Here is a 72,089-nt window from a genome sequence, read left to right on the forward strand (position 1 = left end):
AGTTAGGGGTCTTAGAAGATGTGCAGGTCAATACAAAAAGCACAATCACTGTGATGTAAGGGGAATGCCAGATTTCAGTGTCATCAGCTTACAGATGAGCATGGAGCTCATGGGCAATCCAGCAGCAGCTGTGTAGCTGAAAATAAATTGTTATATGGATTCCTTTATGAGGGAAAGAAACAAGGAAAAGCGCAGAACCCAGTCAGGACCTTTTTGATCTATCCTGTCACAACGGGGTTATAAAAGTCTATTTCACAGGGAGACATTTCAAAAGCATCTGAGCTTTCAGTGCCTATGAAAAAGAAGTATTTTATTCCATAAGTATCACAGAAGAGATCGTATAACTGTATATGACATGTACAAAACATCTATGCTGTGTTCACATCATCATGAACAACATTACTTGGTAGAGGATAACCAAGAAAGTCTGTTGAACGGATGAAATGAATAGGATTTAAATTCCTTAACAGCAGGTACCTATATATTAGGAGCTAGTCTAAGCTGATTTCTAGTTTGCCCCTATAGCTATTGAGGAAGAAAATATTTAAAGCTGGGAAAAGGACCTGATTGTTGTAGGTGCCTACCTCTTTCCATTGAAACCAGCTGATAAGCCAAATGGGTATTCTGCCATTCAAAGGGAGCTGGACAAATCAGAGAAATGGGCAGAGGGGAACCTCATGAAGTGCAAGAAAATAAATGGCTAGTTCTGCACCTGGGTAGAAACAACTCCATATACCAGTACATGCTGGGGACTGAAAAGCTGGAAAGCAGCTTTGAAAAAAAAGCCCTAGGTGTCCTGGTGGAAAGCAAGTTGAACATGAGCTAGAAAGGCACCCTCATGGCAAAAAGCCAACAGCCACTTGAGCTGCATTATGCAGAGTATTGCCAGCAGGTGAAGGGAGGTGATCTTCCCCTCTGCTAGGGGAAAGCATTCTTTTGATGTCGCACCTGGAGTGCTGTGTCCAGCACAAGAGCTACTGGAGAGAGTCCAGCAAAGGGCTCAAAGATGATGAAGGGGACAGAGCATTTCTCGTATGCAGAAAGGCTGAGAGAGTTTATAATTCTGTGTAAGGAACTCAGTAACGTAGCTCAGTAACAAACCATGGTACTAACCAGAAGATGGCTTTCACACAGGATTCCTTCAGATCTGGAAAACCAACAAATGTAGATAAGGCAACTGATGTATTCTGGGTTTGCATTGAAACTTTTTTGTACATGAAAACAAAAATTGAATATGGAGAATGAATAATTACTGTTTTTCATGAAGTTTCTCAAGCATCTCAGCACCTTTATAAAACTAAACATGCTTTTTAATCTTAAACACCTATAAAATTCTGAACTCAAATTGGAATGCATGAAACACTGCAAAGTGAGCATTAAAAAATGGGGCCATGCATGTTTGTTGTGTTTTCTATGCTTCCTACCAGTCATGCATATGCATGCACTTTGCATGGAAAAGAGTAAATAAATTATGACAGAAAGTATTTATCCAAAGACAAACCAGGATAGACCTAGCTGTGAAGGAAACTGAAGACAGGCATAAAAAGAGATGCAATGTAATACTTGATTTATGAAATCTTTATTTTAGCTGTAGTTTACATGGAATATAATTTAAGGTCTTATCAGAAGTTACTAAGTACCAGTGTACAAAGATACATCTGTTTTTGGTTTTCATATCAAACGAAGTTATCATACTACCAGAATGCTAGTGAAATACTGAACTACTGATATAAATAACAGATATTTAGGATGGGGCCACTAGTTGGACTAGTGCTGGGATTGGTGTACCTTAAAAGGCCTACCAAAAAACTTCCTGCCTTAAAAAAGAGGCTAGAGGCAGCCCACTCTTCTTCAACAAATAGTATCAGTGGAGATGTGGAAAACTCTCCTCTGAAGAGCTGTTGTGCTGCTCGATAGCTTTGCTCCCTGTGAAATACAGGTAATTTAAGAAGGTTGTCTAGTCCCCCTGAGTTAGTACCTGAGAGTACTAACTGAGAGTCAGTTAGTACCCTGAGAGTACAGGGAGGGTATAGCATGCCATCTATACATGGTGCAGCTCCAGCCACAGTCAGCTGAAGTTGGGATTACTTCTTCAAGGTGGAGTAAATTTTTACAAGTTAAAACTCTCTGTTTTGTTGCACATACCTACCACTGCTGGTTGTAAGAACAAATAGAGTAGAGGTAGAGCCACTCAAATGAGGTCTGATGCTGGAAGCAATGCATTTACCTAATCCCCTGAGATTGGGCAAGGAGGAAGGGTTGGTCTGTGGGAAGCTCCACACTAACACAACCTGCTGTTTCCAAAGCCAGTGTACCTCTGCACAGCACTGCAGTGTGTTGCAGAGAAATGCAAGCACAGCAGCCAGCTCGGGCATCCCTGCATGCCACTGACAGCACAGCATGGGTCTGTCTTCTGGAAGCCTGACAGACAAAAGCTGGTGTTGTACTCAGCCTTTCTCAGTGCTTAATTAAATACAGACTACTACCTACCTTCAGTTCTCTGCTTCCTTTTCCTCTGTTTCCCAACCTTTCAGTGGGGTAAGGTTAGCTTCTTGTAGCCAACAGTGGTGCTGCAGTTACATTTTTCAGCTTACAGGCAAGCATATTTTCTGATATATTTTTTATCCAGTGTCTCTCTCTCTCTTTTTTTTTTTTTTCTTTTCTTTTCACAACAGCTAAACTGCTTTAGCTATATCTTTCTTCAAGAATTCAGAGAAAGATATCTGGCCCCAAAAGCTGAGCTTGAATTGCTGAGTTTGATGACTGTACGATGAATGAGAACAGACTCTCACAGTGAAGCACTTTCAAATAATTTTCCCTGTAGCTGGATCTGCTTCCTCTGCCTACTGTATTTTTGTGGTTTATTGTGAAGCCACTAATTTCTTTAATCCTGATAGAAGTAACGTAAGAGTTAAGAATTGATATCAGGCTCTAGACAGGTGTAGATGAATAAGTTGGTTCTTTCTTAATGTTTTCTTTCCTTTTTATTTTGCAAGTAATTAATATGTAGTGGATGCCCTTTTTCATTATAGAACCACTTCTCCCCGCTTTCATAGTGCCTATTATATTTAACTCAGTTTTAAATACTTTTTTTCAGCCACAGTTAAGCTTTGCCACCACAACAGCTTAATTTCCTACCCTCCCCTGAACCACCCACATGCTACAGCAAAAAGAGTCTATGTGGTTTTATCTTCATTTGCAAAAGCAGCTGGTCTCAACCTGTTCCTACACTGAGCATTTCATTTCATGCTGAGAGTGTTGCTCTGCTTTTGTTTTATCATTCTAGGCTCTAAGAGGCTCCTGATAGACCACAAAAAATCTCAGCAATGAAATGGAAGGAACTAACTCCTTAGCAGTGATCTAACTGCCTCCAGACGTCACTTTTTGTCTGCAGCACAGCACGAGGCTTTAGAGACTTCTGGCAATTAAAACAGTGCTATTAAGGGGTATGTCAGATAAAGTCTGCCATGTCTTTGCTATCTGAGGCCTCATTACCTGGGTTGTTCGAAGTTGATCATCCTGTCTACTTTGAAGAGGGGGAAGCCCAAGCCTGCAATTACTTATCTACATGTTTGAAGCTTGATAAGTCTTAGTTTTCTTTAGCACCTCACCCACTAAGAAAGAACCATTTTTAAGATTTATACATTTCAGATTTGGATTTCTTTTTCAGACTTTGATGAGAGCAATATGACCTTGTTAATCTTTTTTCCTGAAATTATAGACAACTTGTCATATCTCAAGTGGTGTCCTGTCACATGTTGAAGGCATCTCCCACCTCAGGTTCTGCAATGAGGGGTTCAGTCCTCATAACTCTCATTTCTTGCTCTCCTGTGTTTGTGCTGGGCTAGCACAGCCCTAAGGTTTGACTTCAGCTTCCTTACATGTGGTTGAGGAACCAGCAACATATGTTTCCAGAACTGCAGCAGGGGAAGGAGGTTGCTGATGGAGCAGTAAATATGACAGTGTAGTAAATATGAAATCTGACTGTGAAATGCTACAGAGCTACGTGATAATATTTAATCAAAGCAGCAGACTAAATATAATTTTAAACACTAAGTATAGAGTAATGTACATTGGAAAAAAAATCACCTCTACTATACATAATCGGTGATTGGCTCCGAACTAGATATTACTGCTAAGAAAAGGGATCTTGGAGTATCTCTGGTCAGAAAGGCAAACCGCAGATCAGGCATCATCAGCACTCAGAAACAAATGGCATGATACAAACTATTGGGGAAAAAAAAAAAAGTCTTTGCAAGATCCTATGAGTCCCTCTCCTCTCCTCTCCTCTCCTCTCCTCTCCTCTCCTCTCCTCTCCTCTCCTCTCCTCTCCTCTCCTCTCCTCTCCTCTCCTCTCCTCTCCTCTCCTCTCCTCTCCTCTCCTCTCCTCTCCTCTCCTCTCCTCTCCTCTCCTCTCCTCTCCTCTCCTCTCCTCTCCTCTCCTCTCCTCTCCTCTCCTCTCCTCTCCTCTCCTCTCCTCTCCTCTCCTCTCCTCTCCTCTCCTCTCCTCTCCTCTCCTCTCCTCTCCTCTCCTCTCCTCTCCCCTCAATATAATCAAATGAGAAAAAAACAAATTATAAAAAGTAAGGATAAAGAAGAATCTTGCACAACTCTCATATGAGTCCTAAATGGATTGTGACTAGATAGACAGAAAATGGATGACTGAAGAGCAATGTGATAGTTGCCTATAAATGGCTTTGAGAAAAGTTATTTGTGTTTATTATAATGTAAAAAGTAGAAGGAAGTATATGAAGCTACCAGGTGACAATAAAAAAAAAACAATCTGGAAAAGGTTTTGTTCACAATACATTTATATAAATTGTGCAACACACTGCTCTGGTTGTCAAACTTTACCTGGCTTCAGAAACAAAAATATCTATTGAACACAGGGTAGCAACTTGGGCTCAGCGTGTCCCTGAATGGCTGGTCATAGCAGCCTCGTAGCTGCCAATGGGTAAGTACTGAGCTTCATTGTGCCCAGGTTCCTTGCATGCCTGACAGGGTTGCTAGTAGGCTAGAAGGATGTTTCTGGATAACCCAAAATAATATCTACTATAGTAATATATACCACTTCTAGCATGTATGCCATGAATTTAACATCTTAAGATTAATGATATTAAGACCTAATACGATTACACATAGACTATGAGAAGGTGGCATACTTTGTTGGTGGAAAACAATAAATATTGGTTCCTAATGTAGGTTTGAAGAAAAAATTGCCAACTACTAACCACTGTTGCAGTCCTTTTTTTTTTTTTTTTTTTTTTTTTAAAACAAACACTGCTGTTTGTTGTTTTCAGTTCAGAAGGTCTCTCATGAAATCTCAGTAGTGACAGGTGACTTATTTGCAGTGCATCAGCCACTCAGTTCCTGCAAAGCTATCATTTTATTTAAGAGCTCATCCATTTTTATCATTTACAATATCATTTAAAAATGCTTTTTTTTTTACTTCAGTAGACAAAATGGCAAAATGACCTTTAGGTGGGGAAAGTGCGGTATATTACTGAGAAAGATACTGATTTAATCTGTGTTAAAGATTAAAGGACTGCAATCTATAACTCTTATAACAATCTATAAATCTTGTTCTCAGGTATAGTGCCATTCACTTTGGCACTTGTTTTCAGAGGAAAGGGTGGTCAAAATTCTGTACAAGTTGCCAGACTGGATCTTCTGTTTTGCCATAAACTTCTTGTGTGTTCTTCCTAGATGAAAAATGAGGGTACTTTTTCTTTCATCTCATTTTCAACACTTTCTTTCTCCAATCAATCAAGCCTATTTCCTTTCATATAAGAACAGCATCTATCAAGACAGAATACTGATCTTATTTGAGATTCTTAGGTATTGCTACAATATCATTAATGTGAGTAATAAAATAATAAGTAATAATTCGACTCTGGTATCTTTGCATTTCCAATGTGTCATAGGACAGAGTAACTGAGAACTGAATTTTGCTACTGAATTTACAGTATTGCAAACAATACACAGGGCAGCTGAATAAAAGAATCTAAAATTTATCAGGAATCCATTCAGCCATGTTTTTGTTATGTTGGAAGAATGATGCAATTGAGCAGTTCTGTAATTTCATCAGCCTCTTGGATATAATCTAATTTAAAAGTTATTGTACCGAGAAATATTTATTCAAAGATTCAGGAAAACAATATAGAATGCAAACCATTAAAGCCGCCCTCAGGTTATATCTTTATATTCTATTAACTTTGTACAACAGCTCCAGGTTTTCTTTTTCAGTTTAATTCAAATAAAGGAATGAAACACAGCTGCTGTGTTGTATAAGTTTTGAGAGGATAGAAACAATAAAGTGTAGAATCAAGCAGAGTTGCATCTTTTGATTGTATGTGTTTATGTTTATGCAGTTTTGCGTTAACAGCTCTATGTATTTTTCACTAATAGTGATGTAGCTCCCAGTTCTCTGAAAGCCATGACTTGAGGTACCTGACAAGTCCCACTGAGGCCGGGTTCAGCCCTGTTTAAACTGTGCTTGTCTGTGAATCTGTGCACTCCATCCCTCTCATTAGTATCTTCCTCCCATATTCTTGAGTGTTGCAAACCATGACAATATGCCTCACCAAGCATGCAGTCCTTAATACTACAGTGCTCAAATGCTGCAGCTCAACGTTCATCAGGCAGACTCTGTTCTGTGCTTCCAGAGTTAACTTTCTACAGCAACTGTTCTACTCTGCTGAACTTTGTCTTTAGTCTGTTTCTTTTGATGCCTGTCTTAGTAGCTTCTTGCCTGCCTTTTTCCAGCCACTCCAGACTTCCCCATGGAAACTTCATTCTGATCTTGTGGCACTGGTTGCCAGCAGCTCCCTTCCAGCTTTCCTTAGAGCCTCCTCCAGATTCCCCACTCTTAATTTACAACCCAGAACAACATCTTCCTCAGCAATCACCCCCCTGTGACTCCTCCCTCCTCTCAGTCTTGCCTGGCTTCTTCCCCTTGCCTGGAGTAGATGGCCTTTGTCCTTCTCTTCCAGCCTTATACAGCTCCTGTGCTCCTCCCAGGAACTCATGATGGGGAGGAGGCAATCTGACAGGTCACTGAAAGAGGTTCTGTTCAAATACCAACATGTTTGGCACAAAATATACAGAGTTTGGACAAGAGTCTTGTGAGCCTAATCCAATTTCCGTTAAAGTCAATGGAAGTCTTTGCTCTGACTGTAGTGGGTGCTGGATCAGGCTCTGGTGGCTGGTGACTAATGTTCTTTTCATTGTAAATTTCATAATGCAAATATCCACAGAGGAACATGACCCAGAGAAATACAAGGTACTTATTTTTCAATATTCATTCCCAACTCTTGGCAACAGCGATCTAATACAAATATTGTTTTAAATGCTATCCAAGGAGACTGTTTATCTCTATTCTTCACCTAGCAGCCTAGAAAAACAAACTTCCAGTTTAGAAATCTGTTTGACTAAGGAGACATTTATATGAGAAAAGACTCATTGAATCTTTGTTAAAATAAAATAGATATTATCTTTTACTGCAAAGTTGAAACTCTTTGCTACCTGGGCTCCCTTCCTACTTCCAGTAAAGCTGTCACTTGAGGTATACAGGACCATCACTTTGCCACTGATAAAACATTTACTGTGGACTACAACTTAACCTTAGCTGTGCAAGCTTGCATATTTATTATGTTAATCCCTACACTTGGAATCTGAAATTACTATCTTGACCAAAATAAATAGCAGTTGGAAAGCCCTCAACTGTTTTTCTTTCTTCTGCAGGTGTATTCCTCATTTAATTTGGGGTGTGTACAGTGGAAATGATTCAAGTCAGTATCGACTACTCCCATAAATAATATAGATGTTTTCCATCCTTAGAATTCTACAGCATAGTGAGAAACAGTTGGCTGTGCTGCATTAGGACATAACATGTGAATATGAATGTAAAATCTACAGCCACTTCAGTAAAATGAATAATGAAGATATAAAAAATAATCTAGGCCCTCCATACACTTAGATTTAGCCTCAAGAAATTGGCAGCTAATATCTTCAAAGATTTCATCTCCACTGAAGATGCTTCTGGCCCTCACAGGTTATTAAAAAAGAAAAGAAATAATTGTCTCAATCTTTGTCTCCTCAGTTTTGTATGTGTAAAATGGGAATAAGGCTGTCAAGTAATCTTAAATTAATACTTTAAAAATAAGTGGATGAGTGTATCTGTGAAGCCCCCACATTTAATGGCAAGGTCATATCCAAGATATAATTAATAAATTTGTCTGTATTGCAGACTTCAGCTTTGGCATGCCAAAAAAAAAAAAGGAATAACTATATTTAATAAGAGTGTATAACTCACCATTCAATAGACAGGAGCAGGAGAAAAATAGGATTTTGGAGCATGATAGTATTATGATGTATTGTGTCATGAAAATTAACACTCACTGTCAAGCTAGTCTCACATTTTATATTTTGTGAGTGGTGATTTTGTATACTTAATTTCTTTTTATCTTTGAACAGGCTTGCCCGTTGAGTAGATCACAGAGAAGTCTCCAGGAGATGTCACCTTGCTTGTTCCTTGTCACTTTGCTTGGTCCTTGGAGGAGACTGGAAGCAGGCAGTGGCTGGGAAGTGCCATCCTGGAAGCAGATGCCTTCACTCCCCAGGGCTCTGCAGGTGACCATGGAGCATGTGCCCATGGTACATGTCCAGTGCTTTCTTGCACATGCATTCAATGGCTTTGTTATATTAGGATATAAAAACACACTTTGGGCATCCCAGCCTGAAAATAATGCCACTATTTACAGTGTTTTACTTGTTATGACTGGACTTTAGTCCATCCTCCTAAAAGAGAATAGAAACCTGAACATTATAAGAATTTAAATGAAATAAGGAAAATGCATTTTAAAAACAATATATGGATTGTGCACATATGTTTTTAAAGCATTATTGTAGCTTTAACTGTGAATTTCAGCAAGATCTGTGCAATGCCAAAGTATAAAACTTCAGTATATAAAATGCTAAAACTTTAAGAATGTAGGTCCGTTTTCTCCATGTAAGTTATCTTTATCATGATAAATTCATGTTAGCATGTTTCGTTACTCTTTTTCATGAGAATAAGATTTGTGTTGTCTAATCTATTATATTGATTACACAATGATGAACTGCTTTGGCCTTTTCAGTATGCTGTTATGGGATTGGTTATCCATTCCAGTTCATTTCTGCAAGCTCCTATGGTTTAAAGATGAAAGAAGTGGAAAAGCCAGCCAATAAAATGACATAGCTGTAGAAAGGTTAAAGAACTATGCAGCATTTGGCTAAAACTGACAAGCATTAAAGTTTGCATTTCTCATTCCTATGACAAAGATGGTAATGAGAAGAGAAAACAGCAGTATCTCATCCATTTTTACGACAGTGATTGTAATTAAATTGGAAAGGATATGAAAGCAACCTGTTCTTACTATAATTTATATGTCCTTATCTTACAGCCCTTCCTCAATTCTTCTAATTTAAAGTCAGCATACTAGGGTAACCTTTGGACAGTAATTCTCTGGGAAACATGCATGACTCTATGTACAGACTACTGCGTTAGAAAGTGGTGTATATATTTCTAAAGAGATTGATTGATATCTTCTGATATGAATATTCTAGACTAGAAAAGGAACGTTTTAAAGTATGGGTAACAATTTTACTGCTTGATGGTCCCCAAAGTGAGCACATATGTCATATGAATCTTTCGTGAGTCATTATTCACATTTAATTCACATTCGCATTTAATAGGATTGATCTTTACTTTGGAGTGACCAGTGATTCTAGACTCAGGAATTTCTGTTTTCCATTAACTCAAACATTAACTTTTCTCAGGAAAATGGAAGATAAAAATGAGATGAAATGATAGGAATCAATCACTTTTATCAGTGTGGTAATACATAAAGGAATCAATTTCCTACAGAACTGTATGAAAATGTAGGACTGACTAAATATTTCACCATGGAAGATTAAGTTTTGATTAAATGAAAGTTGTTTTTTTTTTTTTTTTAAAAAAAAAAAGGCTGGCCTACATAGAAAAATGTAAGCTTTAAATAATCATTGTGAATATTTCAATACCATATATTGTCAAAAAGTTTATTTTTCATAGACTAAATAAAGGTAATGTTTGATAGAGTTATTATTATTATTATTATTTATCCAGTACACAGACAGTTTTAAAAGTTTCCTGAGAAATAATGACTGATTGGCTATCATTTAAAATCTCAGTTAGGCAACACTTTTTAACTTAAGCTCACCTTTAAGCATATGTACAAAAAGATTAACTTTGATGAGTTAGCTCAGATCAGCATCTTTGAGTAACAAGAATTGGAACCTTATGGCAGAGCCCAAGGAAGGAGATGTCTATATAAGCTTAAGAAAAGTCTGTGGCAAGAAATGCCAAACACAAATAACATTTGAGAATGGCCTTACATACTGATACAGCTGAATTTATAGAGGTCCTGCTGTTCCTAGAGTTATAAAATGACGCTATAGTTTCTCCTCTCTCACAGGGTGTGGATCATGCTATGACGCCAGTCCTCAGCCTAATGTTGTTGTTGCACTTTGCTCCCAGGGTTTATAACAGCTCAGAACATTATTGTATAAAGACCTACCACATTATTATATGAGGACCTACCAAGTTAATTGGAAACATTCTAGGAAAAAAAAAAAAAGTTTTTATCTTTTTATCTAGTATGTTATGTACTTAGCTTGTATTTAGTCTTACATGTTGTAGTATTTGGGTTTGCAAGCAGCAATGTACTGTCATTTCTCTGTTTATTTATTTTTTGTAATTTAAATGGGGATAGTTTCCTTTAAAGGTTTTCTATTGGTAAATATTTGTAATGATAAGAAGTGTGCATGACTGTATATTATTAAAAAAGTAAACAGATTTGTGATTCATTTTCAACTTCTGGTCAAAGCATTTTTCATCCCAGCTGGGGTCATCTCTTTGTTTCTGCTACTTTGATCACAGAATCATAGAATATCCCGAGTTGGAACGGACCCATAAGGATCATCAGGTCCAACTCCTGGCACCACACGGGTGTACCCAAAATTTTAGACCGTGATGACACTGTATGTATTTGAAAGGTTAATACAAACTGTTTTAGTTTGCAGTGTATGATGGAAAATAATTGTTTTATCAGCAATTTATCTGTTTTGTTCATTTATAAAGGTGGGCCTCTGCAAAGATGACTGTTTGTCTGGGACAGAGTGAACTTCTTGAGCGAAGCTGTGCTCCCTGAAAACCATTGTATGCACAAAGGATGCAGGACAGAAAGAAGGAGTTATGTGAAAATGCAGTCAGGAGGGAGAAGGAGTATGCAAGAGTCTGGAAGACTTTGGAGATGGCCACAAAGCATCTATATATGACTAGGTTTCTGGCAAGATGGAAATAGGCCAACACAAAAAGCTGTTGAGTTGTTGATCTCAAGGCAAACCTGGTAGAAACGTCCTTCTGTAAGAAATCATTGAGGGGGGAAGGTCCATCTGAGAGTCATTTAGTCATTTCAGTTGTTTTGGGATAACAATAATTAAAAGAATTTGGGGCCCTTCTAAAAGAATTTAGAAGGGCCCCAAGTGCCCTTCTAAATTCTGTCCTGACCTAGGAGCCTCATCTGGTGCTTTTTTTTTTTTTTTTTTTTTTTTTTTTTTTTTTTTCTTTTCAGATGAAGTAGTGTAAACTCGTGCTTTGGGATCCTAAGATCTAAATGTCTGCAGATGGCTATCCATCCAGAGAACTAACAATGTAAGTGTGATGCCCTGGGGCATGTGCATCAAAGAACATTGTGAACTTGGCATGAGCTTTTGCAGGGGAAAAAGGAGAGGCCACAACTCATGTGCATACGTTTTGGTGCTGTGGAGTCTGAGGCAGTTTTGGATGCAAGATCTAACTTTCAGCCATAATAAGGGAAGGCAACAGTTTAACTTGAAATTCCAGGTTCAGTTCCTGCAGGTGATGACTTACTCATCTAATAATGAGGCAGGAGATATAGTGCTGTTGGGATATACTTGCTTAATGCACCATTACTATAATGACTTGTAATTAGACACTAATCACCATATAAAATGCTAATAGAATAAATGTACTTGATATTTTTTCATGCTTCTGGCAAAAGTCCTCTAGGCATACCATTTTCTCAAGGGCATGCTGAGCAAAAGCAGACTGAACAAAAGATTTGGGGCATGGCAGTCACTTAGCTGTTGTTTCTCTTTTGAAAGGGAATTATCGGTGGTTTGAGGATCATTTTAAACTGAGGAAAGTGTTAGGTGCCATTCAATTCACAGTCTCTGCCTCTGTGTCCTTCTGTCTTCCTTGCCTCTGCAGCAGCAATTAGCTATGGGGTTATGGCTCTGCTTGTCAAGAAAATGACCCAGGTGGAAATTAATATCTTCTTATTGTCAGATTACATTTTAGTCTGCTTGGTGGCAGGAGAAACATTTGGTTTGAAGATCTGGAGAAAGAGTCATGGAAAAGGACAAGATACTTCTTTTGGTAATGGTCTTTGCTTATGTCAGCTTAAATTAATTGTCGATCATAACCTGACTTAGAAGGCATAACCTGACATAGTAGTCTGCAATACCCATACACAGGCAGGTGCACCTGTGTTTATGCTGTTCCCCTGCTTCACATCTGGATACTCGTGGGCTCAATATACTCACAGCTAGGTTCCCACACAAACTATCTCTGGATAAACCCTATTTCTATTCAGCTTTTTATCCCCCATTTTGATTCATTCCTTTTGTAAATATGCCGGTTAGCAATCTCTGGGTGTAGAGAAGGCTTTGATAGCTTTGGCTGGTTTCCATGTCAGTTAGCAGCATTATGTCATGTGTCTGCCTAGTGAGAAGAAGAAGGACTCTGTACCTGATCTGGCCACCTTTTACCATCTGTGGTTGATGTGATGACTAACTGGCTTATTCAGTTCCTTGACACTGGAGAAGATAAAAGGAACAATATTTATAGGGAAAAGCAATATCTTTTATTTAATCATTTGTGCTATTTAGGCTGATTTCATGTTTCAAAGTCCTTATTTCAAATCAAAAATTCCTTCTGAATAGAATAAGAATGGTGTCATAACTGGCACATTTTTGATGGTTATGAGAAGAAAGGTAGGAAAAGATAGGCCACATCCTAGCATTTTCCCCTTCAAAACTATGGCTAAAGTATCACAGCTGCTATTACACCTGGGTATACGGAAGAGTAAACAATCAGTGTCATATCTTTTAATCTTTTAATAGCTGATATTCTTTAAAATGTCTGTTTTTTAATTTATTCTTTCATGGAAATATACAAGAAGGCAAGTCCTCTGTACAGGTTTGCTGAATCTCAGGACATGTAAGCCTCCATAAATGATTCAAAAGGGATAGATTGCATACTGGTCTGAATATTATCAAGGGTTTGGTTATATTCACTGTAAGAGTCTCTTGTAATACTCCCAGATTCTTAACAATTCAGCAAAAGACTTTCTTCAATGTACTAGCAATAACATGCCACCAGCATAACTTGTTACGTAGTGACATCACTTTTTCGCTTTTGTGAATTCTAAGGTTACCATAAATCTTCTAGACAAAAAATGTGAAGCTTAGATTAAGTAATATGGATAACAGAAAGCCAGCATTTGTTAACACTTTTGCTTCTCTCTGAATTACTAATAGCTGATGATTTGCATATTGCATGTATCACTAATATCTATTATTGGATTGTGGGAGTTCTGCTTATTGGTTTTAGTAGTAATAGCAGATGCTGTGGCATAGGACAGATCAAATGAGATTTTAAATAGATAACATTCATAGGCATATAGAAACTTCTCACCTGAAATTGTTTTCCATCAATGCATAACCTGGGATAGAGGAAGACTCAGATTTTAAAGTGTTTGGGACTGCAGGCCTTAACATCCAGGCAGCCATGCCTTGTTTGAAATCCAGACTTCTGCATTGTGCTCCTCTCCAAGAAATTGCAAAATCTGGACCCCTGAAAATGAATGACAAAACAGCAGAAAGCTGAGTAAGGCTTAAACTGAAGAGATGAAAAATTACAAAATTTGAAAATCTCTGAGCCCTGCATGCCTTAGGAAGACATCCTCACCCAGGATCCACAGCTTGGATTTGTTTTCTAACACTTGGTCAGGGCATTTCCTTGGGAGATGTGCCTATCAGCGGGAAGGGCTGAACCATGATCTTCTGCCTTCTACATGAGTGCTCAAGCTGTTCTTGAACTACTGTGTTAAAGGGGGACAGTAGCTGTTGCCAAGACTGACATAATTTCAACTAAAGTATTAGTTTATGTCGTGTTTTGTATGCAGCCTGAGTCAACTAGATCAAGGTGAGACATCTCAACTGCATCAATGCTTGGAGGCTCTGCACAAGTGCAGAAAACAAATTTTACTTTCCTTAGGTATATGTGTACTCACCTCAGGGTAAGGCAAAAGACCAACTGTTATGGATTGGATTGCCCCTGTTCTTTCTCAATCTTTTTTTTTTTTTTTTTTTAATTTTCTTTTTTTTTTTTTTTTAATGTGATCATAGATTTCAATTTTCAATTGGAATGATAGCAGTAATAACATTATCTATTTGAAAAATGTGTTGTTCTATAACCAAGTATACTTGAAAACAATGTCTGCTTTTTGTTTTTTTTGTTTGTTTGTTTGTTTGTTTGTTTTTTTAAATAATTTTGCTAGATCCACATAATAACAGTTTACCTCTGATTTATTTTGATGATTAATTGCTATATTTGAAATATCTGTAATTATTATGAGTTTTCCAGATACATGATGAGCAGCAGACACATGGCTGCAGTTTCAAACTACGGCAAGCTATGTAAGATCTAAATATTTGTTACAAGATTCAGTCAGCTCAAGAGACTGATAAACCAAACTACTATGGTAAAAGTAGATACAATTCAGTAGGAGTTACAATTGATACTGTCCTGTAATGTGGAGTTAAATAGTTCGATAAAAGGAATCTAAATGCTACATGTATATATATATTTGTTACCTTCATACTTTGCATGAATTTGCAGAGAGTTTTTGGAGTTTTATTTAACACCCACAGAAGACGATGTCAAACTTTCCATTCACTTTAAAGGTAGGTGGACTTGTTTATTAGTCATTTTAGCAAAACCCAGTGATTTTCCTGTCAGCTTTGAGGTGCTAGTGATCCTAGACTGCTCTGAAAGACATTTTGAAAGATGTGTATTGTTGGAAGATGTTTGAAAGATGCAAAGCATATGTTGCAAAATAGAAAATAACAACTTTTTATAAATAGGTAAGAACTTACAGGATTACTTAAAAAGAAAATTTTATAATTTCCAAATCACTGCTTTCATTGACAATGAAGTAGAACAGTAAATAATAGATTTAGAAGTAACATCTAGCAGTAAAACATTTTTGAGACTGGTAGCCTTCAGAAGATTTGTGTGTGTTGTAAACTGCGTGGAGGAGAGAATACTTTTCTGCTGTGCTTCTGGAATGCCTCAGCACAACAAGGCACTCACAGGTGCCTGAAGCTTTACGCAGTTTTACAGTATAAATAATACCTGTAATACCTACTAATTGTTAATCTAAAATAAAACCCATAAGCAGAACAAAAATTCAATCTGAAAAGGATTAACGCAGCATGAAGACATCCCTACCTGCATGGTTCTCCTACATCTGGTAGAAAAGAAAAAATGAGAAACTGCTACCAGAGTTTTACAGGGTGTTCCCTGCTATGTTTAGCTTTTACTTGTGACATTAGATGATCTGTCAGCATGTTTCTCCTTTATGTTTTCTCACTTATGTAAATATGAGATGTGTTCTGCCCCCTGATTATTTTGAAGCTTAGGAATGAATCAAATGTGGTTTGCAGTTATTTTACAGACTGATATAACATTCAGCCATCTATAGGGCTTCCCTTTGTTCAGCCAAGTCTTGAAACATACATTAACACAGTGTAAGCAAATAAGGAAGGAAGGAAGAAAGAGAAAGAAAGAAAGAAAGAAAGAAAAGAGAGAAAGATAGAGAGAGAGGAAGGGAGGAAGAGAGGAAGAGAAAAAGAGAGAAAGAAAGAGAGAGAGAGAAAGAAAATCGAGATGATTTAAATGTACTGATGTAATGTTTTTTTCCTAATGTGCTGTTAAAGGAGGGGTTATGTCATGATGTACTAGCCACTGACATTATCACATGGAAAATTAACTTCAGATCAAATGCTTCCAGATCAGATATTATAGGATTACATTAACTTGTGGATTGTCTTAGTGGCGTCTCTTTCAGATGTAGATCTTGAGATGTCTTAATTTTAGTCAATATTTTTAGTGGGCATAACAGTTCAACAGTTACACCCAGAATTAATTTGTTGGGTTAGTTTAAATGGCTTTCTTGCTCCATCAGAAAGCATCTGATCATTGTTACTGTGGGTATGCCTCAATGATTCATACGAACATGGCATGCCCTTGTTTACTAAAATTAACTCTAAAGAAGGGCTAATTAACTTACCTTGAGTGATGAGCTTGGTTTCACTGCTTCTGATACTCAATTGACCTTCAACATCAAGCATTAAAAAGTATTTTGACAACCTTATAAACCCAAGTTTTTATTTGTTACAGCAAAACGTTGTGTAATATACCACTGTCTTTACTTTTCATTTTATCATTGAGTGGTTCTGTTGCAGTAGTGAGGAAGATGTGACAATATGGGCTGAGCAAATCTGTAGTGAGGGACTGATACCATTTATTAGACAAAGGTAGAAAAAAATGGATAAATCATCAGTGTAATAAGAATAGTCAAGGTTTCACTGTGAAAAACATCAGTGTAAACAGGAACAGAATCTTTCTTAAATCTATATATATTGAGATTTTGTCACCTCAGTTTCACCTAAGTCTTATCTAGTGTCCAGACCACCTAATTTCTATATGGCCTGCCTTATTTTGTCCATGCAACACTGTTTGAACTGGATTCCTGAAGCTAGGTATCCACACGTAGTTCAGATTACTTTACTCAAGGTGAAATTGCACTTCCAGAGTGCCATAGTCATAATCACCAATACTAGATATTCTGCCCTACCTGCATGTGACATTTGGTCCAGACAGGAGTCACAGACCTGGAAAACACCTTGATTGTAACCAAGGCTGAGTTCAGATTCAAGCAATTATGGCCAATATTCAATGAACTGCGCCCTCATATTCAGATTCATATTCCCAAGACTGCACAAAAGTGGAAGCAGTTATGGTCTAATAGGCAATGTCTATGTGTATTTCAGAGTGGGATCTGAATCACTAGTTAGAGAAGATTTCATTGTGAATATATGGCATTCCCTTCTCAACAGTGAGGGTAGCCACAGCTTCTTGCAACTGTAAACCTTCTTAGGCTATGTGGAGGTGATTATAGAGCCCAAATCTTTTGTTTCAGGAGTCAAATGAGCAAAACTAAGGCCCCTATACAAGATAGTGACTATCAAGAGGGAAATGAGATCCCCTCTGACACCTTTCTCTTTTATAAAGGGCCAGCTGTGCTCCATAAGTTACCTGAGTGAAGACCCAGGTTCTGGTAGGATGGACGTGCTCATCATTGGCTATTCCTTCCTTAGGCATTCACCAAGGACAGAGTCTCATTTATGTGTCCTTACAGTGCCCTCCGGAGGTCTTCAGGGCCACCTACAAGTTGTCTTTGAATGGAGCTTGTGCCTACACAGCTGTTCTCAAGCTAGTGGAACTGAGCACAAACTCTGGTGCTCGGTACAAAGCATAGTAACTGGAACTTTAATTAAAGCCATACCGAGTCAGGAACATTCCAAGGATAAAGGAGAATAGCTGAAAACGAAAAGAGTGGGAACCAGAGAATGCTCTGCTCCCAAGTCTGAGCATAGAAACTGTATAGAGATGGGATGGGATGAGGGGTCGGAGTGATGGGGCATGTTGAAATAAGTGGAAGAGGGGAAGGATGGGGGATGGATGATATGGATGTGCACAATAGAAGATGAAAAATAAGAAATGAGAGTCCTTACCATTCACAAACAAGCCATTCATGTGCTACTGTCCTACAGATATAATAGGTGATTTGCGGATAAATGCTTTATATATGGTCAGTTGCTTGATATACTCCACAGATGTTTTATATTTTCCACTGTTCTCTCTTATAAGGTAAAACTAACTCTTAATGAGAGCAGCAGGTCTAATTGAATGGTCTGTCTTAGGATTTGCTATTGTTATGATTCATTTCTCCAAGGTGATCAATCTTGGTAGCCAACTCAAACAAACAAGAAAAAATTGTAAGCCTTAGGTTGAAATTACTTAAAATTTAATCAATGCATAATGGTTCCCAGATGAGACCTGTATACTTCCTTATACAAGTCTGCAGTATGTTTGTTAAACACAGCACAGTTTGCCTATCTTTCTCTAGGTGAAAGACAAAATTTTTCATGCAGGGAAAAACATATAACAAAAGCAACTGAGAAGCCATTCAGCTTATTCAAACCAGGACAGGATCTGATTGTATCCACCATCCAATAAAGTTTGTATCAGACTTATTTAAGTGTAACTGAATACCTAAGAAATAACTTAGTGTGAAAATGCAATCTAAGCTGCTGGCAATTCCCAGTAACGCAGGAAAACTAGGGACACCATGTGCACAGATGATTAAATTTAGGTGCCTACCTCACTTTTGTGTTTTAGAAAGCATTTGTCTAAGCTCTTGTTCTTTTGTGGGTTTTCCAAGGAAGATTTATCAGACAAACTGATGAACTGGCTGCCTTGTAAAGTGTAGTCAATTTGGTACAGCTCAGTCGATGACAAAAGAGCTATGATAATTCGTGCCTCCATAATGAATGCTGAGATTTTCTAGTTGTACGTTTGCTAGCAGTGGTGTGATGTATGTGTAGGTCTATTTATTTATTTATTTATTTGCACGAGGAAGCCTGCTGTATGCTTCATATATTTAACAGCTGCCTTAAAAACAAAGGACTGATTTTGTTCTTAGCTCCACTAGTTTAAATCTAGAATAATAACTAAAATGATTGATGGATTTAAATTGGAGATTCAGAACATTTGGTAATCTACTTAGCTGAGGCAAGTACTAACACTGTCATTTTTCCTGCTGAATATGAAGCTTCTACAAGTTCCTCCACCACAGCACACAGTTGCCTGTGATTTCTCTTCTCTTATTTTGGCATTGCTTCATACTTCTTCAGTGAAATGAGTTTCAGCTTACACCAGAAGGAAGCAAAAGGAAGGCCTCTTTAGTATCCTTGGGGAAGCCAAAGTGTATTTGCAGAGAAAATGCATTGAGAAAGAAGAGGAATAATGTGTTTATTTTTCTGTCTTCACGCAAATGCTGCCATAAATATAATTGAGGAAGAAGGCATTGCTCTTGGCAAACAAACTTCTATCAAGTTCAAGTGTCTGGAAAAGTTTATGCTTTTCTCTCGATCTATCTGTTTTGTAAGCTTTCACAGTACAGACCAGAGCAACATGGGTCTCAGTGTGCTAAGACAGAGCACAGAAAAGCATAGGCTTTGATACAGAAATCCACTGGAAACACCTGCCCCTAGCTACCTTTCAGAGAGAAGGGTTGCTTAGACACTGTGGTGCTTGGGGAAAGAAATCATTGCTGGACAGGAGAGTTCAACAACAGATTAGCTCTCCCAAAATGAAGGAAATTGCTGTCTTCTGTCTTTTTAGCTCTTCTTGCTAAGGGAGAACATACATTACTCACTGAGAGCTCTTGATATTTTTTTCTACGTCTTGAAAAGTAAGTTTTCCCATATTTTTCCTATTAGCAGCATCTTGGATCATTGATTTTCTCATTGTCAATCCATCCTGAGACTGAGAAAACTATCTCTGTGGCAAATGCTGGCATTGTTTGGATGGATAAGTAATATCCAGAATAACAATGTGGTTTTAGCTGTCTTTTAATATGATTTAACAGGTGGAACCAGCAAAGTTATCGCCATAAGAACCAACACATTCTGAACAGATCAAGGGCAGTGTTTGTATCACAGTGTGTGAACCTTCTACCAAAAGGCTTGCACTGGGATATCACAGGAACAGCACGAGAAGGGTGACAGGTCTGTTTTGGCATAGACTATAGGATGGCTTCAGACAGGTGTGTATCTGGAGAAGAAGCACAGAAGCAGTCTTTCTTTGTGAGCTGCTAGGAATGCAGTAGCTATGCCTTCAAAACACAATTATTGGAGGGTGTAGTCCAGCTTCTGGTGTCAAAGTAGAAGGTAGAGAAAGCTGAATCATGGCTGCCTCCCCTCCCTGCATTCACAGGGGGAACAGAGCTTTAATTTTTTCCTGATTCCTCTGCAGACCCCACTGAAAGAAGGAAAAAGCGTTTTCCACCTGTGTCATCATTTCTGTATAACAGCCTGCTGAAAAGGAACAAATATAAAGCAGAGAGAAAAGACCATAAGTTATTTCCTAGCATACTCTTTATCACAGAATCACAGAATTTCTAGGTTGGAAGAGACCTCAAGATCATCGAGTCCAACCTCTGACCTAAATATATTGTATTAAGTGATGGTCCTCTGGAAAAACAAAAACTAGCAACCAAAACAAAAAAACAACCCTCTCCCACATCAAATAATATACATCACAGAGCTAGAAAAAGAGGAGCGTTCATTGTTTTTTTGTTTGTTTTTCCACCATGATGTTGAAATTTATTTTAATTTCAGTTTCAAACACACTCCAAAATATTATTCCTAAAATAGATATCTATCTATCTATCAGGGCATTTTAATTCTGTAAGACTGAAATACTTCATTTCTATCCCTCCTTTTTGTTCATGAAATGGAAAAAATCAGATGCTTTGACTTGGTGAGCTTTCTTTCATTGGGAATGCAGTACCAAAGCAATTGAATTCTGAAGTATTTTGATTTTGATGGAGTTATATTTTCTGACAGAGAACTGCTTAGCTGAAGTCATTCTGACAGCCTGGAATTGTGTCACTTGAGTAAATAGATCTGAGTAAATAAATTGCTCACTTGAGTAAACAGACTAACTGTTGGCATTAGTAGGTTGTTCTTTCCTTCAGAGGAGAAAATCTTTCTTTTTGTTGTCAGTGTTCCAGTTATGTGATGGTAGCAGAAGGATAAGAACATTCAAAGGACCAGGATCCAGAGAAAAATGTATGTTGCAGTGATGGTAGTTTTACTCTTCATCCAATTTCCTTCTCTACTCCAGCCCACTCATACTAGCCATTCCTATTTGTGTCTATCTATCCCTGTTCTTTCTTTCAGCCCTGCTTCTCAGACATATGGTTACCTATACTCTCTCCTCACAGCTCTGTATTTCTAATTAAGCAATGATTTCTGGCAGACTGTGGTATCCATAGCCTCATTTCACTTACACAGGAGAAGAGCAAGCTGCCTATTTGGCCCCCAAAGTGGAATGTGTCCTTTGCAGACAAAAATATCAGGCCAACTGGCTGCTAAATGATCATACCTATCCATCTTTCAGCCTCTGCAAACTGCAACTTTCAAGGAATTGTGATCTCATGTTTGATCACTTTTACCAAAGGGTTTAAATACATATGTAGTTGCCTATCTACTTTTCCCTGTTGACCGGAAAGCATGGGGTATTGGAACATATTGATAGAATGGGACTTGCCTCTTTTTCAGAAAAGGACCAGGCAACTTTATTTTTCCTGTGCTCTTAGGGGGAGGAGAAATCTGTTATTATGAAATGTTATGGATCAAGTATGTATTTTGGAAAGGTCTGAATTTGAGGACAGAAACTAAAAACAAACAAACTGAAAATTTAGTTGGAGAGTAAAAAGTACAGATGCATATTTACTGCCTGCATCTTTACTCAGTAACTCAAAATTTTCCTAGCGTCAGTTTACAAATGCCGTATGAGCAATGCGTAGAAAATGTACAGCTTCCCCTATGTCCTGTACAGCTTAGGGACTATTTGCTCACTTAGATTACATCATTTGGGTCACAATTAGCCCCTATAAAATGAGGCTGAGCAAATCATCCTTTAGATTCAGCAAAATGCAGATGGGGGAAATAATTAGTCATGTATTTCCCCTTTGTGAACAGCTTCCTTGTACTCCAGGAAAGGATGTCACCCTGTAAATTAGTCACTTGCAATCTGTCATTTCTGATCCATAACAGTAAAATGACCGTCCAGCTAAACAATTTGCAAAATGCTTGAAAACCCTTGTGCTACTATTGACTGCACATGAGTCAGATTTGCAACTGATTGCTTAATCAATCTGCACCTGGATCCCACATGCTATTCTTGCTCTGCCTGAATGAAGCAGCTAGATAGTTAAGTCTGATGTGCATAGCCTTCTGCACTAAATGATTTCTTGAATTTCTGACCTCTAATCATCCCCTCTGTTACAGGAAAGCCTTATGACCTAGCTACCTGTTTTGTGATCTCCTGCATTTGTCCTGAAGTCCTCTTCCATTTAAATGCAGCTAGGTCCTTTCCTGGATAATAAGGCTCATCAAAAAAGGGATTTAGTTCACCAAATGAAGATATTTAGTAATATAATAATGGTGGAATTTCAAATTATGAAACCAGTTGAAAGCATAGTGCTAAATTATTCTGCCTCCATCGGTAACCATTTATCCTTTGTTTATACAACACCTAACCTTCATTCTTCTCTAGAAATAATTTAGCAAAAGTTAAATTCCATGTGTGTTACTCTATACGTAAAAAGAGTAACAGTTGGGTTTTGCATTAAAAGCATTGGATTGTGCATTTTGTTACGAGACACAATAGGTCAGATGAAAGAAATGGTCAGTGCTGTCATGGTAATTTTCTGCAGTAGGAACCCACAGCAGGGAATCCCTTTTGGATAATGCTGTAAATGAAGGAATTCTGTCATCTGGGGTGAGAACTAAGTCCTCCCACAGTGCTGAAAGCTGAGAGGTGACCACATTGGGCAATTTGGGCATTGGGCAAATTGGGCATTGGGCAATCAACCTGTTCCCCCATCACAGAGCCATTTCAACATTCCAATCGTATGTGGCAGCAATGTTATAAATGTGATTGAAGAATATTTATTGTCAAGGTTATCACATTGTAATAAAACATATGGGTACTTTAAAGCCCTGAGAAAACAGCTGTGTTTGCTTGGGTGGAGGAAGGCATGCAGGTGTAGTGTTAGCTGACTTTTAAAATAGATTCAGCTCAGTAGGAAAAAAGATGGACTCTGCTGAAAGAAAAAAAAAAAAAAAAAAAGACATGGGGGCAAGTACAGAAGGTAGGGTTGTTTTTCTGAAGACTAATAGCCTCTAACTTTCAGTCTCATCATTTTGTTGATGTAAAATGTGTTTAAGTGAACTTACGAAATGTCATATTGGTCTTGTAACTTTTTACTCCTTTCTCCTTCTCCCACGATTTTTCCTCCTGAGAAATTCTGTGCATCCCTGAGCTGAAGAGCAAGTAGGTGCTAAAGGGCTTTGACGCCTGTTTCTCCTCCTACCTGTAAAGAAGCTACCGGTGGAAGCTGCCAGGCCGAGCCGGGGACAGTGCCGGCTGCCTGAGCATCCCTGCTCTGCAGCCCCGACCGTGGTTTTGTCCTGCCACCTCGTGGTGCCACACGGTATCGGGCAATCTGATTAAATAAAATCTCTGTAAAGGGGTTTGACTCCGTGATGTCAATAGTTTTAAATAGTTTTACAGCTTTTTTGTTATTATTATTACTTTTTTTTTTTTTTTTTTTTTTTTTTTTTTTTTTTTTTTCTAAAAAGTCCTCAGGTTTAGTGCAGCCATTGGGTGCAAAGATGCTACTTGGGATAAATCTCTAGTTCAGTCTGTTAGGGTATGCCTGTTTCTCTGAAGGAAAGCAGAAACTGCAGTAGTTAACCAATACTGCTGCAAGAAAGGAAAGTGCAAAGTAAACTAAAGATAACTGAAACTCTGTAAATCAAATGGGATTCAGGGAGGGAGGGATGCTGAGGTGTTTCTTGAAGTGTTTAGCAATATCTGTACTGAACTGCTGGCTGAGGCCAGTGACAGATCTAGGAAACAGCAAGGAGGAAGGCAGGAGTGTTGATTCTCATCACTGTGTTGGCTTACTACAGACAAATTCTTTGGCTGATGTTTGCTCGCTACTTTGAAGCCTGTGGTTCAGAAACTGATGCTGTCTGGGTTCAAGAGGCTATACTAAGAAATGAGATAAATGAGGTAAACAAGATTCTATATATATATATATACTATCAAGGGAATAAATGACTTCTTTTGTAAGGTGGTAGTGGTTTTGCTCTGGTGTTTCTTGGATTGAACTTTACTGGAAAGGGGGCAGGACTGCATTTTGGAGATATCTTGGCAGGCTGTAAGCAGCCTCTTGGTCCATGCTGCGTTAATAAGACAGTGGCTACCACTGAAGTTAGAAATGTATTACTACGGGTAAGTAAAAGAATGCACATCATAAGTACTAAAACTATATAGATATGTGGTGCTTTTACTCAGGTGGTCAGCTGAGCTCCACCACAACTGCTCTCTCACTCCCCCTCCTCAAATGGAAAGGAGGAAATACCTAACATGGGGCAGCTTCTGGATTCTTCTTACAGAAATCATCCCTGTAGGTACCAAAACCTTGCCACTTAAACTCACTACAATATATAATTGCCTAGTTATTATTTTTAGGTCACACCAGTTCATCTCAAATTGTTCTACAGTGTTTTGAAGTTATGTTTGCTGTATATATAACCTGTAAATTCTGAGGGGCATCTCATGTAGGACAGAAATGGATGGACAAAATCAATTGAGTTAGGTGTCTAGAATGCTGAGTTCAGATTACTGATATTATATTGCTAGAGAAGATAATCCTCTTTGCTTCCACCTCCATTTTCTGAATGATAAATGGAAGTGATGTTGACTTAGCCAGTTGATGTTGTTGCCTGTTACTGACAATTTCCAGGCTGCTGTATAGTTTTGTGAGTTGTATCTACTAGGGCTAAACAAGAAGATGTTGTTTGGGACTTTCAAGAGCTGTAAGGAAATTAAAAGCAACATTTTAATGTTCCATTCATAGTGACAGCCAACATCAGTTGTTCTTCCACATGTTATTGTCAGAGGTTATAATTGATACAAAACTGAGGGAACCCCATTTCATCTTGTGTTATGAAAGCCTAGGACAACTTAGATGAAGCTTGGGGAGGTAGAAAGGCATGAAGTTCTGCAGCAAAAAATGGAGGGGGGGTGGGGAATGGGGTGGCAGGAAGCAAGAACTCAAGTCCTAACACTTTTGCAGGTTTATGGTTTGTCTTTATTAATGTTTTAAATAATTAAGTTAAATAATTGAGACACTGTCAATGGTATGACTGCAGAAGGAATAGACTTGCTTGCAAATGTATCTTTTCTGGTGCTCAGCTTGCACTCTTCAGTGGGTTACTGTCCTGTCTCTTCTCTCTCCTCATGGGTCACATATGTTTTGATCACAAGTGTCTTTGATATTGATCCTTCTAACTAGAAACCTGCTTTCTTTCCTTTATTTTTTTCCAGTTTTACCCAAAGACAAACAAGGCAGTTGTCAAAGGGTTTTTTTTGTTTTGTTTAAGTAAAACTAAAAAAATCCTGAAAAACGGTTGAGGAGCATGGAAAACAAAAAGACTTAGCTTGCTAAAACTCAGTATGAAGATCAAAGTATGTTGGAATGTTTAAGTGTATCGTGGGAGTTAATGTGTAAGAAAGGACAGGAGGCATAGGAAAGAATTTCAGGGAAGTAACTAAGACCAATTCTGGAAGACAAGCTGTAGGCAAGATGAGTATCCTATGGGAGTATTTCTATGATGAGTATTCCTATCAGTGGAAGCCTGATGATTAAAAAAATAAAAATAAAAACGTGAAAGTTATCTGTAGCTGATAAAAAAAATCAGCTACAGAAAAATATTTCGTTCCTTCTTGTTGCTAATACATATTCTGAACTTACATCACTAACTCAAAAATCAAGATTCGAGTTAATGAAAACTTACAATTCTTTCTTACAATGAAATTCTTACAATTATAACTCTGACATTTGTGATGTGATTTACTGTGATAGAATATATTTGTTTTCAAACTCCCTTCTAACATTCTTTCCCATGTAAGCAGAAGTTTTTCTGAGAAGAGTGGACTCCTAGCTTTACTTCCAGTGCAGTGTGGATGATTATGGTCCATCTCCTACAAATCAGGAGAGGAAAAAATGAGGATAACCATTGCTTAAACAACACATCCAAATGGTGGACTCCAAGATCTTTAATCCTCTCTTGCTTTTTTTTTATGTAAATAATAGTATTATTGTAAGACATTGTGACAAAAAGAAGACTTGTGGTACTATGATGTCTGTTTGTGTACTTTATCACAGTGTCTTGCACTTGAACGTGTAGTAAGAATTTATTACAGTAATATGCACTTTAATTCCATTAGAGTTCAAGTCACAAACAGCCTTTTGTCTACTCCTTGCTGCAGAGGGTTTTGAGAAGACATGTTAAATATTAATGTTGAAAGAGACCACATGTAACACAGTATATTTCTCTGATACTAAGCATTGTCCAAACACCTTTCACTTTTAGTTCAATAGCTTTACCATTGACTTCAGTGGGAACAATTAGATAAACATGAAAAAAAATAAAAATCATATATATATATATAATCTGCAATAATAGGCATTGTATATACATTAAATATCATATTTTGTTGTGATTATTATGCAGGTCCTACTCATGGTTGCACTGATATATTTCAGAATTACAGAGTATTAATTTATTGATCCAGGAATCTCCATCACACATGCACACAAAAAAGTTACCAATTTTCTAATTAGGAGCAAATTTGTATCTTTAAAGTAAAGGGACCATATATAACACAATAGCATCTAGAGATTTTTTTTCTTAAACTTGTGTTGAAACATGGATGAATTAGGCCTGATTTTAATCATGACTCCAAGGGTTTAACATTTATCTACATTTAAGGATCACATTTGACTTTTGGTGGCCTTCTGAGCTAGAAAAAGAAGTGACAGAGACAGTTGGAACTGCATCCCAATTCTTGATTGCCAGAGCAATCTAAGCTCAGGTAAACAGGGTCTTTACATCAGCTTGACTTTTCCAGGAAGAAAAAGTAATGTACATGTTGTCTAAATATGCAATGGGTACATGATTCTGTAGTTATGCTAAAACTAACAAGTGATGGAAGTAGAGTTCTATTTTTAAAATTAATGGGATTGTTTAGTACCCTTATTCAAAACACAAAATCATTAAGGTTGAATAAAACCTCCAAGATCATCTGGTCCAACCGCCTCTCAACCACCAATATCACCCACTAAACCATATCCATAAGCACCACATCCTGCCTTTCCTTACACACCCCAAGGGATGGTGACTCCACCACCTCCTTGGGCAACCTGTTCCAACCCCCGACTGCTCTTTCTGAGAAGAAATGTCTCCTAATTTCCAACCTAAACCTCCCTCAGCACAACTTGAGGACATTGCCTCTAGTCCTATCACTAGTTACCTGTCAGAAGAGGCTGACCCCCAGCTCCCCACACCTTCCTTTCAGGTAGTTGTAGAGACCAATAAGGCCTCCCCTGAGCCTTCTCTTCTCCCCACTAAATAGCACCAGTTCCCTCAGCCACTCCTCACAGGACTTGTGTTCCAGGCCCTTCACCAGCTTCATAGCTCTTCTCTGGACATGCTCCAGGGTGATCACACTTATTTTTGATACTGTTTTCTAATCAAACTTGCACATTATTTTAATTTTCTCCTATTTTAAACATATCCCTTACTTTTGTCATATAATTTTGAATCCTTTTTCCAGTTGTGTGATACGCTTTTTAAATACATTTTTCCATTTTTCTTACATTCTCCTTGTTAAAATTGACTCAATTGTATTGTATTTTATGCAGGTAGATTATAGATAAAATAATATGAGGAAGAAATATTGTGACAGAAGGAAGTGAGATTCTCTTTGTATTTTCTTTCAACAAGGAAGAAACACTTAAAATGAAAACTATACCTGGATTTCTTTTGTTACTCCCAGTTGCTTTATTCCTGGCACACACTGAATTTACTACAGCAAAATCTAAGATTGTTGAAGATGGTGTTCATCAGAAAATGTGCAAGCAAAGGCTCCTGACACTGTAAAGCAATTCTTTTTTGTATCCCTAGTCACCTTAGCAAACTTTAATTCAATTCCTCAGTCAACCATCCTGTGTAATGAGACCTGGGCCAGAACTTTCCATATTGATTTGTGTGAACTCTCTTTCTCTTGGGACTTATTTGTTCTCTTCCTCCCTACTGCATTCTCTATTTCTATTGTTTCCATGATCTTTATGTCTCCCTATTTTTTCATTGCTCTATTTTTCCCAGCTGCTCACTGTGATAAGAACAGAGGCATTCACTTATTTTTTTCCTGTCTGTGAAAAGATGTCTTTTCTATTCAAATGTTTTCTTCATGCATAAATATTTTGACACTGGGGTAAAATTAAAAAGAAGTAGTGGCTCGTGTTTATATATGATGAGGGAGCCAATGAACATTTCATTTTTTAAGCCCTATCAGAGAATTATAGAACAGAAGCTGAAATATATGTTTGCCCAGCCTGTCCCTAACAGGGTGAGGTTACTTGGTTCCTATATGACTCTTTCATGTGAAAATTGCTGAAGTGTGTAGGGTTTTTTTTTTTTTTTTTTTTTTTTTTTTAAATCCAATATGTCATTGTTAAATGTAGATTTTTATTATTATTTTTTTTTCAAAATTTATTTGTTGTTTTAGCATATCTCACATTTATGAGAGTCCATTTAAAACAAATTTTTCATAAAGTGATTTCTTATTTTGAAAATTAAAGCTCACAGTGAGATTACTTTTTGGATCTAAAACTTAATCAAAACTATGGAGTTATGTTCTGAGTCTTTATAGTCTGTCCATTACCCTGATTAGAAAATATTGGGCCAATTTCCAACTGCTAGCAGTACAGGAAGGATGTTCCTGCTTGCACGTTGGATATTTATTTGCTGGTGCATCTGTGGGCCAGCAAGGAAGGAAGGAAGGCAGAGTAATGCCTAAAGCTGTGAAGGTGTGTTGGGTCTGTCTGAGCTGGAGTCACCTTTTCCCTGCAGCAGCCCACACAGTGCTGTACTCTGCACTCGTAGCTGGAACAGCACTGATATCACTCCAGTGTTGTGTCTATTGCTGCATAGTGCTGGCACAGCATCAGGACTCCTTCCAAGCCCCCAAGAGCCAGCAGACTGGGGGTGGGCAAGTGATGGGGAGGGGACATTGCTGGGGCAGCTGACCTAAACCAACCAAAGGGATATTCCATAACACCTGATGTCACACTCAGCAATAAAAGGGGGGGCTCTCGTGGGGGAGGGGGCTGTTCCTCCTGAACAACCACTACGCGTTTGAGGCCCTGCTTCCCAGGACGTGGCCGAACACCGCTCGCTGATGGGAAGTAGAGAATAATTTTTCCTCTCTCTGTGCTTCCGCGCGGACTGATTGCTTCTTTTGTCTCTGTTTTTTTTTTTTTTTTTCCTCCCATTCCCTTTCCCTTTAATTAAACCTTTCTTATCTCAAACCTCGAGTTCTCTGTGTTGTATTTTCTCCCCCTTCCTCTTTGAGGAGAGGGGGAGTGAGAGAGCGGTTGTGGTGGAGCTCGGCTGCCCACCTGAGTAAAACCACCACAGAAGGAAGGGGGAGTAGGAGAACACAATATTAAGGAGCAGTCAAGATGAATTACATTTTCTGAGGTTTAAAGAACAGACCTGTGAGCAGATCTAGGAGTTAATCATGGATTAACACTGCTGGGATTGAGGGAGTCAGCTAAAGCTCAGGGAAGCTTGTGCTGGGTAGTGTTTAAAGGCATTATCTCACAAAAGATGAGCATTGCCATGGAAAATGTAAGCAAGGGCTGCAATTATTTGCATTAAGACAGCATGACTAATCTCCTGGTTTTGCTGATCTGAGCTAGGACTGAGGTTCTCAGCCTGATGCTAGAAAGGGTTTGTGTGATTTCCCACTCACATGGATCGTTTCCAATTGCCTTTAAGGCCTGTGCTGCATGACATCCTTGTTCCTACAGGGTTAAGCAAAGGGACTGGATGTACTCAGTGGTGAGGATTCTTATATATTTTGAAGGATTTTACTGGGAAGGAAGCTGGGCCTCCAGTAAGTTCACTTGTATACATGACTATATTTGACTCTTCCCAAAAGCAGTAGAACTGTTAACCTGACAATAATTGTAACAGTTATGCCATCCACTTTTATGTGGATTCTTTTGATATAGGATTTTTAATGATTAATTAAATGATTAATTATCCATTATCCATTTATGAATCTATTTAGTAAATATCTTTCCATTGGATATAATTTTTAATTACTATTTAAATTAATCAAACAGCAGTGCAGTGGATTAGCTGAATGTATTTGTGCATGAGTGCTTTATCACTGAATTTTAGATTAACCTCTGGACAGAGCTATAAACATAAGGGACACTGTAATTTCATATACTCTGCTTTGGAGGACCTCGGCCTCCACCTTCCAACTCTGTATCATCAGGTTCTGTCTAATGCTGCTGACATTGGTTCTCAATAAACATTAGAATTCTGTGAGAGACTTGAAAGTTGGTAATACAATAATTTATGGAAGGTATGCATTAACTTGGCTTATTCTACTGACATTTCAGAGGTAGAGTGCAGCACAAAGTTTTTTATTTTTTTTTTTGCTAGCAGTCCTTAATTGTTATACATGTGTGTGTTGAATATACCTCTAAATGAAGAGATATCAAAAAAGGGTGGAAATCATCCAGCCAAGGAAAATGGGATTCTTTCACCACAAACAAGCAAATACTTTATCTGAGCAGTGAGTTCTCTGATGGATTTGAGACTCTCCTGCCTTCTGCATTTTTTATATGTGTATAGCACAGTGGCTTCCAGAATGCCTGGCTAATGCAGGAATTTTTATCAACTCTGAGAGGTGATGCTCCATGTAAAGTAACTACAGGAGGCAACAGAGATAAAGGGTAGGACATTCTTCTGTCTCAGTGTAGGCACATATGAGTTAGTTATCTGGAGCTAGCTGGGCTGCATTGCCTTCAGAGGCACTTCCTGAGAATGATTCATCTCCATATAGGGCAGATAAATTACACAGTTCCAAAGTTAGCTGTGTCCCATACTGAAGAAGGATACTGGTTGTTTGTTATTCAGGTCCCAAGGTTTACTGTACCAAGGATGGCTAAAATAACTTGCTTCCCCTTTCCTCTCCACCCCCTCTATTCCCAGTATGTACTTTCTGAGAAAAGACACAACAACTTCTTTTGAATGTCAGCCTTGTTCCACTTATGCCTTTGACACTTACCAGTATCTGAATGGCCACAGACCAGTACTGCTGGTTATGGTGTTTGGTGTTTTGTGGTCTGAACAGCACAAGTTGGCCTACACAGAATTTTAAGAGCTGTTTCTCTGGAAGACCCTGCTTCTTTCTGTGCAGCACTGCTATATCTTCCCAGAGTGGAAAGCTATTTCTCCACACAGTAGTAGTCACTTTACTACTATACTACTACTATTTTTTTTTTTTTTTTTTTTTTACAGAATTTGTATTTTACATTGTACTCTCTCTGTATGCTTTCAGCTCTTGCATAAAGTAGCTCCTTGTGCTCCTTGATGTATACTTTGTGAGGTACCTGCACTCTGACGCTACTTGTGCCAAATGTTAGACATGAATGTATTTATTAAAATGAACTTACGTGCAGTGCAATATTTCAAGGTATATGTTCTACATTCTATGGCAGGTTTGGTACCCTTCAAGGGTGATGTGCCAGTGGAGTTAGTAAAGAAAAGCATAGAATTAATGGTTCCTGCAGCACCTTGGTTGTAGTTTGGAGATGCCACCTTTCAGAGAAGAGAGTTGTAGCTGGTCAAGTAGTGATCCACTATCACTCAGGAAGTGCAGGCTAGATGAGTAGATGGTGAGGTGGATTGATAACTGGCTGGATGGCAGAGCTCAGAGGGTTGTGCTCAGTGGTGCAGAGTCTAGTTGGAGGCCCGTAGGTAGCAGTGTCCCACGTGGGCGTGTACTGGGTCCAGTCTTGAGACCTAGACAATGGAACAGAGTGTGACCTCAGCAAGTTTGCTGACAACACAAAGCTGGTAGGAGTGGCTGATACCCCAGAGGGCTGTGCTGCTATTCAGAGGGACCTGGACAGGCTGGAGGGTTGGGCCAAGAGGAACCTCATGAAGTTCAACAAAGGTAAGTGCAGGGTCCTGCACCTAAGGAGGAATAAACCCAAGCACTAGAACAGGCTGGGGGCTGACCTGCTGGAAAGCAGCTCTGTGAAGGAGGACCTGGGTGTCTTGGTGGACAGCAGGCTGACCATGAGTCAGCATTGTGGCCTGGTGGCCAAGAAGGCCAAAGGTGTCCTGGGGGTGGCATTAGGAAGAGCATTGCCAGCAGGTCAAGGGAGGTGATCCTGCCCCTCTATTCAGCCCTGGTGAGGCCACACCTGGAGTATTGTGTGCAGCTCTGGGCTCCCCAGTACAAGAGGGGCATGGAACTACTGGAGTGAGTCCAGCAGAGAGCTACTAAGATAATTAGAGGACTGGAGCACCCATCATAAGAGGAGAGGCTGAGAGAGATGGGCCGGTTTAGCTTGGAAAATAGGAGACTGAGAGGAGATATCATCAATGTATATAAATACCTGAAGGGAAGATATCAAGGTATCAAGAGGATGGAACCAGACTATTTTCAGTGGTGCTCAGCAACAAGATGAGAGGCAACAGGCACAAACTGAAGCACAGGAAACTCTGGCTGAATATGAGAGGGCACTTTGACAGAGCACTGACAAAGGCTGCCCAGGGAGGTTGTAGAGTCTCTTTCTCTGGAGATACTTAAAACCTGCCTGGATGCCATCCTGCGCAATGTGCTCTAGGTGACCCTGCTTGGCAGGATTAGATGACCTCCAGAGGTCCCATCCAGCCTCAGCCATTCTGTGATTCTGTAACTGGCCCAGCCCTGTGTAAAGCAGGGTTGTCTGGTTGCTGGTGGGGGCCAGGGTGTTACAGATACTTCTGCGTAGGAACAGTATGCTGGTCACTCCTGGAACAGTCTCCTGGGGCTGTCTGCAGCTGTAGCTCATAGGTGCAGCCAAGTCTGGAAGAGTCAGTGAGGCCCTTCCAGCTCCCAGGCACAAAATTCAGCAGTGGAAATTCTGTGCGCCCCGCCACTGTCATGTCTGCTACATCCTGATACAGGTGGTGATGCCTTTTGGGAGGAGATTTGCACACTAAAATACATTTGTACAAGGTTTCCCATCACCTGTCTAATTGGTTTGATGTAATTTGCAAGTTAGTAAGAAAATATAAGTTCAGACTTGGAAAAATGTTTTATTTTGTTCATTGTTTCTGAATTTTTATGGCAATATCTTGCAATCACCTGTCTAGTCGATCAAGGGAAACCAGCTGATGTGATCTTTTTGGACTTCAGCAAGGCTTTTGACACAGTTTCCCATAGGATCCTACTGGACAAAATGTCCAGCACACAACTTAACAAAAATATCATACGATGGGTGAGCAATTGGATCACAGCCAGGGCTCAAAGGGTTCTGGTAAATGGGGCCACATCTGGCTGGCAGATGGTCACTAGTGGGGTCCCTCAGGGCTCCATTTTAGGGCCAGTCCTCTTCAATGTTTTTATAAATGATTTGGATGTAGGACTAGAAGGTGTTCTGAGCAAATTTGCTGATGATACCAGACTTGGAGGAGCTGCAGACTTGGATGAGGGTGGAAGGGCCTTGCAGAGAGACCTGGATAGACTGGAGAACTGAGCGATCACCAACCACATGAAGTTTAACAAGAGCAAGTGCCGGGTCCTGCACGTGGGACAGGGCAACCCTGGCAATACGTACAGACTGGGCGATGAGATGCTGGAGAGCAGCCCCACAGAGAGGGATCTGGGGACTGTGGTTGACAGCAAGTTGAATACAAGCCAGCAAGCTGCCCCAGGCAGCCAGGAGGGCCAACCGTATCCTGGGGTGCATCGAGCACAGCATAGGTAGTCGGCTGAGGGAGGTGATTGTCCTGCTCTACTCTGTGCTGGTGCAGCCTCACCTTGAGTACTGTGTGCAGTTCTGGGCACCACAGTACAAGAAGGACATTAAACTGTTGGAGAGTGTCCAGAGGCCGGCGACGAAGATGGTGAAGGGCCTAGAGGAGAAGACATATGAGGAGCGGCTGAGGTCACTGGGCCTGTTCAGCCTGGAGAAGAGGAGGCTGAGGGGAGACCTCATCGCAGTCTACAACTTCCTCGCAAGGGGGAGTGGAGAGACAGGTGACCTATTCTCTGTAAACACTAGTGATAGGACCCACGGGAATGGTGTTAAGCTGAGTCAGGGGAAGTCTAGGCTGGACATCAGGAAGAGGTTCTTCACCGAGAGGGTAGTTGCACACTGGAACAGGCTCCCCAGTGAAGTAGTCACTGCACCAAGCCTGTCTGAATTTAAGAAGTGATTGGACTGTGCACTTAGTCACATGATCTAAACATTTGGGTAGACCTGTGCAGTGCCAGGAGTTGGACTTGATGATCCTTATGGGTCCCTTCCAACTCAGGATATTCTATGATTCTGTGATTCTATGATCTAAGAACTGAGGTACAAAACGAATGGGGATAGAAATCAAAGAGAATATAAAGGAACAGAAAAATCCAAGACTTCTTTCAGATATCACACTGTAAACATGTTTATTGCACTGTCCTCATCACCACAGGTATATGAGCGCCCACAGTGCAAGCTGAATTTTATGACCTTATAATAAATTAGAGAAAACAAGAGGGGGGACTGTAAAATAAAGTTCATGAATTATTCAGTGTTCCCCTAGTATGATTTTTTCTAAATGTGTCATTCTTTGCTTCCTTTCCTCCCTGCCTGCTTCAATTCCCCAGTGCAGAGATCCTTTCTCATTAAAGTGGCAGTCCTGATTAAAAACTCATTGGGTGAGGAGGATGTCTCACTTCACAAAGGGGAACAAGTGCAGAGCCATGCTGCCTCTGAGCACTGCAGTAGCCTCCAGCTGTCTGTCATCCTCATTTGTTTAGTCATTGAGCTCAGCAGGATTAGTGGGGTGCTTAAAGTTAAACAGAAATGCAAGTGTTTGCAAGGTTAAGGCCCAAGAGGCTTTTAAGAGCATAGGCTGGAGTTACTTGCTTCTGCCAGGACAGAGTAATTTGGGGCACTTATTACTCAACAGGAGTAATAAGTGTTTTTTGTATAATAGCATAACCAGTAATAATAATAATCAGCAGGGTCTGTTAGTTCAAGGGAACTACAGCCTGAAAGACCCAAAGACCCATGCTTTATCCTTTAGTTTGTAATTTAGTGCTGTATCAAGTTAATAGAATCTCAGAATGGTTTGGGTTGGAAGGGACCTGAAAAATCACCTAGTTCCCCCCGCCCCAGCATGGGCAGGGACACCTTCCAACAGATCATGTTGCCCCAAAGCTCCATCCAACCTGTTCCTAAACACTTCCAGGGATGGGGTATCCACAGCTTCTCTGGGCAACCTGTTTCAGTGCCTTGCCACCTTCATCAAGAAGAATTTCCTCCTAACATCTAATCTAAATCTACCCTCTTTTAGTTTAAAACCATTCCCCTTTGTCCCATCACTACACCCCCTGACAAGGAGTCCCTCCCCAGCTTTCTTGTAGGCCCTTTTTAGGTACTGGAAGGACACTAAAGGTCTCCCCAAAGCCTTCTCTTCTCCAGGCTCCCTCAGCCCATCTTTGTAGGAGAGGTGCTCCAGCCTTTTGATCATCCTCAAGGCTCTCCTCTGGACTCACTCTAACAGGTTTGTTCTCTCTCAAAGGTCAGTAAACAGATTCATGGCAGCAGCAGACTCTGGAGTGGTGAATTGCTGATCTTCAGCCACTTGCCAGTGTTTTGCATCTTGCAAAGATGAGGTGTGATTTTTTTATTTTTACATCCATGCCTGACTCATTCTGTTTTCTTTTGTGATGAAGCAACTTATTTGTACTGTTTACTGTTGATCTCAAACTATTTTATTTCAAATTACACAGATGAATTCATTTGTGTTGAATATTTTTCTTACAGATTTTTTAACTAGATACTAATAAATTCATTCTGTGCTTTGTGTATCAACCTTCCTCATTCTTAAACTTAATTGGGATGCTAGAAAATATCTAAAGAGATCTGTTAATATAAAGGTATTTATATGCTTATGAAGTTTGACTTCTGTAATCTCTTCACGATATACTTCAGGATAATGTATTAATGCTGTATTCAGTTAGAAGAAGGTTAATAGCAAAGTAGAATTCAATACTTTGTGTCCTGAGATGACAAAAAATGTGAGAGTTATAGCAAAATTTGCAGAGATTAAAAAGTAATTCAGAAAGATGTTAAGATCTTTACAGTTAGTGTCACAAAGACAAGAGTCAGTAGTAAAGAAACATACAAAGAATTCTGAGGGGAAAAAAATCACTACAGCTATGGAAATATTTAGTAGCTGCTTAGAGCAACTAAGACTCCTCTTTTTTTTTTTTTTTTTTTTTTTTTTTTTTTTTTTTTTTTTTTTTTTAGTTTGTTGAATTTCAGAAATTTAAAGACTTGTAGGTGCAGATTCCTCCCACAGTTATTCTGGTTTAAGGATATTCCTGGGGTATCTGCACTGGGGCTGCTGAACTCCATCAGCCCTGGGCAGTGGCGGCTCAGGTACAACAGGAACTCTGTACTACATGTCAGAACAGTTTTTATAGTGACATATACCAAGTCTTTCCTTTCAAAACCCGTAGACCAGAATTAGCCTCTCACTGCCCACTGCAGAGTCCTCTCATAATTTTTACCAAAGTCTGGAGCTGGCCAGTGTTAGTAACAGTCTGGCTTCTTCATTAAATCAAAGCAGAGTTTTCTGTTATTCTGAGGCTTACAGAAGTTACTGGTTCCCTAATGGGTCAGAAATGCAGTGAGTGGAATCTTGTCTGAGTTTTCTGCATGTTTGATGAAGCAAAGATGAGCTCTTTAGGAAGCGCACAGGGGCGTTTTGAACATGCATGCTTGCCAAGCTGATGACTGAGCTCACATCTTTGCTCAGCAACAATTTTCTCTTCACCTGCAAATTAATGCTAAATTCTATAACACAGTAGAGCCCTATTTCCTGCATTAAAGTATCATGTGACAGTAGTATGATTTTTTTTTTTTTTAATTTTTTGTAGTGTTAACTTGCAGTGTTTATTTTAAAGGTCAATACAAATTAAAAATTAAGAAAATACATATATTGGATCTTTCTTTTCCTCTACTTTTCTCCTGCTTTTGGTTTATATACTTTGCATGCTGTACAGGATGTAAGAACTCCAGTCAGATCAGTGCTATTGTGCACTCACTGCACCTACCCAGGGTTTATGCATCCTATATTTTATAGTAATAGATTAGTAATGTAGAGTGCAAGAAAGTACATGAAATAATGGGACCACATTCATCTCCAGCACTGCAAGGGGACTGGAAATTGTCTGCCTGTCTTCAGAGAGAAGCTGACTGCTGTGTTGTGATGCTCTGCCTTGCAGCAGCTGCTGCCATGGTCATGGCAGGAACATGTTGATGCTTCCAGGAGTAGGAAGCTGAACTGTCAGGCTTTAAAAGAGCCTCAGGTTGTCCTGAACTCTGCTAGGTGAGGTTTACTGCAGAGCCAGCCTTGGGTTTGTACCATTTTAACTTCCTTCTAGCACTAATATAAGGAAATGATGTATTCTTGGAAGTGATTAAAATTCAGGTTATATTTCTGACACTGTTGGTTCTAGTTTTCTGGCTAAGTTATAGCACAAGAAAATACAGCTTGGCCTACCCATGCTTACAAGGGGATGAAGTAGCCTTTGTTTCTATCTTAATATATTGCAGTGTTCCTTGCAGTGCTAGATGTGTGCTGCTTTCCAACCCAGAGGGGTCTATATTTCAGCATGAGTGCAGTGATCCATATACTGTTATTATCACACCATGCAACACAATCTCTAAAGCACCTTGGGGTCCATCTCTCTTGGATGAAAAGCATTATAAAAATGAAAGGTATGTTCATAATGGTTAGCAGCAGAATACTGCATTAGCCTCCTTGGGCTACAGTGATGGATTAAGGGGAACCATTGCCCTTAAGAAGAAAAGGCTTGAGTGAGTTACGTGCTTCCTCCTCAACGCACTCAGAGTGTGCATATATTAGGAGTAGTTTTGGCAGACTCTGAGAAGGCTGAAAGAGTTTGGGGAGGTTACCAGCTTTTGATAGTACATCTTGAGCATTATTTGTCATACTCATAACTCTCTTCAAAGTACATGCAAAGATTCACTTCTGGGCAGGGCATAGGGGAAAACAAGCAATATTAGAAAGGGAACATGATTTTAAATGTATTTAATTGAAAAAAAAAAAAAAAAAAAAGCTTGAAGAGGATTAGCCTCCTAAATTATTCATGTACTTTTGAGATATCTCATTTAAATGACTTAATGGGAGGTCACAGTTTGAGCAGAGTGGCAGAACTAAGAATGCAACACTATCTTTAGCCTCACAGCCTATTACTTTATTCCCACCTGACAAGAGATATATATATACTTTTTTTAATGGAATAAAGCTTCCTGTGGGACTATATTAGTTGCAGTAAAACTTTCATGGGGAGAGCTTTCCTGAGAGAGAGAGAGACAGACAGACAGGGAGGTCTGCTGTTGGGCAGACTGCAGACTTAAGAGGTGGGAGAGGTTGGTTTGTCAGTTCTGTGCACTGTTTCAGAAAGAGAACGTCCCCAGTGAATTTCAGAAATACTTTATCTCATTAAAAGAAGTCAGACATCTTGGGTTTGCTCCAGCCCGGAGCACAGGATGTTTTTGTGACCTCAGCAAGTTCTCCAGAGCGGGAAAGCATGTTTCCTGTTCCACGAGTCTTCCCAAGGCATCCTGGCATAGTGAAACAGTTATATTTGTATTATATATGTGTGTATATATCTAGTCAAAAATGGACATTGGTTTTTAATATTAGACTTTTTATATACGGACTTGCCTGTCAGAATCTGTGTGATTTTTCTTTTCTTTCCTGAAATGCAAACAACTGAAATGTGGTTTTAGAAATCTGACTTGCCCTGAAGCACAAAAAGGTGCTTCAGACAGAGTTGAGAAAAAGCAGATGGATTGTGTTGGAGTCAACCTGCATCCCAGACTGTTCATCTGAGGAAGTGTCCTTCAGAAAACCCCATGTACATCCCTGCCTCAGCTGTTTGCTGATTTTATAAGCAGAAGAAAGTGACCTTTCCCTGCTCCTTCCTTTCCACACAGAGGAAGGAAACCATGCCTCCCCTGCTGTCTTCTCCACTGGCAGGCAACAAACTGGGAGTGAGAAATGTCTTAGACCTGCTAACATCTCCATCAAGGATGTCAGTCAGATCAGAAGCTGGCCTGTACTGAGGAAAGGAAGGTTCAAGTGAATTAAGTATTAAGCAATGCAATTTGTTCCCCTGCTGTATGCTTTTGTAGGCTTGGATAATATAACTGTATGCCAGTTCTTTTTATTTCATTTTCAATATATTTTAGAATTTTCTTATTTTAAAAACTTATTTTTATTTAGCTCTTAGCCTATCCATCATCCTCCAGATCCAGACGGTGACTCTGTTGTTTCATCTCCATTTGCTCTTTCTGTTCCTTTATCTTTGTCTCTTATCATTGATTTTTTTTTTTTGTAGCAGTCAGTTAATATTTCAATATATTATTAGTTTGTATGACATTTTACAATCCTTGTAAATCAGAACAGGCCTCTTGAAATCACTGGATGTGTAAGTCAAATAAACTAACTTTCAAGATGGAAACTGGAAGAAATGTAGCATAAACTTTTGACCCTGCAGAAGTAATCACCTTTGTGTCCCCGAGAAAAACTTAAGGAATAGATTTTTATTTTTTTAAATGCTACTTAAGAGCATAGCCATTCTCAAAAATACCTGCTACAAGTTAATCTGCATATTTAACTATGTAAATGAAACTCTATCCTTAACATATTTGTATCCTGTCAAGGCAGTCAGGCACCATGGCACTTTACTGATGTGAGACCTCCCCATGCCCAGATTTCGATCTGGGCTTCCACCAGATGGCCCTGCACCGGCAAAATGGTATTTGATCACTTGTGCTTCCATGGGGAGGAAGGGGCAGGTATCAGCTAGAGCAGATTTTAATGAGAAGTTTGGTAGAGCACAGATCACTTTCTGAGAGCTGAAGTCATCTGTTTTGGGGTTTTATATTGTAAAGTAGGAATTATTGCTGAATATTTTAGATCTGTGACACGGGGTCATGCCATCTTCAGCGTATTCTTCCAGCACTCAATAGACATAAATGTAGGGCATAAACAATATATAACTTGTTCTTTCTGCTAAGGAAGCATTTAAGTCAGGAGGGGGTTCTTCACAGAGAGGGTGGTTGCACACTGGAACAGGCTCCCCAGGGAAGTGGTCACTGCACCGAGCCTGTCTGAATTTAAGAAGAGATTGGACTGTGAACTTAGGCACATGGTCTGAACTTTTGGGTAGACCTGTGCGGTGTCAAGAGTTGGACTTGATGATCCTTAAGGGTCCCTTCCAACTCAGGATATTCTATGATTCTATGATTCTAAGTCCAAACCTTCTATGTGTTGTTTGGAATATTGCCTTTCACAGTTATGAAGAACTGGACTGTTATTGCTTATCCCTTGGATCTTGCACAGGTAATATATTAAACTGTATTATACAGCAGCTCTGAACACGTATAAAATTAGTTATGTATAAATGTTTGAAGGAGAGGGATTTCTCTTACCAACGCTAATGTTCAGCTCAGAAAAATCGGTGTTTTCTCCCTTTGTCCAGTAGATGGCAATATGTTACAGACTTGTGGAATTACAAAACCCAGCGTTAAAACTGCTGGTTTTCCAAGAGGCTTTTTGAAACATTAATCGATCTGCAGAGATGCTAAATGCAGGAAAACCTGAAATATCCTTTGTGTGTGTGTGTGTGTGTGCATGTGTGTACCTCTAATTCAGTGGGAATGTATGACAGCAAAGGCAGAACAAAAGAACTCTCCGGGATGCAAAATTCCACATGAATTTTTAGCAGAACAGAAGAATTATTACATAATTCCTTTTTAAGTGAGATTACAAATACATGCATATGATATATTCCCTGAATATAATATGTAAATTGTAAGGGCATTACAGTAAAGTAAACATTTAAAAAAGAGAGGGAAGAATGACATGGGGAAAGGAATAACATCATGGCTGGGGGTGGGAATGAGATGAGCAGAGGCAGAGGTTTGTTTCAGTTCTTGGCAATTTCTCTGAAAAGAAAACAAAAAAGAAAAAAAAAGCCTTGTAACAGGTTCTAAAAATACTAGGATGCATACTAAATTAATGATTGCTAAATGGGTAAATGTGCTGTATAGTGTGTGTGTGTGAGGGGGGGGGGTGCGGGGGAGGAGGGTATTTATGGCTCCCTTATTTCCATACGTAACTTTTGTTGGTCCCTTACCTTTGTCCCAGCTTCACTACTTCACTGCATTTAGCTTGGGGCTTGAGGGGAAAGCCGTGCAAGAGCTTTACACGCACTATGATTTTTCCTTGGTGTTGGAAGTGAGGCTGCTTTTCTGCACCCTTTGGGGAACTGCAGCTGCACAATCATGCTGGAGTAGTCATTAAGCTGCACCAGGGAACTGGGTCTTTCATGCATTAAAATGCTGTTTGCTGTCATATTTTGTGTTGTTGTAAAAGACATAAACAGCAGCTTTGTAAACTAAAGGGCACAAATATTCAAGGAGCAAAGCTAACAAGTCCAGTAGAACGTCAGGTAATTTTAAATGTTTTACACTGTATAAGCATTATTGTTTTTTATTTTAAATAGGGAAAACCAAAACAAAAAACAAAAAGGTGAAAATAAAATTGTTATAATATTTAGCTAAATAATCATGAGTAATCTTGCATTTCAGGGATAGCATGAGATGAAACTAATAAAAACTTTCTCTTGGTTTAAGAGTTAACCCTACTTACACAATAATTTTTATTTCAGTAAGATGGCTTGTTTTAGTTGCAGCTCTTACGATTTCTGTATTTGCTCATGTTTGAGATGTTTTTCAGTTGGAAGGGATTTAAAAAAAAAGTATTTTTTTGTTTATTTGGAAGTATGTGAACATGAAAGCACTAATTGAACTTAAAAACCATTTTTCATACCCATTAATTGTTTCTTCCTTATCAAATTTGCTTGTACAAAAAGGTGTTTTTTCTTTCTTTTTTTTAAAAAATAATAATAAAAAAAAAAAAAACACTCAAAAGAAGAGAAACACCCAAAAGAAGATAAGATCTATTGTCTGAAGAGCAAGGCTCTGCTCTTTTTACTTTGCAAGCTGTCACCAGATCCAGAGATTACAGAATTGGAATTCATCTGACAGGTTTGCTAATGGTCCCTAACATGAAGTAAAGGAAAAGGAAGCTCTCTGTAACAGTAACACACTGACTTTACAGAGCAGTCAGCTAGAGTTATTCTGGCAATTTTGTGACGGGCCTGGGGTTTTGAAGCAGACTCATTAAAAATGTCTTGTTATTCAAAGCTGGTTTAAAATTTTTATGACCATTTAGATTAGGAAAACTGAAATGGATTCTAGAGTTCAGGAGCTGTTAGGAGTTGTTTGACAATGTTAACATAATTGCTGATAATTCAAAAAATGCTAACAATGAGAGGTAAATAGGAAGAACAATCTTTTGAACTCCAACTCCAAAGAAGCCCCTTTATTATTATTTTTTAATGTATTTAGTTAAGAATGTATGATAATTTAGAAGATTTTGTTATATGTGGTACTGCAATCCTTAAATGAGGTGTTGGGGGACTTAGAAATATTACTTAGAGTTCACTAATGGAAAAAAAATATTATTAGGAAACATAATTGTTAAGTTAACTACAAATACTACAATCTAAAAGTGGTCTTTATCTTACCTGTTGAGTTGGTTGACTTCTATTCAATCTAGAGATAGAATATGTAATTCCTAGTTCCCCCTAAGTCCGGTCATCTAGGATTTCATTCCCTCAGACTGGAGAGCTTTGAGCATTGCCAGAACCTCAAGCTAGACATAAATTAATTTGCTATATACAGAGCTCCCATACTTCTTCCGGTGTTTTGGTGAAATTTGTGCAGGTGTTGTGCTCGGTGTGTGAAATGGCTCCACTGCATTTGAGCTACACTCAAGTTGTTAAACTGTGCTTTTTCCAGGAGGATCAACAATTAGGGCAATCCAGAAAGATTTAGGTATGTCCATTGAAGTTCATCTTCTTGGTTCCATGAAGCCTAAACACTCCGAGTCCTGATAAAGGCAATTTCCACCCTTCAGATTACTGGGATTTGTCATGATGGCAGAAAGTGACAAAAGACTGGAAAATAAGGTCTCATCTTGTATTTCATTTTCTTCCTCAGCTGCAGGCCTGTTGGGGAAGGCGGAGAGGAGGGGGAAAAAAAAAAAAAGAAACAGATGTTGAAGCTGCAGATAGTAATAAATACTGCACTGTGCTCTGTTGGCATATAGAGGGACAAACCATATAGAAGTGAATGGAATCCTTCCAACCGAGAACTTAATCTATTCTTCAAGGTTGAGTCTTGCAAGATGCACTGACTTCAGTCATCCAATCACTTAAAGTCATTTCCCCACGGGAACGCTAGCATGATAAAGTTAAGCAGTATTAAGTACTGTGCTTCATTAGATAATATAGAAGTAAATGAAATGGCTTTCAAAGCCCAAATCAATCATGACGCCTGATATTTCTGTGATTCTTGTAGCAAAACCACTCTGCACCAGAGGATGTCACTGTGAGCACCCAGGCAGAGTAGCTAAAAGATGCTGCAGATGAACCCTTGCAGAGGATGCATGGGCAGAAAAGAGGATTCAGATTAGTACTCTTGCCATGCAGTAAGAGATAGCAATATCATGCTTTTGAGAGTTAAGAAAACAAACAAACATACAAAAACAACCAACCAAACAAAACCCAACAACAACAAAAGAAAACCCCTATAATTTAACTTGACATTTTCTTTTCAATGTGGTTTATCATCCAAAGTAATATATGTCTAGTTCTTTTCTATCTAGAACAAGCAAGATAAAAATAACAAATATACAAGCTAGTGATAAATACTGCTGCATCCATAAAGTTTCTGTTTATGTTGTTACAAGCAGGAGAGTTGATAAATTGGGAAATCCCTGAAGCACCATTTAGTACCCAGCACAGAAAATTTTATTTATGTAGATAAATAGCACTCCCTTAATGCAGTAAATCTGTTAGAGTGAAATCTGTGTGGTTTCAGTATTTGTAATGTGAGCATTTCAGCAGCGTAAGTACCAGTTTATGCAAATAGCTCCCAAACTCATCAGTTTTACCTTCCTTATTATTGACATCTATCTTCATTGAAGCCATGTACTGAGTGCACTTCATTAAGGCTGACAAGCCAAAGGCTGCTCCTTCTCCCTGGGAATTGCCATCTTCTTTACAATGCAAAAGCCATTAAATGAGCCTTTTACAGTAAGTCAACTCTCTCTGTTTCTCTCCCGCAATGGGGGGTATTTTTTTATTTTACTTCACAAATCCTGCTTAAAGAGACATGAGAAGATTCTTTACAGTGAAAAAAATTGCAACTTTGCCTTTCCTAGGAGGAATGTGTTTATTCCCTGTGGTCCTCACTGCACAATAAGATATTAATCATGACCTAGTATTTAAAACCTGCGTGGGAAGTTGTACACACATTATTATTATTATTATTTTTTAATGTCCATGGCAAAGAAATGTTGTTTTTTCTCCATTGCTTCTCAAGGTTTTATTTTTCTCTATGTGTTATAATGTACCTGTCACAGTGATATTTAAAAGTAAAACACAAAAAAGTTCTCTGTATGCAGTGCTCTGGCTAGACCTACTGAATGAGGGAGACCTTATCAGCTGGTGGTGTTAGCAAAGACTTTGCTAGATCCTTTTTGTATAGGTTTCTTGCTTGATCACTTACTGTATGGTCATATGTGAGAGAGGTAATATGTTGACTTCTCTTACAGACCTACAGACAGACCCATTCAGTATCTTAGCTGCAGAGAAAAGGATTTACTTTAAGTTGATGTTAAAAAAGCAAATTGTGTTTTAGATTGTTAACATAAGCCTATTTCTGTATTGTACAAGCCAGACTTCCCTCTACCTTAAGAAATCCGTACCTTTTCCTAGTTTATGTAGGTACTTCTGTACTTTGCTCTAAATATATGAATACTTCTGTATGATGCCACACCAGGTGCCAGAGTTGAAATATGGTATTAAAGTTTGAATTTTTAATCAATAATTCTTAAAAACACTTGCCAAAATATTTACTGATTCCTTTCTTCCTTGCTGCTCAAGGCCGAGATGCAAGCTTTTGCTGTTGCTTCTTAGTCTGACAACATTAGAGACACTGTAAAGTACTGCAAAGGATGAAATGATGCTTTTGATGGAGATAAGAAACTTTGCCTTAATCTGTGAGATGTTTTCAAAAGACTACCACACCATTATTCAGTCTGGCTTTCTGTGTGTATGTGTGTGTGTGTTTTATTGCCTGCAGTCACAGAGATCAATTTGGATATCCTGATGTGCCTGGTGAGCACAGAGGCTGCAGCCCACAAGCTAACGGCTGAGGAGATGCTGCTCCATTCTGTGTGCCTTTCCTTCAGGCAGGAATAACCATTCCTGAGGATTTAACTGAATTCTTAGTTCAGAAAGAAGCAAAGATGATTTAGGATTAGGTCCTGGTAGTGGCAGGGAGGAGAACAGAGGACAAGATTTGGGATTCAGAAAAAAATTTCTCTTGGATAAGGTTTTTTTGGTGTAGACCTTGTGCACATTTAAGTTAGGGCTTATTTCATTTGTTTTTAGAATTTCAAAGCCTGTCTCAAAAAATTCTCTCACTCATGCTACATGTAGGAGTTGTTTTTATCTACTGCAGTATCTCAGTTTGCTGTTACTGTTTTCTCTCCGTTTGTCAGCAGCAATTCTGCCAGAGGCTGCGCTGCCCATAGGATCTCTGCACACAAGGGATGGATTGCAGTACTGGGTGCTAAGTGGGGCTCCTCAGCTGTATGGACCACTGTCTCAAGCAAGGGCAGATAGCTGTTCTTCTTCAAGTTTTTTTTTTGTTGTTGTTGGTGGATGTGTAGTTGGATGCCTTAAGTGCTAATTTTTGCAGCTATTCTTTGTCCTTAGCAGGAAGCTGTCTGCAGGCTTGGGCAGACATCAGTGTTATCAGCATAGGTCCACATGTTCAGCCTTTTCATTTTATGTTCCCAAACTGTGAGATTATGGTCTCTGTTTTATCTAAAATAAAATATTTTGCCTAAATAAAATATCACCAGGGAACTGAGATCTATGTCTGTTGTGCCAGTGATCTGAGATATAAGAAAAGTGATGGTCAAGAATTTGACTGGTTAGTCTTGGAGGCTGTGGAACAGGGGAAGATTTTTTTAAGAGGAGGTGTGCTCTTTCCCCATTTATTTTAAATTATTTTTTTTCCTTCCTCTAACATGTGGATGTATGCAATTTCTAATGATTTTTTATTGTTTCTTTGTTCATAGTGACATAGAAGGAATGACCACGAAGTTCTGAAAATCCATGAGCTATTTGCAGAAAGTTTTGAGTCAAAATTTGAATCAAATGACTGTCTGTACTATAATCATAAGACAGAGTTGTCTGCAGAAAAAAAAAAAAAAACTTTCTCCTTCACACTTGTGGGTGAATGTGAGCCCAAATATTAAGAAAACTTTCAGATTCATTGTCCATAGTTTTCTTCAGGCTCCCATATTGTATTATGTTTTTTCCCGAGCAGCTTTGACCACAGAAGAACATGCAGGAAAGAAATTTTGTGACCTAGATAGAAATAGTTCTTATAAACCAAGTCTGATACAGTTGGATACAGAATTTTTCCCTCTCTAATTTGACTTATTTTTGAAGTACCTGTTCTGACCAAAAAGGTGTGCATAGAAGGACTTGCTGACTTGGGTGATTGTCAGTTGGCTATTTTCAGTGGTTAAAAGACTCATTGATAATCAAAATACATATAAAATACCAACTTACACGGACACTTGTGTAATTTTAAAATGGCTCATAAAATATTAATATTTTATAGATTATAATTTAAATAAAGAAAACAAACAAAAAATGACAACTGATATTAAGCACCCAAAGAGTCACTTGAAATGCTGACTCTCAGCAGAGTTAAAGCAAATATTTGTGAAGGACTGGTGTCAGCCAGAACCACCTTCTGGCACTGCCATGATGAGAAGCCTAACCTCTGCTCTTTCCAAAATAATTTCAAATAAATATTTTTTTTTCACTCCCTTTCACATTTTGTGAACATGAGTTCACAAAATTCAAGTTGTTTTGACACATGCAATCAAAGGAAGATATGAAGGTTCTGCAGCCCAAACGCTCCTCTCTTAAATGGTTTCCTGGTCTAATTTTTTTGCTGAGTGCAATGAGACCTGGTGATCAAGAAGGGACCTCAGATACATGTATGTGGGTATTTCTCCAAATCCTATGCTGTGCTTTACTTATATTTGCAGAAGAGTACTGATAATGCACCAGTGTTTTGGCTAGTAATGACCATTTTCCCCCTTCCCAAATGCCATTAGGCTGGGAGTGAATGAGAGAGTTGGGAGCAGACACGGCCAGGACAGCTGACCCCAGCTGGCCAAAGGTATATTCCATGCTGTATGATATCATACTCAGCAATAAAAGCTCAGGGAAAAGAGTATGATGAGGGAAACTGATGATTATGGCATGTATCTTCTCAGGTAATTGCTAAGCATACTGAGGCCCTGTTTCTCAGGAGGTAGCTGGACATCTGCCTGCCAAGGGGAAGTAGTGAATAAATTCCTCATTTTGCTTTGTTTCTGCAAGTGTCTTTTGCTTTTTTAATCACACTGCCTTTATCTCAACCCACAGCCTTTTCCATCTGATTTTCTTGTCCCTGTTTTGTTGAGGATGGGGATTGAGAGCAACTGGGTGGGGGTCTGTCAGGGAAGATGTCAGCATTACCTTAATGAATTGATTATTATTTATATATTGATATTATACAGTATGACCATAAAATGGGTGGTATGGGAGGTGGGTTTTATTTGGTGGGTTAGGGGGAGAGGGTGGTATTGCTGTGAAAAAGCACAGAGATGGAAGAACATGACGTTTGAAGTGTTCTGAGCAGTGAACCATCACAGTGTTTCAGTTATACACTAGGTGAATCGTTTGTTTGTCCTCTTAGCTTGTGTGGGCAAGTAGGGGATACTGCTTTTGTTCTTTCTTGCTGTGTTAGACAGCTTTTTAGGCAAGTTTTCTGTGCAAGGGATACAGAAGAGTGTGGCTTCAATTTCTTCCATGTCATCAGGGAAATCAGATTTTAGACATGCATCAGTGGCTAAATTAGGTGTGGGATTATGCTGATGTGATAAATCATTGTATCTTAAGGTATTTCATTTTTCGTAATGAAATGGTGAGCGTTTAATTAGGATATGGTTTGCTCATTGCATAGATTAAAATTCTCTAATCACTACAGTGTGTATTTATATATTTAATTTCTATAGAGTAATCCACCAGTTTAGGAAGAAAACATACCATTTCCCATAGGTTTTCTGTTGAAATCATCATCTTTCTGTGCAGATAATATTAACTGACACTTAGTTTACAGAATATTTTGATCAGGAGGATAGAGTCCTTGATCGAGCAAAACATTATTCTTAGTTTTAAAGTAATGTAAAATTCCAGAAAACAGTTTTTCCTTAAGTTGAATCATTATGATCAACACACTTAGAAATGGATAACAAACTGGATTATCTCAATCTGTATCTGAGATGAAAGTATTACCCATAAGGATCAGCACCACCATTGCCTAGAAAATGTTATGTCTCAATTCCTGCTTACATGAAATTGACGTGGAATTATATTTTGTTGTTTTCCTAGCCACTATGGAAACAATGCTACAGACAAGATAAGTTTTGGAGTTCTTAATCAAGCAGAACATCTGGAGAAGTCAGAGAGAGGAATCGCATGCTTAAGTGCAATTCAGTAGCTAGTGAGATCCATTAGTAAATAGGTAAATCAGATGTGATTAAAAATCTTGTGAGTTCTTCAATAAGTTTGCAAAATATTGGAGTCTAGGTAACAACTCCAAATAATATAATACAATAGATCTTTATTTTGAATCTTTTCTATGAACTGTATTTAAAGTATTTTTAGTGCTGAATCTTTACAGTCATAAATTGGAAGTTAGAATGAAAGAAAAAGAGACGCATAATTAAGGAAGTTAATATGAGGACTGAAAAAGGTTATTTTTAATTTTCACCTAAAAACAGATGGAATGTAAAAATCTTCTGGAAAGAGTAAACATATCTTCAAGTGTGTAACATAAAAAATTTTGTATTCGTGAACAGTCACAGCTGAAATTTTTCTTACTGCCTTACTGAAAATGTTTTCTGCTTGCTGCATTGCTGTAACTAGTAAATAATATAATCTTCGTTGAAAACTTTGCACGTTCATTTTCTCTTTACAAGCTTTTTTTTTTTCCCTCATTGTGATGCAAGGTAGAACTAATGGGGAGACAATGTGGAAAATTATGATATTTGATATTTCAACTCTATTGTTGAAAAAACAAATACCTCATATTAATATCAATGTCAAGAATTATAGGATTACCCAATTTGGGACAACTGTTTAGTAGCTTTGAGAAGCTGATGGTAAGATTTTATTTCTAAGTATGTCACATTCTTTGATGTTTGTGATATTCCCAAGAGTGAGAGCTGACATTATTTATATCTTCATAACACAATTCACCACATGCAATAGAAAGCAAGTTTCATTCCATTGTCTACAATTGTATTTCTGTTCCCATTATTGCTTTATTGTTTTGTTTGTTTGTTTGTTTGTTTGTTTTCTGGGCTGCAGCAATTTGCCTTTTGCAGATCCAAGGCAGATTAAATTGATGCATTTATTGACATATTTTTAAGACTGCTTGTCCAAGTTATTTCTTCTCTGTTGTTAACCTGCACTTCTTGACTTTATATTGACATTTATTTGAGGATTTTACAACATCTATTGGGTTCTCTTCTCTTCTGCTCTTGTGATCTGCTCTGGGAATGGAGGCAGCAGGGATGTAATTTCTGAAACTCTGAAAAAACAACTGCAGGTACCATTGAAGTTTTTCAAAACACAGGTCCCAATTCTGATTATTTCAGGATTTAGTATTCAGATTTTTTAATAAATTTTCAGATTATTTCAGAAAATTTAGTAAATGACTGAGTAGACCTGGGTGAACTATTTTTGAAAGAGTATGCCACCCGAATTCTAACCTTAGAGCTACGTTGTGGACAAAACTGCCCTTGCAAAACTATTTTGGCTCACTCTGTCCTGGAACAGTAGGCTGATTTATTAAGCAAGCATCTTACAAGATGCCACATTGAGATTTTTGGAATCTGATCTTTTTGTTGTTGTTTTTCTCCTAAAAATGTGAATGGGAACCTATTAGGACCCCTATTCAGGAAAGGTCTTAAATCTGAATATATTAACCCATTTAGTACTTTCTTGAATTGGAACATAGAGGGGTAACTTCTGAGATCTTACTCAGATGACTGAGAATTTTTCAAAAAATGTCTTGGTGATTTGTAGAATTCAGTTCAATTGCTGTCCAAGAGATTACTGTCTATCTTTGAAATTAGCATATTAGTCATAAGCACTGCTATTGCCATAAAGCAAAAAATAACAGCTAGTCTACCTTCTGGATTCACATTTGACCCTGTGTTTTAGGAAAGGCACTATACTAACTGTGCTATTACTCCTATACACACTCAACAATTTTCACAAACTATATTATTGCTTAATGTCTGGTGCCAGAGAAAGTGATTATCCCCGCCTGAAAATGCCTTAGACCTTATAAAGAATTATGTCTAATCCACTAACTTTGGAAGTAAATATTACAAACTGCACTCACTGGGTGTAGTCTAATCCAATGAATTTGAATGTGAAGGTGCTGGAAGCCTGAAGGAACAGTTAAATATAATTAAGTTTCATTGCATATTTCTGTTCCAGCACCTGTTCAGAGCTTGTCCGTCATACCCTGCCTTAGACTAGCCAAGTTTTAATGAGTTCATTCAGTACTTTACCTTCTCTTCATGATGTCTGAAAGAGCTTCCATTTATCTTGGTATATCAAAGTCCTATACAAAAGCTCATTCTCTTAAATATTACAGAAAGAAATTGCTCACCTCATTGATTGAGTATCCCTGCACTGTCTGTAGGTCTACTTCTACTTAACGAAATAAAGACTAAGGTATTGCAGTTCTGAGGAGCAAGCATCTATTTTAGTGAGTAAATTCCCCAAAGGAATGATGACTTCAGGACAAATTCAGAATTTCATTCCATTATCATTATCAGGAGTCGTGGATGTGTTTTTAAGCTTGGAAAATCTGAAGATGGAACCTTTACCACAGTTCTAAGATTTTGCTAAATAAATGGCAGAAACCTCCTTCTTTAAAGGTGTTTGTTTGTTTGTTTGTTTTTCTCCCCTTGTGTTTGATGTTACAGTCAGGTTTTGAAACACTATGCAGTCACAGCACTGTGTGAGCATGACAGAGGAACATAAGGGTAGTTTTGCTCAGTTCCTTTGTGAAACCCTTGGGCTGAGCTGGGCAGCCTTAGTAACTAACATAAGTGTTTGGATAATCATTCTATCATATTATTAGTAGCATCACATTAATACTCCTATTATTGTATACCTACAAAAGCAGAAAAAAGTAGGAAGACATAACTTTCAGGAACAAGATCAGAAAAAAGTAACTTGTCACTGGTTATGATAACTTCTGCTTTATTTCTCCTCTTCAAGTGATTCATCCTTTTCCTAAGAAGTAATTTCTTTCTTTGCCCTTTCCTACTGTGATTCCACCCATTCTTTTCACAGGACTTCTAAATTCTTTTATACCTATATATCTTCTGTAATACCTCAATGTGGCTAGACGGAGAATCTTGTAAGGAAAGCAAGGTCCTGCGGTCTTATCTTTCAATAGCCAAACTTAATGCAGCTGAAAGCTTTCATTTGCTGAGAAAGAAACTGAATATGAGGCAAAGACCTAAACATTCAACAAAAGGAAATGTAATTTTATTGAGTAAGAAGAAAGAGAAATACAAATTAAATCGCAAACAAAAAAAAAAATATATTTGCAAGAGTATATAAATTAAGTAGGGTAACAAGATTTTTTTTGTTTGTAGAAGCCTAGAAATGATCTTTTGAATGATTGTGAAAACTTCTTTATCAATTTAAAAAATATATTTTCAAACCAATATTATTTTTTGATATCCTATACTGAAACTTTCTCAAATTTCTGTAGCTGCGAGCATTATGGTCCTGGTCAGTAGTGAGGACAGGTAGCGAGCCACTGGGAAATCAATTGTCTGTAGTATACCTAAGCTAAACTAACTACGCTAATTGTTTGCTAATGATAGGGAAGAGTCATAAGACCCTTAAGGAATATATTTAAGCATACATCTTTGTTATAGATGTGCTTGATGTGATGTTCAGAATGGATACATATGGACTTTGGAACTAAAGGAAGCCTCTCAGCACAATGATGATTCTATTCCTAGGCCTTGCTAGATTAAAATTTTAACTCCCTAGCTAATATTGGCTAACTTTTTTAAGTGACCAAAACTAGGATTCCACTAAAGGAATTCATTTTGAAATGAAAAAGAAGCCTGAATTACATATACTATTGCAAAACTGCTGTCTTACCTCCTTCTTTTTCTCTATCAGGAATAACATTTCAGTCATAGGATGCATTAAAAAAAATATTATATTGTTCTATGTTTCGTCATATTAATGAAAAATGCTGAGCATTTATGCTTAATAAACCAACCTGTGAATAATTACTTTATTAGAAATATAAAAAATCAGTGTGATAAGGTTTATGACAATCAGGTACAAAATGTTTGTCTCTCACAAGTACTATATCAATAAATGTAAGGTCTTAGCTTTCAGTGATCAAACCTCCAGATAGTAACCTTGATGATAAATCAATGTTTTACCATTGAAAATATGTATTATTTTTCCTTTAATAGCAGCTTTTTTATCTGTGTTCTTCTGTCTTTTATTATCATAAATGTGACAAGGAGGTAGATTTTATGTAGGAATGCTAATAATTTGATTCATTTTCTGTCAAGGAATATTCAAAAGCGGAGATCTCCATCTAAAAATAAGCATGTTTAGTAAGGAAAGCAGTGTCCAAGAAAAAAAAAAAAGTCTTGTGTCAAAATCAGCCAAACTTTATATCATGTATAAAGAAATACTAGGTAGCTTTGCTTGCACTAGCAAAGATAATGTATGCTGTTGTCCATTCAAATCTACTACTACCTCCTAAAGGCTCTAAAGATTGTAGAGCATCAAGGAGTCTTGTATAATTCACTATTGTGCTGCTCCTTACTGTCAAAGAAGAGAGAAATGTTCATCTCCTGTCTTAGAGGCATATTCGCTGCTTTCCAGATGATGCAGGGCAACAACCTAAATGTGATGCTGGAAGGTTAAAGGGAGGGAGATTGAGGAATGATAAATACAATTGTAAAGAGGGCAAAGACATGGAAGAACACAAGTAGCTGAATACTATCTCATGCTCAGCAGTGAGATGAAGCCCAAAAAAGTAAGCAGGGACAAATGAAGGTTTAGAAAGGCTGAAATAGAAAGCTAGATATTTGTATAAAATGATAAAGGTAAATAATAATAATAATAATATGGAAAAAATAGGGAAAATCACAAAGAAGGTGATTAATTTTCCAGAGAGTTAGGCTTGCAAAGGGATTCGAATTCCTATCTGCCTTCAGAGACGTGTAAATACTTTTTTTTTTTTTTTTCTCATGGGTGTCCTTAAAAGAGTTCTTTAGGCAATAGATGTCATGCCTTTTTTTTTAGCAGTCAAAAAGCTCTCAACATACTGTTCAAAAGACTTGAAAGGCTATTAGCAAACTAAATATTTTCCCACCTATTTAGCTGAACAAGGCTGATCCTAGAAGTGTTTTCTAAGGTACGTGCAGACAACGCTTAGATTGCAGTCACTGTTCATAGGATTACAAACAGCCAAGCTAGGCTTAAAAGGAAATGTTAGAATGCCAATCACAGTCTTGCTATGGCAACACAGAGCTTCATGCAGGTTAGTTCTGGCAGGCTTGTTCTGGGATGGGCTTTGGTGGAGGCTGCCAAAACCTGTAATGACCTGTAGTTCTGCAGATAAGGGTCTACGATCACACAGACGGTGCCAAAACCTGTTTGGATAGCTTGAGCTGTAGCTCTCCTCACAAAAGAGTCCAAACAGTGCTTTATCTATCTATATATCTATATCTATATCTATATCTATATCTATATCTATATCTATATCTATATCTATATCATCTATATCTATATCTAATCTATATCTATATCTATATCTAATCTATATCTATATCTATATCTCTATAATCATCATCTATATCTATATCTTATCTATATATCTATATCTATTATATCTATTATATTTTATATTCTTATATGTTTATATTTTTATATTTTATATATCTAAATTACACCGTACACAAAACCATACACTAGTGACATTGGTTGCCTTCAACCAAAGAGGTAACAGCAAAATTGGTATCAGATTTCTCTCAACAGCAGCACTGCAGATCACCCCCTTCTGCAGAGCTGCTCTCTTTTTGATACCTTTTCATTGATGTTTGTCATCAGTATAAACTTTGCTGCAATATTTTTCTCCTGGTAAATAAACCGTGGACCTTTATCAGAGACATTTAAAGCTTACATTACAATTTCCTCCTTGTCAAGGCTTCATTCTCTGGGGAGGGCAAGGGAAAGGCTGAAAGAAACCGTGAGCTGGTAAAGTCCCACAGCATGGCTATAGCCAGAGGACCTGCAAATGGGCATCTCAGTTCTGTGCGCTATTTAAAGATGGTAGAAATGAACTATTGTAAGCATATGTTGTGAGTGTCTGCTGTTGCTCAATCTGACAGGCAGCTGTATACCATGCAGCCATTTGCGCACCCACCTGGGAGACATTATTGAAAAGACAAGTGCAAGAACTCGTGGGCTGAGATAAGAAAATGTAATAAAAAAAGGCAAAAAAAAAAAAAAGGAAAAGAGAAAAAAAAAAAAAAAAAAGGACAAAAAAGACAAAAAAAGACAAAAAAAAAAAAAAGACAAAAAGAATAAACAAAACAAGTGATGCACAATGCAGTTGCTCACCACCTGCTGACCAATGTCCATCTAGTCCCTGAGCAGCTGGAGCCCTCCAAAGCCAGCTCCCCCTGGTTTTATTGTTCAGCATGATACCATAAGGTATGGAATATCCCTTTGGCTGCCTTGGGTCAGCTGTTTTGGTTCTGTCCCCTCACAGCTTCTTGTGCATCCCCAGCCCAGAAAACCAACCATATCAAAACCAACTGCATCAAAAGCAGCATGGCCAGCAGCACGAGGGAGGTGATTCTCCCCCTCTGCTCTGCTCTTCTGAGACCCCACCTGGAGCACTGCGTTCAGCTCTGGGGCCCCTGGTGTAAGAAGGACATAGATCAATTAGAAATAGTCCAGAATAGGGCAACAAAGATGGTCAAAAGGCTGGAGCACCTCTCTTGTGAAGAGAGGCTGAGGAAGTTGGGGTTGTTCAGCCTGGAGAAGTGAAGGCACTGGGGAGGCCTTAAAAAATCTTTCCTAAAGGAAGCCTCCAGAAAAGCTGGGGAGGAACTCTGTCAGAGAGTGTAATGATAAGACAAGGAGTAATCACTTTAAACTAAAAGAGGGGATATTTAAATTAGAGGTTAGGAGGAAATTATTCACTCAGAGGGTGGTGAGGCCCTGGCACAGGCTGCCCAGAGAAGCTGTGGATGCCATATCCTTGGGAGTGTTCAAGACCAGGTTGGATGGGGCTCTAAGCAAACTGGTCTCGTGGGAGGTGTCCCTGCCCATGGCAGGGGGGTTGGAACTAGGTGGACTTGAAGGTCCTTTCCAACTCAAACCATTCTATGAACTATGAGATTTTTGTGTTTAAATTGTGCATAGTTTGCTCTTCACATTATGTAGCCATGTATTGCTGCCCCTAGCATTACCCCTAGAAGTTAAGAAAAAATATACTTTTTGTTATCTCTCTATGACCAGCACAGTGTTAATCCATCTCCTTGTTCTGCACTTTTTCATTATTCTTATTGATTATTTCGTGTCTGCAACGTTGGGTGTGTAATTATCATAAGATACTAAACCATTTTTAATTAAATACTTTTTCCATGTTCTGTACAACAGTGCTCCAAAAATAGTTGTTTGCTATTGTATTGAACTTGAACTATGTGCTATTGTATTGAGCTATGTCTTGATGTTCTAAAAGACCTGTGCAAATGCCCATGTACATATGCTAACTTAATAAACAGAGCATTCACAAAACGCTATTCTTTTACTGCTTCTCAAATGTCAAGGAACCAAGCCACTCAACAGAATCACAGAATCATCTAGGTTGGAAGAGACCTCAAGATCACCGAGTCCAACCTCTGACCTAACACTAACAAGTCCTCCACTAAACCATATCACTAAGATCTACATCTAAACGTCTTTTAAAACCTCCAGGGATGGTGATGGAACCGCTTCCCTGGGCAGCCTATTCCAATGCCTAACAACGCCTTCAGTAAAGAAGTTCTTCCTAACCAAGCCTCTCAACAACTTTCTGACAGAAGTACAAATTACTCATTTGCAAAGCAATAAGCAATAAGAAAAATAAACAGATGAATTACAGAGTGAATTGCAGAACACAATTGCATCTATGCTTGAATTGAGATTAAGAAAAAAAAATAAAGAAAAATAATTCATGATCCTACCACCTTCCAAGAACACAAGAGTAGTCTTTTTTTTTTTTTTTAAGTTACATTGCAGCTTGGTGAAGGCAATATGTAGTATTTTTCCCTAGGAAGCTAGATGACAAGTAAATGTTTTAGGAAGAGGAAAATGTAAACAAACAAAAAGATGGGAAATGTAATGTTATAGATTTTTTTTTGTGAGTGATGGAACTAGGGAAGTTTATTTCCTGATGGAGTTCTGTCATGTGTCTTCAATGCAATACTTCTGGCTTCCACTCCCCCTTCCAGCCGCCCAACAATTATCTAGCTTGCTTTATACTGTCAGTCTGAAAACACTGGCTAGGGCTGTAGCCAAGGTACATGGTAGCTGCTTGGCTGCTGGCTGCCACCATGCTGGAATGATAAGAGCTGAACTTTTTTCTCCTTTTTATTAGAGGGAACACTCTTGAGATCTGTGCTCTGCAGAGCTGCTGATTTTCATAAAGCTTTTACACATTCACTATCTTTTGTTTTATTTATTTTTTTTTATTATTTTTATTTTTTGCATTTAGCACTCCGCTGAATTTCATTGATACAGACTATGAGGTTAAAAAAATTACATGGAAAGATGAGGATGAAGAGGAAACTTAGCTGCATAAGGCCTATTGCCAATACAAAGCCAGACTCAAAAGCATAATATTGTTGTATACATAAAATAAATACTCTTTCCTCCATTTTTATAACTGAAATGAATAAAAAACTGTGAAAGTAATTTTGACATGTCCCATCTTAACCATACTTTCATCGAATTGCAATGGAAGTATTTCCAAATGCTCTATTTTTTTTTTTTTCCTTTATTTTTTTTCTTCCTTTTAAAATTATTTTTCCTACAGGAGTATCTGAAGATCCTCAGTGGGGATTAAAGCTCCACTGTACAACAGAACATCAATATCTGGAAAACCAGAGTAAAGCAGTTAAACAGAAAGTAATAGAGTCAGAGTACTGAATATCTTCTTCTCACCCACTAATGAGATGATGCTGGGGGAAAAGGAATACCAGCCTCTAGTCTTAGCTTTTGTTTGACTTTACTTGTTCTGTCCTGTGTTTCTATTCATTACACTCCCAAGTGCACGTGTTAAGTTTTTTTCAGCCAAAGAAAGGAAGAAAGTAAGGACAGAAGAAGGAAATTAAATTAAATGATGCAAGAACTTCTCCAATGCCTGCATGATTCAGATATTGAGAACTAAAATATTTTGTATGTTTTCTTAGGGGAAAAACAGAGTGAACAATCAGTTTGTGAACAATTAATTTGCTGTAGGCTTCAACATTTAGATGTGTCTGGCTCAGGAATGTGTTGCTTACTTTAGGGACAAAATGATTATTTGACTAACCAGTTAGAGTCTATTATATCACTTTGAACAAATGCTTCTATAATTTGTTATGTGAAACATCCATAAGGATAAATTAAATTAACTTGAATTTCCATTGGAAGAAAACAAGCTTCAGAAGAGATTGATTTCTAATTTTGATGCAGCTGACGCTACAGAAAGTGCTCCACTTTTATCTTGCTTGTTAAATTATTATAATCATTATTATTTATTTATTTATTTATTTATTGCTTCCACTCTGTACAAACTTTTTTTCTTTTTTTTTTTTTGTCTTGGTAAGATAAATCTAAATAATTACACCACTGTCTCTCCAATTCATTCTTCTTCTCCTATTGTCACCTCTACCAAAAATCTGCTATGATATTTACATTAAGTGCATAAATGTGTAACTGAGTGGTGAATCGCATGCTTGAAGCTGTACACAGACAACAAAAATAGGTCACCGCTTCTCCAAGAAGCTGTGCTACAGTCATACTTCAGTCTTATTTTTATTTATTTTTACTCAGTAGTGAAGATTCAAACATAAAAAACGACGTAACTGTACTGGTTTGGCTTATTGACTGAAAACAATTCCAAACTAGTAATGCAAACTTGTAATCCATGAAGTGTCTTCCTAAGTCTACACAGGTAGTGGAAAACATATCTTCATTTAATGAAGGATTTATTCTGTACTGGTGTAAACCATAATGGTAATACTGTACCTTCTCTAAGAAGCTTAAACAAACTTGCTTGTCAGGGTTACAATCTCTCTGTCTAGTGCTAAAACTGATGACTTTAGCCCCAGGAGTTTCTAGCAGTGATGATAACGCAGAAGAATGGGAAGGTGATGGTTCATTTAGTTCCCTCTTAGTTCCCTCTGCTAAGAGCTGTTCCATTGCTGTGAATTATACATCCAGCTGCAGTGTGAAAGTTGTCTACAGAGACAAGGGTTTGCTCCTGAGGTAAGTGTTATTGACCAAAGACAGATCTAATACAGAGAAAAGTCCTCTTGAGTCACCCAGCTCATTTGGACTTGGATACTGGAATAAATTAAAAATCCATTCACCTTCACTTTATTTTTCACTTTAGCAAATGATGTTTAACATTTAACCAAAAATAGACTTCAAGGAGGAAGTTGAGGAAATCCAAGCAATGTATATGACAGAAGAAATCTTCCACTAACATAAAGGGGTTTTACCCCATTGAAGTGAAAGAGACAGACTGATCCAGTGCTGTCTGGATCAAAGACAGCACTGTTGTTAAAGAGGATAAATTATGATTTATCGTTATGAGAATAACTACCATAGTGCTCAGTGGACTAGGAGTAATGTTTCACAGGATACAGGATGGGGTGAAATATCTTTATTACTGCCTGGTGGCATGAAGACTTTCAAGGGACAGGAGAGTAATACTAATAGCTTTGCAAGTGTGAGACTAGATAATAAGCAAAAGTATTATCCCATATTTTTTGCCTGCAAATGTTATCATTTAGCTGAGCTAATAACAAGCTGCACTTTTTGAGAAATGCATGTGGGAAGATCTGTCAGAAAATTCTGTTCTTTAGCTGTAAACAGGAGAAAATGAATGTAATTGCATTACAATACTTGCCAGAATTACCTCCTACTGTACTGTCATAGCTGGGGTGGCAGAAACTGTTTGCACATTATTTATTTTTTCTGTTCATCAAAGTTCTCCTGCATGGTTACTCTCACATGTTAAATAAAGCCCATGTAAATAGAGACTTCTAAAGAATAACCATAAGATTATTATGTACATAATAAAAAAGATAGCATGTATGTATGCACCAAGGCAAGGATTGACAAAATTTGATAATTTTAAATACCTTTAGATACTGGGTATGAACTGTACTGAGAAAAGAGAATGTATGGAGCTTTTTTACACTTACATAGCTGTATGCTTCCACTTGCTTTTTGCCTGAGCCACCTTAAAAATGGTGGTTTATTTGTTTATTTATTTTAAAAGAGTTGAATCCTGTTTTTATTAATATAAGATATATTGATAGATGCTTGCTATCCCATTTCCTCATTTGCTCATCCAGACAATCTCTCTAAAGTGGTTTGCTGCCAGCCAGGGGCCAACATTTGTGATATCACAAAGAGGATATCAAGCCTGGTAACACCAGAGAACTACCAGCCATTCTTACTCTTTCTCATAGGGTTGAATGAGGCTGCACTGAGGAGATTCTGAAATATCAGATGGGACATTATGTCCCTTAGAAAAATGGTGAAGGGATCAGAAGTGCAGGTAGTGTTCTCCGTCTTCCCAGTTGGAGGCTGGGACCCAAGAAGGAGATGAATAGATCAGGTGAATGATTAGCTGCATGCTGGTGCCACACAGGGTCTGGGGCTCTACAAGCTTGCATACACCTTCAAGAGATCAGGCGTGTTGACACTGGATGATGTACAGCTGACCAGGTGGGGCAAGAGCGTTTTGGGCAGCAAGTGGGCTGGACTTACTAACCTTACTAACAAAGCTTTGAACTGGATGTGGTGAGGGGAGAGGAGTGACAGAAAAGAAATGGGGAACACCAATACTTTAGGAAGCAACAGGAAAATAACTGTAAACTGTCCCAAAGGAATTAGGGAAGGCTCCTCTAAAAAGATGGTGTGGATGATAGCCCAGCTGAAGTGCTTCTACACCAATGCACACAGCATAGGAAACAAGCAGGAGGAGCTGGAGATAATGGCGCATTTATAAAACTATGACCTAGTTGCTGTCATGGAAATGTGGTGGGGTAAATCACACAGCTTGGATGCTAGAAGAGACAGGCAGGGAAGGAGGAGCAGGGGTGTTGCCTTCTATGTTAAGAAATTGATAGATTGATAAAAGCTGCCTCTGAGAAACAGCTGTGAATAGGTATCCCACAGGGGTTTGTCTTGGGGCCAGAACTGTTTAGTATATTTTTCAGTGATGTAGACAGTGGGACTGAGTGCAACCTCAGAAAGTTTGGAGATGATGCTAAGATGAGTGGTGCAGTTGATACAGTGGTGCAAGTGGAACAGCAGGAAAGGATGCCATCCAAAAGGACCTGTATGAGAGATGAAAGTGGGCCCACATGAACCTAAAGTGATTCAATAAGTCCAAGTGCAAGTTGCTGCACCTTGGTCAGGCAATCCCAGACATGACTACAAAATGGGAGAGGCACTCATTGAGAGCAGCCCTACAGAGAAGGACTTGGGGGTTCTGGTGGACAAAAAGCTTGACATAAGACAGCAGTGCATGCTTGCAGCCCAGAAGGCGAACTGCATACTGAGCTGCATCAAAAGAGGTGTGGTCAGGAGGTCAAGGGAGGTGATTATCAGCCTCTACTCTGCAGTTGTGAGGTCCCACTTGGAGCATCCAATGTCTGGGGTCCCCAGCACAAGAAATGTGTACCTGTTAGAGCAGGTCCAGAAGAGGGCCAGGAAAATGATCAGAGGGCTGGAGCACCTCTCCTATGAAGACAGGATGAGAGAGTTGGGGCTGTTCATCCTGGAGAAGAGAAGATTCCAGGGAGATTTTATTGTGGCCTTTCAGTACTTAAAGGGAATTTGTAAAAAAGATGTTGAGTGACTTTTTACATGGGCAGATAGTGGTAGAAGTGGAATGGTTTTAAGCTAAAAGAGCGGAGATTTAGATTAGATGTTAGAAGATTAACTGAGAGGGTGATGAGGCCCTGGAAAAGGCCCAGAGAAGCTGTGGATGCCCCATACCTGGAGGTGTTCAAGGTCAGACTGGATGAGGCCTTGGCCAACCTGATCTAGTGGGTGTCATCCCTGCATATGGCAGAGGAGTTGAAACTAGATGATCTTTAAGGTTCCCTCAAACCCGAGCCATGCTATGATTTGTGATATGATGATTCTATGTTTCAAACACTCTCAGCTCTCACAGCATATCCATATACTTGACTCTCTTCCTTTTCATGAAGGACATTTGAAATAACACTGTATCAAAAGAGTTAAGTACTCTTCATTAAGACTACACTAAGTGAAAAACTGTCATCTCAGATATAAATGAATTAGAGGAAGAAAATACTAGAAAAAAAATAATGTCTCATTTATGACCAGTAAAATACTGATGTATTTGTGATAAGAGAGGAAGCTGGCGAGAAATCTTTTTTAAGGGGGATGTGTAGGGAGGTGTATCCTCCCCCCCCACACACACATTTTTTTTCTACTATGCAAAAAACTAATCTAATAAACCATTAAGAATGTTATATGTGCTGATCTATCTTAAAGAAACAAGATGTGTCCTAAAAACATAAAACAAAAAGGTTTCATTATAGATAAAATCAAATGGAGTTCAAAGATTATAATTGAAGCAGTTTGTGTCTCAAGAAAGGATTAAGCTATAAAATAACTAAATGTGAAGCAAAGCAAAGTGTTTGAAAGACAGATAGGTCACCACAAAGGACAACCAAAATGAGAAAGATGAAAATGCATTAACATCAAGAGAAAATAAGAAGTTTATTTAATTTAGTGTACAAAAACAAAGGCTAAAGTAAGAAACCAAATACCTGATAAAAGAATGTATCTGAAAAAGTAATATATCTTCAAAATAGACCAGAAGAAATGGTTTAGCATTATGATGAAAAGAACAGCAAAGTCTTCAGCAGAGACCTCAAATAAACTTCCCAAATATGTAACAAAAAGCAGATGCCAGGGAAACAAGTGTCAAAAATGTAAAAAAAATAAAAAAAAATACTCAGAGGATCATCTTAAGGACTTGGCTATTTAAGACTGTTCATATATATATATTTGTAACAAAACATGAGAAACTAACTCCTATGTGGTCTACAACTTCAATGTCATATGCAGTATGATTGAATACTACAAGATATCCTTTAAGCATAAAACCATCCCTCTATTATTGTTATAATGTGAGAATAAGCACAAAGAACAAGTTTTGAAAGATAGGTGATCAGAAAAGTACATTAGGATCAGATAAGGACAGAAAATCTAGACAAATTTAGAATTAACTTGTTTAATCAACAGCTCAGTGTTTTCAAAATTCATAGTTAAATAAACAAGAGAAAACAAAATACTGATCCTAAACTGGTCCTTGAACTTTCTTTCAGTGAAACCCTTATTTTCGTCCTGAAGTCTGTCTATAGTCATGACAGGCCTTATATTTAGGATTGACAGCTGTTTAAATGGTTCTTTAGCAGTGTTGTGGAAAGATGTGTCATCATGAATCATGTCCTGAAGCATCTGCATGGATGTTATTTGCAGAGTTGAAGCAGATGACAGCAGACAAAGTATTGTCAGTAGCACTGGTTATTTGTATCTTCACAGATTGAATGGCAGACAGAAATGGACCAATTGAACAATGGAGAAACTGAACAATGTTTATTTCTTCATACGTATGAAATCTCTATCTACCTCCATGGTCTGGGGCCATGGGGCATGTCAACAATAAAGTAGGTAGAGGCTTTAAAGGCTCTGGAACACCCCACAGTTCCAGACTGGAAGACTCTTGAGAAGCTTTCTAGATAGAAAAATGCTAAGAGCTAAAGCCATCTTTGAAATCATTTACAGCAAAGATCTGTATCTTGTCAAATGTCATGAAGAGCAACATGCCATTCATCAGTTCAATTTCTGCAACATCAGCACATACAAATTACTATGTTTATAGTAATAAGACCCTTATAAATAAATAGTAATAATAAAAAAAAGTTAAATTAATTGTTCAATCTTGCTACTAAATTGTACTCTTAAATCTGAGGATGAAACTAAGCCGAAGTCTGAAACATTTGGCTATTATGCAAAGATTGTTGGCTATGAGAGTCCTGAGTATAGTTTTCCCAAATTCACTACTATTAGGCATAGCTCTCAATATAGCTCAAATCTCAACACTCTGGATGCTCTAGAAAAGATCTTAACAAGCAGTTAGGCACTCTCCCTGAAGCCCTTTTGGTCATTACAGACTTCTAAATACCTACAAGGATCATATGAAAAACTCGGGACCAAAATTTAGATGCTACGCAAACTTACATATTATACGGGTTCAGAGGCTGGTGGAAGAGGGAATTTGTGGTCTTCATTTTTTGGAATGTACATTCTAGCATATGTTTAAGAACTATTTTAATAGCCAAAGTAAAATCTTTGAGTCTTGCCCATAATTACCTGGCTCCTGCACTGTTCTGATAACGTTAGGTTTTGAACAATGTAGGATTTCCCATCTGTATTCTGCAGGGTCCTTTTAGCTGCACAAAGAGTTTACTCCTTTCTAGAGGACTGTACTTATTCACAATTATTCATTTTTCTTCCTCGGCACTGTACTTTCTCATTTCACACCATTTGGGAGTTTTTATTCACCTATGATGCACAATACATAAATATCAGAGGCAGAAAATTCAAAGTGAGGAAAAAAGTTCTTTCATCTCAAGTGTATCAAATCTTACTGTCCAAAATGTTCTACTCAGCTACTATATTTTGCTAAGCCAAGCAATACTGAATCTGTTCAAAAATATCCACCAGTGATATTTTAGCGTTCAGAGATGTTTCTGCTTTATGCCTTCTCTCTGAACTATGGTGGATATAAGACATTTGGATGACTCCTGTGGAAATATAACATCAAGATTGAGAATTGGTACTTTCTGGAATAATTACACCATTTCAGAAACAATAATTGCTGACATTGTAATCTTAACTGAGAGTTTGCTGAAGCAGTCTTACCTCTTTACTGCATTTCTGCAGAGCACATCTATGAGCTCCTGTTCTTTCAATAGTATCTCTACAATACACATTAGCAAGATGGATGCTCTTAACTTGACAGGAAAATCTTTCATGGTTGTAAACCAGAAAAATTTAGTTGAAGTCAGTGACTCTGTATCCACTCTGACCAGATGGGAGGCAATGCTATTCTGTGAAGAAGTTGAATCCTTTGAACTCTAATTGAGACTATATTTTTTCCAAACAATTCCTACTTTCATTTATCACGTTCAGTGAGGAGCTTCTGGAATCCCCTAATTAAGTGAAATAAACAGATTCACAAACTGACACAGTTAATAAGAGTCCAGCATTTATAAAGCATGAAAGGAGCCAGGCTGGTCAGATCATAGAGTTACAAAATGGTTGATGTTGGAAGGAATCAATGGAGATAACCTGGTCCAATCAACCTGCTCAAGCAGGGTCATCTAAAGCTGGTTTCCCAGGACCGTGTCCAGATGGGTTTTGAATGGATGTAGACTCCAGAGCCTCTCTGGGCCACTTCTCAGTCAAATGGGCAGAAGAGAAGTGCTTCCTGATGTTCAGATAGAACCCTTTGTATTTCAGTTTGTGTCCATTGTGTCTTGTTCTATTGCTGGACACCTCTGAAAAGAGCTTGGCTCTGTTCTCTTTGCACCCTCCCTTCATGTATTTATAGACATTGTTAAGATCCTTCCACAAGCCTTACCTTCCCAGCTCTCCAAGCCTTTTCTCAGAGGAGAGATGCTCCAGACTCTTGATCAGTTCCGTGGTTATTTGTTGGACTCTTCACATCTGTCTTGTGCTAGACAGCCCAGTATTGGACACAGTACTCCAAGTGTGGTCTCACCAATGCAGAGGAGAGAAGGATCACCTCAATCCTTCAATCTGCTGGCAACACACATGCAGCCCAAGATAATATTAACCTTTTTTTTTTTTTTTTTTTTTTTCCCTCAAGAACACATCATTGGCTGATGGTCTTCCTGATGTCCACCGGGACCTCCACATCTTTTTCTGCAAAACTGCCTTCCAGTTGAATGGCCCTCAACATGTCTTGATATCTGAAGTGTTTCCTTCTCACATACAGGACTTCCCACATCTCCTTATTGAACGTCATGGAGTTCTTGTCAGCCCATTTCTCCAGCCTGTCCAGGTCCCTCTGAGTGGCAGCACAACCCTCTGGTGGATTCATCACTCCTCCCAGTCTTATGTCAGCAGCAAACTTGCTGAGGGTACTCTGCCCCACTGTCCAGATCATGAATGTAGATGGTAAAATGGACTGGACCAAGTATTGACCCCTAGAGTAATTACTGGCTTCTAATTAGGCTTTGTGCCATGGATCACTGCCTTCTAAGCCTGGTCATTCAGCCAGTTTTTAATCCACCTCACTCTCTGCTCAATTAGCCCATAATATTGGCAGCTTGACAATGAGGATCTTATGGGAGACAGTATCAAAGGCCTTACTGAAATCCATGAAGACAATATCTACTGCTCCCCCTCATCTGCCAAACTAGTCATTTCATTGTAGAAGTTTATCACATTGGTCAAGCATGACTTCCCCTTGGTGAATCCATGCTGACTACTCCTGATTTTTTCCTTGCCATTCGTATGCCTGGAAATTGTTTCCAGGATTAGCTGATCCATCACCTTCCCAGAGACTGAGATTAGGCTGACTAGCCTGTAGTTCCCTGGGTCCTCCTTCTTGACTTTCTTGAAGATAGTAGTGACATCTGTTTCTTCCAGTCCTTAGACACGTTTCCCAATTGCCATGATCATTCAAAGATAATCAAGAGTGGCCTCAAACTGACATCTCAGCCAACTCCCTCAGAAATTTTGGTCTAGCTGGATCAAAGAAGACATGCAGTACTTCAGACTTTTTTCCCTGTTCTGTGTAACCCGGTCCCCCATCTCACTCAGCAAGGGGCCCACAGTTTCCTTAGTCTTCCTTTTACCACTTATATACAAATGAGCTTTGCAGAAGCTCTTCTTTGACATTTCTTGAAAGATTCAACATTTGGACTTAAGATTCCCTAACTATGCATTCTCAGAATTTGTCTCCATATTCCTTCAAGGCTATCTGTTCCTGCTAATTTAAATATTATTACTTTTTTAGACATTTCTGACTTAAAATGTTATTTTTCAAAGGATTTGCAAAAATTGTTTTCTTCTAGCATCCATTTCTACTTTTGTCTTGTGACCTGATGATCACATCAATGTCTGTTTATGGTCAGTTTCCCCTTTAAAAAGATCTTGTCTGCTCTTCCAATTTAAATTCATTTTACTCTTCTTGGGCCCCAGGATATTTGTATCTGCATTCATATACTCATCCATACCAATATTAGATATATAGATATATAGATATTAATACATATTTATTTGTCTATATGGATATAGATATCCATATACATTTGCAGAACAAAGAGTAAGAAGTCAGATCTGACACTCTGAGAAGTCAAGATTGAACACTTGGTGGAAAGGTAACAAAATATTTATCTCACTTCTCCCAATTAACTAAATTCCAAAGGTCTACAATAAGATTTTCAGTCCTGCATAATTGAATTACAAGTACTTTTTTTTCCTTAATGTCAGTCCAAGAAGTCAATCAAAACTTCATTCCAGCTACATGGAGTTTATGGATATTGACAGCTTGTAAGCATTTTTGTTCTGAATAATTTATAGACAAAGATATATCTGACTTTGTTTTCATACTGGTAGTGTATCTTCATGCAAGGGATTACCGTGCAGACACTGGATGGAGAGGATATTGATTAGACAACTTTTAAAATGATGTAAAGGGACAAATCAAAGAATCTCGTAGTTCCTAAAGCTACTACATGTTTTTTATATAATTTCAAATCACAGCAAAAAAAATATTTTAGAATAAAGTAGAGAAAGTGGTTATTTAACTACTAGAAGTCCAGGTCTCTGTGAATAAACTTTAACATTTACACAAGTTAGAAAGATAAAACAATAATGAAAAATGGATTTCAGGAACATCATGTTTCTGTTTTACAAGATCTTTTAATTTACCTTTTCCATGACTAATAAATGTGTTTTTTTCTTTGTTTGTTTGTTTTAAGATTGTTATTTTTAGTGATGTTACATCAGTTCTAGTTTACAGGAGAGAAAAAACAGCTATATAAAAGATGTTTCAGCAGTACAGTACAGTGCAGTCAAAGTGTAAGTAGACTACATGAACTAAACGTAAAGAAGAAGACAAGATTATTATTCTAATATTGTTTTTTGTTGTTGTTGTTGTTTTTGTTTTTTTTTTTTTTTAAAGTTTGGTTTAGGAGGTTGGATGGAAATCAGGATTATGACGTTCCAAACTAGGACAGCTGAAATAAGGATATTGATTGTGGTTGTGTCAGCAAATAGTAGAAAAAAAAATGGGTTGAAAGTTGGGATATGAAAGTCAGGCAGTGCAGATATATCTGCACAGTTTTCGTCTGTTGGTAATAACCTGCAACAGATTATTTCCTCAGGTGTTTGCCCATTCTGCTTCAGGTGATTTTTTTTTGTGTGTGTGTGTGGTTTTTTTTTTATTATTATTTGTTTGTTTGTTCATTTTACCATCTTGTGCAGAAAAAACACTTTTTATTTTAAAACAAACTTAGGACCCGGATTTTTTCCTCTTTTTTTTTTTTTTTTTTTTTTTTTCCCAGGGATTTAGTTTTCACAAAATACCTCTGGTATCCTGATTCCTGATTATTTTAAATCCTTCGTTCATATCTTTTATGTTTTGCTGTTTGCACATGTTTTTCCTTAACTAGTTTAGGCAACTGTATGGGTTTCTATTGACTCCTTTTTCAGTTACATATTTTTGCTTAGATGTGTTACAAAATGTAAATAGTAATATTAAAATGTAATAACATGATTGTACACTGTTGCTGGTTATACTGTTTTAGAGTGGTCATATTTGGGTTGAATGCAGTCAAATATTGATTATATCTCCATTAATTTGCTTCTGCTTTGTGGGTGTAACAGGCCTCTAACTGCACAAAATCAAACCAATGAAAATGAATATATTAGAGGAATCAAGTTCTGCACCATGGGGTGTGCAAGACTTAACTCTGGTGCTCCGTCATGGATTGTGCTGGTAATTAGAGTGATGGTTTATTGCAGTGTAAATCATGTCTTCTGTATGGTTATAATGAGGGGGCACTGCCACCTTGTAGGGAAATAACTTCTAATTTCTTCATAGCTTTAGCTTCTTAGGACTGATCCAGAGCAAAACTTGTCATTTGCATTAAATTATGTTTTAATCTTCTATTTATTATTCTTAGTAACTTGGAGACAATAGGTATATATCTATTTCATCTTTGATGCTTGCTTTTGTATATGGTAAGCAGTAGTTGAGCACTTTGTCTTGTGAGTAACTCTATTAAATAATTGATGTGGTACCACTTATTTCTAATTCCAGCAAGTGTGCTTTTATTTTATTTTTCTTCCACTTTTATGCTGACAATAACATTATAAATAGGGTCTTGAATATGGAAGAATATGATTGTCATAATTCCAAGTTGCTTTTGAACAGTTGTATCCCTGTTCATTATTAGGATAATAAATGCATTGGTCACAAAGATAAATTGTGCTTATTGCAAAGGTGGGACTTGGAATGCAAATGATGCAAGAATAAAAAAGGCATTAGGAATCTAATTTTAAGAGTATCTTACCTGGATATGGGTGTAATATTCACCCAGTAGTGCAGAACAAAAAGGCTAACCACTTCTTTCTTTTTAAATGTAGCACAGATGGTTCAGAATGGCCTCGATGGTGAGCTAAGTTATTGCTTGTTAAGATCAATAGACAATAGCTTTCCCTCCCTTTCCTTAAGCCAACTAAAATGGAAGAGTTATTGCAGCTCAAAGCCTGTAGGGTTACTCTGAGGATTGTGCAATATTGGAATACACAACAGACTCAGAATCTCTGTGGATTCATCTGTTCAACTTTGACAACATTTTCAGGACTTTTTATATGTTAAAAAATAATCACAACACCATTTTTCATTGTAACAATTCATTCTGTTAAACAGTATTTAACAACCTAAGTTCTGCTCTCATTTCCCTTATGTTTAATAGTGTGTAAAGAGACTGAAAAAGATATTAAAGCTATGTACATAATGCAACAATGAAGAGCAGTTCATAAGATATCATCACTGTTTAAAAAGGACAGTATAGTTTTTGAAATAGTGGAGGAGATGAACAGATTTTCTGTTATGTGCTTGCATTTCTTTACCAATTTCCAGAACTAGTGTGTTATCTATTAGCAAAGGTTACCCAAGGTTGTGTTGTTTTAAAGTTTCTATCTCTTTGTTCTTGTTCTTTCCATATTTCTTTGGCCCAGAGACTATTTTTTTCTAGATGCTATATCTATAACCCTATAACATCAATTCTTTGTTTCAAATCTTGCATAGGAGGTTTTTGTAATTATAATTAAACACTTTTCTTATATATTAAAATGTAACAGGAAATCTACCATTCATTTCAGAATCTCTCTTTTTTTTTTTTTTTTTTTTTTAATATAGTTGAGAAACATTCTGCTTTTAGAATAGGTACAGTTAATTTCTAGCTTTATGCCACTTCGTTGATTTCTCAGATTTTAGGTTAAGAATATGGTATTTTTTTCCACCTAATGTTTCAGTTCTATCCTGTCTGAGAGAAAATAAATCTATATGTGAGCAAAGCTGATGAGCCTCCAGTAAAATGCATAATCTCTATCTACCCGATGGACTAAGATACTGAAAATGAGAACAAACATCAGTTACAGCATTGTTTCCCACAAAACCTTAATAACACTTGTCACTTTTAAGTGTCTTTTGGAAGATTTAGAGTTTCTATCGAGCACTTCATCTAAGATCAAATTAAAGTCTCAGGCAATTATGATACTCTCATTTACTCTGAAACAAACACTGTCTGTTTTGTTCAGCACAGTGGCCTGAAAGTGCACAGAGAAAGATGTCTCACAGTTACTACCTTTTAATATCAGCTTCTCAACTGTTTGTTTGTTTGTTTGTTTTTAAAATAGACTAGATTTTGCTATCATAAGTGGTAAAAGGAAGACAGGATTATTATTTTTTTCTCTCTGTTACTCTAATCTATTTATGTTTTATATAGCAAATCTATTATGGCTAATAACTATTTGTACTTTTTTTTTTTTTGTGGGGGGGGGATCTACTGTAAAAGACTATTAGTCATTAGCTTAGTATTTATAAATACTTTTATAATATCAGAGTAAATCTAGGTTTAACTACAGTTTTTCGTGATCCGAAGTTACACTCCACTCTATTAGTACATAAGACTAACACATCCAGAACACATCTCATAGAGATGTTAAGATTTCAGGATTAGAAAGAATAGTAATAATGCAATGTAGGCTTCTGGCTAAACTTTCTCCTTGAACTTCACCATCCTTGTACAGCCCTTCAGAGGTACCTTAACTCTTAGCAGTGTGGCTGGAAAACTGGCTTGTTTTTCCCATGTATTCCAAGTACAGTTTAATATTTTGTTTTCTAGAATGATTCAGCAATACACTGGACATTTCTTTTCAGGCTTCAGAGAGACCTTTGGTACCATTCAATATAACAAACTAATAAATAACCAATGAATAGTTTTACAAAACATGGCAGGAGAATAAGTGTGTGAGAATTAGCTTATTTTACATTCACAAGAAATGAGAGAATTTTCAAAGCTGGACTGACTTTGTTTTGAAACCCACCCTGCTACAATGTCCTTTGAGGTAGTTGTAGAGAGAGCTAGTGTTTCCCCTGAGCCTTGTTTTCTCCAGGCTAAATAAACTCAGTTCCCTCAACCAGTCCTTAAGGTTTGTTCTCTAGACCCTTCAGCAACTTCATTGTCCTTCTTTGGACATGCTCCAGCACCTGTACGTTCTTCTTGTAGTGAGAGGGTGTGTGAGATTCAGAGAAAGTACTCTTCAAAAGAGTGCATGATTTCCACTCTTTCAAAGGTCTTTATACTTCTGGCCTTTCCTAAAATAACTCTTAAATTCAGCCATATGCTGCAAATATATGCTGACCCCTCTGTCTGAAACAAAGGTTTTAGGACCTTTTTACTAGCAGCTCTTTAAACGGTTTGAGAATCATTAACTTCATTTGCCTTCTATCAATCATGAAAAAATAATTATGTAAAGGAATAACTTAACTTTACCAGCAATACAGAGAAAATATCAATAAATTGAGGTAAGAAACCTAGAATACTACAACTATTTTTAACCTATTTACTACAAAGCATCCATCACTGAGATGATAGCAAGAAAATTACACTCTTAA

At 38.0% G+C, this 72,089-nt stretch overlaps 3 long non-coding RNA genes across 3 annotated transcripts; all 3 read left to right on the forward strand.

Moving 5' to 3' along the window:
• Positions 1-1,839: 1,839 nt before the first annotated feature.
• LOC311435289 lies at positions 1,840-9,405 on the forward strand. Its single transcript, XR_014692036.1, has 2 exons — positions 1,840-1,939; positions 8,476-9,405. It is a non-coding gene; the product is annotated as an uncharacterized lncRNA (long non-coding RNA).
• An 11,631-nt stretch (positions 9,406-21,036) lies between these two features.
• On the forward strand, positions 21,037-27,013 carry LOC311434690. The gene is made up of 3 exons (XR_014691648.1): positions 21,037-23,522; positions 24,004-24,106; positions 26,015-27,013. It is a non-coding gene; the product is annotated as an uncharacterized lncRNA (long non-coding RNA).
• Positions 27,014-32,063: 5,050 nt separating this feature from the next.
• Positions 32,064-49,903, forward strand: LOC311435225. The gene is made up of 3 exons (XR_014692003.1): positions 32,064-32,143; positions 35,749-35,842; positions 48,869-49,903. It is a non-coding gene; the product is annotated as an uncharacterized lncRNA (long non-coding RNA).
• Positions 49,904-72,089: the final 22,186 nt, after the last annotated feature.

This window comes from Aythya ferina (assembly GCF_964211825.1).
Source record: "Aythya ferina genome assembly, chromosome: 3".
NCBI lineage: Eukaryota > Metazoa > Chordata > Aves > Anseriformes > Anatidae > Aythya > Aythya ferina.